Below are 72,089 nucleotides of genomic sequence, written 5' to 3' on the forward strand. Positions count from 1 at the left end.
CCTGATCCTGGATCCCTGTCATCCCCCGGACAACAAACTCTATCTGATAACCAGAATACAGCAACATGTGCCGGCAGCTGATCAGAAGTATAAACAAAGTTTTCTGGTCTTGCTGGGAGAGAACTCACCTCCGGTGAGGAGCAGCAGAGAAGCCTCTTGAAGGAGGCAGACTTTTTTTTTTCAATGTTTTATTTATTTTTGAGACAGAGACAGAGCATGAGCAGGGGAGGGGCAGAGAGAGAGGGAGACACAGAATCCAAAGCAGGCTCCAGGCTCAGAGCTGTCAACACAGAGCCTGACGTGGGGCTTGAACTCACGGACCGCGAGATCATGACCTGAGCCGAAGTCGGCCGCTTAACCAACTGAGCCACCCTGACGCCCCAAAGGAGGCAGACTTTGACCTGAACATTAAGAGGCAGGAGGTTTACTGACAGAGGTGGGGGGAAGAGGAGGAGGGACTACCCATTAGGAAGAGGGTGAGCAAAAGCTTAGAGGCTAAAGAAAAAACACCGACATACCAAACACATGAGCAGAGAATTGATCAGGAAGCACCCAACGTTGCCCAAATGATAGTTCCTTCCATTTTGGCTTGTCAGTTTTTGTTTTTAAAGAAAACAGGGAAAACATTTCTGTCATCTTTTGTCAGCGGATCCTTCCATTTCTCTTTACTACTTTCATTTCTCTCCCATGATTTTGTTTCTGTTTTGCTGTTATTAAAAAGCATTCATTCTTTGATATTATTGCCCTTGCGTTCTTCCCGGTGATTTTTTAATATCATTGTATCGGGCTTTTTTTCTAGTTGTTCATTAAGTCTCAAACCAAAGTGTTACCTCCCTTGAGAAGCTGTTCTGATCTCCGCCTCTGCCACACCCCCCAGACTCTGCTGGTGCCGTTGCTCTGACCGGCCCTCTGGAAGCCACTCCTGGGACAGAGACACAGGAAGGAAGGAAGGAAGGAAGGAAGGAAGGAAGGAAGGAAGGAAGGAGAGAAATATTTCTGTCTCTCTACTAGTTGACTGGGTCCTTGAGGATATGGTGGGGCCTCTCCCTGCTCTTCCTCCTGGCATTACTCAGTGCCTGGTGTGGCTCCTTAACCTGCATGGAGGAAGGGAAGGAGGGAGAGAGTGAGGGAAGGAGCGAAGGAAGGAAGGAAGGAAGGAAGGAAGGAAGGAAGGAAGGAAATGAGGGAGCGAGGGGAGGAAGGAAGGAAGGAAGGAAAGGAGGGAGGGAGGGAAAGAGGGAAGGAAGGAAGGAAGGGAGGAAGGGGGGAGGGAGGGAGGAAAGGAAGGAAGGAAGGAAAGAAGGAAAGGAGGGAGGGAGGGGAGGAAGGAAGGAAGGAAGGAAGAAGGAAGGAAGGAAGGAAGGAAGGAAGGAAGGAAGGAAGGAAGGAAGGAAGGAAATAAGGGAGGGAGAGAAGGAGGGAAGGAAAGAAGGAGGGAGGGAGGGAAGGAGGGAGGGAGGGGAGGAAGGAAGGAAGGAAGGAAGGAGATTCAGCTTTTATATCTGCATAAATGCATCTAAATGCATTTCAAAACCTCCACCTAGGTCAGAGTTTCTCACCCTAAGCACTATTGACATTTCGGGTTAGATAACTCTTTGTTGTGTATGGCAGGGGTGGGAGAGGCTGCTGGGGGAGGGCCCTGTTGTAGGATGTCTAGCGGTGTCTCTGACCTCTACCCACTAGATGCCAGTAGCAACCCCTCAGCTGTGACAACTGAAAATGTCTCCAGACATTGCCAAATGTCCCCTGGGGGTCAAAGTTGCCTCAGGTGAGCACCACTGACTTAGGCTGATCAGATCTCTCTCTCTAGCTGGCATCTCCCCTCTGGTGAGCTGCTTGACCTGGGGAATTCTTAGTCCTTCTAGGTTCCCCTCCTGCGGTTTCCCAGAGAAAGCTCCTCAATGCTGGCATGGTCCCCACGTGACACCTGTATTTACAAGGAATCTCACAGAAAACCACTGGCTGCAGGATCTGGCTGAATCACTGTATTGCGAGGTTAGCCACCTCCCTCCATGTGGGGGTCCTTGAGGGTTTCTCCCCTCTCTGGAGTTCCAGCAGTCTTTACACCCCTTAGCCCATTTCTGGGGTCCCAGAATGTCTACTCCCATCAGGGATAAATGTTCCTCCTCAGGCCTTGCCTTCATTCCTCCTTCATCTAGACAAATACCAGGTAAAGGCCCAGAAAAGGTACACTGCCTGAAATCGGAGTTATTCAATCTGCTGTGATGTCTGATGGGAAGCTTCAAGATGGAAATATGGGGGCACCTGGGTGGCTCAGTAGGTTGAGCGTCCGACTTCAGCTCAGGTCATGATCTCGCAGTTTGTGAGTTCGAGCCCCGCGTCGGGCTCTGTGCTGACAGCTCAGAGCCTGGAGCCTGCTTCGGATTCTGTGTCTCCCTCTCTCTCTCTCTGCCCCTCCCCCACTCAGGCTCTGTCTCTCTCTCTCAAAAATAAACAAACATAAAAAAAGAAAAGAAAAGAAAATACGAAGGATGCACTGGATCCTTCCGGCTAAGGTCCCAGTGTCATTTTGCCTCTATCACAGGTGGGTTAAGCTCTTGAACAAGCATGTTTCTGCATGCACACACACCCCTCAGAAGTAAAATAAACAAAAACATTTTAAACGCAGTATAGTCTAAATCCACGTTTGGAGGTATTTTTCCTCCCTGAAGGGAACGTGATCAACAGAGAAGAATTCCACACAGAGGAAAAACACTCTTTTATGGGGCCACGCACACCGGTTTCCCACCTTGTGTTTCCCGAACCTCTCGGTTCCAGAAAGGATTGGCCCTTTGCCTTGGCGTAACCAAAACGCTCAAAAAAAGCCGCCTGCCAGTAAAGGTGAAATTCAAGCCTCCACCTCCAGAAAACCCAAAAAGCAGCCTGCAAACTTTAAAATAGCCCTCTCTCCCCCTCACACCCACTGCTTGCCTTTATCAAGGTTTTAAAAAGCATGTAGGCTCGTCTCAGCCAGGTACCCCGTTATATCTAGAGTTGGAAATAAATCTGGAGACATATCCTCTACACATTAACATATGCCACCATGTTATCTGCCTTTATAAGACTATCCTTAACCACACTTCTTCATTTAGGTCTTCCACTGAAATTTAATACTTTTTAAAAAGCACATTCCTCTTCTCTGCTATGAACTACTGTCGTTGGTCCCCTGCCATCCAGAGACGTGCATTCTCCGTGGGGTTGCAGACGGTGGTCTTTCCCACCTCACGCTCAGGAGGAAATTGCCCTGGTTTCTGTGTTGGTCCCAGCCTCCCCACTACTGTGGCTTTTGCTTTTGAATGAAAGTGGGTGAATATAATTTCTCCAGATAAGCAATAGGCTTCTCTCCAGCTCACTATCAAAGTAATGTTAATAATCAGATGGGGATGGTGATGGGGAAGAGAAAACATGTTCCAGGAAACATCTAGGCATAATTGGCGTTTGTTTTTCCATTGTGTGGGTGTTGGAGCTAATTTGTTTGCAGGAATGTGGGGAGATAGTGCCTTAGAGTAATTGTTCCTCCTACTACTCTTGGAGTTTTAATTAGCAGATGGACTCTTTTTTTTTTTTTTTTTTTTTTTACATGGCTGCTTTCTTTTACACCACCAAAGGTAGCTGTTTGTTTTTTGTTTTTACATTTCTATGCATTCCAACCTACCTCCTTAAAAACCCCACCTTCCTTGCTAAAGCAAAAGCCTCTGGCAAAGACTGTTGGTCCAGAGCTGAAAGTTCTCCAGAGTCCATGGTGACAACAAAGAACCCCCCTGTGCAGGGACCCTGCACGGACAGGTCTCATCTCAGTGTGGATCCATGGCAGGCAGGCAGCTGAAGACTCTGCTCAATTCAGCAGTCTCCGGGCTGGTTGGTCGGTTCCCACCCGAACCTTACTCCCTCGGGCTCATCTTGCCACTTGTTGGGTAAGTGGCTTCATCAGAAGTGGGGATAGAAGCAGAGTAAGGTGAGGAAGCAGAGAGCATGCCTCAAAGAGAGTGGTAAGCAGTTCAAAGGAAGGCAAAATTGAGAAGGGGGACCATAGCAAGGTCTGAAAGTACCTCCATTTCCCCTTATAGGCTGATTTACATCCCACACCCTGCTCTGAGTGGCCAGGACCAGGTGATTCAGCCCCAGATCCTGTAACTGAACTATCAGCTCTAGAATGACCAATAATTGCAATTTGGAACTCCCCCCGGAGCAAAAGACAAGAGTGCTGTAAACACAAAATGAACCCAAGAACTTCAAGTCTCTTACTTTGGAAAGGTGAATTAAGAAATGCCTCATTGCTACAAGTATAGATTAGAAACATAGGTCAAGACAAGATGACACTTAGTAAGTTTAATGTATAGATTTATAGGATGAACACGGAGAACCATAAAGACATATGGTACCGATTGGTTGCTTGTGGGTGGATTCGAAAAAGTCATGGGTTTAACTACAGATGCCAAGAGAAATACCTCACTCGCGGTTCTGCCTCACATTCCTGGGTGGAAACCCCAATTCTACCCACAATCCTTGGGGGCAGAGGCATTATGATTTCTGGAAGCCCCAGACTTTCATTCTGGGGGGTAGTTCCGAGACGACTTCAGATTCTTGCTACAGTGGTTCTTATGTCCCTGCTGTGATGAGCAGCCTCTAAGCGAGCTCAGAAGTGGGAAGCAGGGAATAATGCTTTCAAGTGACCTGATCACACCCACACTGACGGGGCTCATCTCAAAGCAGACTCCCCCTGCCTCTCTCTCACTGTGATCTTCTCTTTGCTTGAGTTTGATTTCCTGTGTGGGTGGTTGGAGAGTCAGTACCACGCCTCTTCCATGGACCTTCTTTCTTGTTTATAATTTGTGATTCTAACACATTTCAGACCCACACTCTTTTATCTCGGTAAGTCTGAATCTTTTTTCTGGCCTCTATAGAAAATCTGGTCTCTTACACTTTAGGCAAACTTAACTTTTTACCTCTAACGACACCATTTGCACGCTGGATTATTTTGCTTCCATGAAATTTTTCTTTCAGTCTCTCAGGATTACACAGAAAGCAGAGGATTCTAAACATTCCCTTTCTTTGCTTTGCGCCCTCTTTTCCTTACACCTCTCCAGATACTTTTTTTTTTTTAGTTTATTTATTTATTTTTAGAGAGAGAGCACAAGCAGAGGAGGGGCAGAGAGAGGGAGAGAGAGAATCCATGCTGAGCGTGGAGACTGATGTGGGGCTTAAACTCACAAACGTGAGATCATGACCTGAGCCCAAATCGAGAGTCAGATGCTTAACCGACAGAGCCATCCAGGCGCCCTAACTCCAGATGCTTCTTGACCAATGACACAACCCAAGGCTAGATTTGCCAGTTGAGTGAAGGAGCAAGTGGGATCTCTGGAGCCTGAAGATGTGGATGCCATTCCCAGCTCGGCGTTGGCCAGTAGAGCACCCTTTGGTCAGGACACTTCACCGCTCTGCACAGCAGTCCTCCTGCCCCCCTGTTAAGAGAGTGACTACCTTGTCATCTTCTGCTCCAAATGACACCTGACAAGGTAGCAAGGTGGACTCTTTCTCCCTTCCTCTCTCCCTCCAATCTCCCCTTTCTTGCCTCACTTCCTCTTTAAACTATCAGAGTTGACACCCAGGTCCCCCTTGAGGACTGAAGGACTTGTTCCCCAGGCGCTGCCACAGACAGTCCTCTACCCCCAGCTCCTTCTAGAGTTGCCTCCACTGAAGGGAGTCTCTTGCCCAAAGTCACAGGCTCTTCCAGGAGCAGCCTTCAGCCATGATTAGCACAGACCATAGAGTCCTGTCCCCCTTTCCCCAACTTGAGACTCAGAAGGGGCATCACACCTTCCGAGCCTCCCGATGGGCTTAGCCGTGATTTAGTGGAGATTGAGGCTCAGCTGCTCCTCAGCCCAAACCTTCAGTCACCCCCAAGGGGATGTTTCCCCCTAAGTCACACCTAATAAACCTCCTGCACACTAATCACCTCTGCATCTGTGTCCTAAGGAACTCCACCTGCAACAGCCGTGAGGAAGTAGGACGCAGAAGACGTGATTTGATGGACAAAAGAAATACATATGAAATAGATTGGTAGCAATACAAGATGATGACTAATAAAGAGTCATGAGCTACCATTCAAACCACACATTCACAGGAAAACAACCATGGGGTGGGTGCAAAGGCTGCAGAGGAGGAGGTGTTGAAAGAGCTGTGACTTGCCCAGGGGTGGGATTTGAAAGGGGCCAGGAACGATACAGGAGGCTTCAGGTAGAGGAAATTGCCCAAGTGATTTGAGAAGAAACATCCCTAGTTTTCGAAATAGTTGTTACATGTGGGCAAAGCAGACACCCTTTTGTTGTGGGGTGGGAGGGAGTGAGCTATATGGATTGGATAAGCTCGACTGTAGTTAGAGACTAGATTTGGAAGAACTTTGGCCGCCAGGCTGAGACATCCAATAGTCACAAGTGGTGAGGAACAAGTAGACACATTGGAGAAGAGGGACACATGAAGCATCTAGGTGACTCGATGCCAGTAGTTGAAAATCACTCCTGATTTGACTTATTTGAGCAAAAATTCACTGCTTTGACAATTCACTGATTTGACTTATTTGAGCAAAAAAACCACTGTTTTTGAGTGGTTGTCAAGGAGAACAGTGACCCAAATTTCACCACATGTGTAGCTGGGCTTGAGCTCTGGACGGTTCCATTGCAGGCACACTTTCCCCCTCCTGAGCTCTTGTTATGAGAGTTTGGGAGAGGGCACTTTGCATGTGCCACCGTGCTTGCCCCCTTCTGGGTGTGTGTGTTTAGGAGGGTTGCTTTGCCAGCACTTTATCTGCTGGGTCAGCATTAGCAAGAACTTGGAGGAAGGAAGCCAGGTGGGTGATACTTCCACTGGTACAAGTGGGGAGTGAAGGGAGCTGGGACGGAGGTGGAAGGGAGTGTTGCAGCAATGGATCAAAGTCCTTGTGGGGCACCTGGGAGGCTCAGTCGGTCAAGCATCTGACTCTTGATTTCAGCTCAGGTCATGATCTTACTGTGCTGAGATCGAGCCGGCATCGGGCTTCCCACTGGGCGTTGAGCCTGCTTGAGATTCTCTCTCTCCCTCTCCTTCTGCCCCTCCCCTGCTTGTTCTCTGTCTCTCAAAAAAAAAAAAATCAATTAAAAAACAAAACAAATCTCATTTCTTTTTATGGTTGAATAATATGTAATTGAAATGTGTGAACCACATTTTAACCACTCATCTGTCAGCAGACACTGGGTAATTTCCCCTTTGGGCTACTGTGGATAACGCTGCAGTGAGCATGGGCATTCAAATAAGTGTTTGAGGGGTGCCCGGGTGGCTCAGTCGGTTAAGTTTCCGACTTCAGCCCAGGTCGTGATCTCACGGTTTGTGAGTTCAAGCCCCACGTCGGGCTCTGTGCTGACAGCTCCGAGCCTGGAGCCTGCTTCAGATTCTGTGTCTCCCTCTCTCTCTGCCCCTCCCCAGTTTGTTCTCTGTCTCTCTCTCTCAAAAAATAAATAAAAAATGATAAAGAGTCTTTAAAAAAAAAAAAAAGTAAGCGTTTGACCCCTGTCTTCAATTGCTTTGCGTATACAGCTGGGGGTGGAATTGCTAGGTCATATGTTAATTCTATGTGTAAGTCATTGAGGAGCCACCAGCCTGTGTCCCACGGCCACTGCACCCTTTCACATGACGTATGAGTTACAACGTCTCCATGTCCTCACCAACACTTGGTATTTTCCATTTTTAAAACCATATGTATCCTAGCAGATGTGAATTGGTATCTCATCGTGGCTCATCTCTAATTCTTCGTTGCAGAAATTCGCATTGCATATTTCTTTTTCCTTTCTTTGCAATAATTTTAATGAGCTAGCTCTATTTCTTTTACTCGCAGTCTTGTTTTTTTCTTTTTTTTTTTTTTTTTAACGTGTATCTCTTTGGAAATAGACAAAATTTAAATCCCGCGCAAAGGGACAAAGTCAAACAGTGATGCAAAGACTTCACTGCTTTCAAGACACGCGCGTGTTGTGTTATGAAGCACTCTGTTCCACTTGCTTTTCGCTTCCCAGATGATCTTGTCATGGAAGATTTTCTTGCTTTCCCTGTTTTTCTTCTTTGAGTGTCTTCTGTGATGTCTGTACGGTCCAGTGGAGATTTTTCTGTTTCCTGAGCAATTTGACAGTTGAGCTCTGCTAGTCAAGAAAGCTGTTAGTCCTTGCTGTTTTTTAGGGGTAACGTTTATATTCTGTTGGCTAGACACGAAATGCGCAGGATCATGGTGTTCTTTATCGAGGATGAAATGATACAGGGCTGTGAAGCCACCACAGCCAGACCCACCCTTACCCTGCTATGATTGACTCCGTGACACATTCTGGAAATTCTCAGATCGTCGTTCTTTAAAAACTTCCCCAGGCAAATACGAGGCATTATTCCCCTTAAGGACTTCAGGAAGGGCTGATGGCAGTCACAGTGGAAAATAAAACATGCTTTCTTTTCTTTCTCTTTCTTACATGTTTTGAATGTGAAATAGGGGAAAGTTGACCTTTGGGTGTTGTTTCCAAATCTTTAAAAGAAATTATACCAGTATGTAATTTAAAAAAAAAAAAAAGCATTTGACAAATCTAACACCTTTTCAAGATACAACACTCAAAAAGCTAGGATTAGAAGGCAACTTCCTCTACATAATAAAGGATAGAGATGAAAACCCCACAGCAATATGGTCAATGGTGAAAGCTTCTCCCCCTAAGATTAGGAAAGACAATTCTGTTCATCACAGTTATCGCCACAGCAGTTAGGTGAGAAAAAGAAATGAAAGGTGAGAGAAAGAAATGAAAGAAAAGAAAAGAAATGAAGAAATGAGTTGGAGAGGAAGTAAGATTAAGTCACAGATGACATGATCTGATAGGTAAAAAATTCTAAAGAATCCACAAAAAAACTAGTTAGAGCTAATAAACAAATTCATCAAAGTTGCGGGTTACAAGATCAACACGTGAAAATGAATTCTAGCTCTGTATACAAGCAATTGAGTTAATTCAAGAAGGAAATTAAGGAAAAATCCATTTACAATAGCATCGAAAATAATAAAATGTGTAGGAATAAAGTCAACCAAAAAGGTGTGAGACTTGTAAATGAGAATTATAAAACGTTGCCAAAAGAAAGTTTAAAAGACCTAAATAAAGGGAAAGACATCTTGTGTTCATATATTAGAAGACAACATTGTTAAGATAGAAATTCTCCCCAAAGTGACCTTCAGATTCAATGCAATCCCTGTGAAAATAACAATGGCTTTTGTGCAGAAATGGAAAACCTAATCCTAAAATTCATACAGAATCTCAAGGAGATCCTATATATCCATCAAATTTTGAAAAAGAGCAAAGCTGGAGGATGCATAATTCTCAAGTTCAAAGTTACTACAAAGTCACAATAATCAAAATAGTATGGTACTGGCATAAGGACAGACAATAGACCATCAGAATGGAGAGTGTGTAAATAAGCCCATATATCTATGGCCAATTGATTTTGACAGCAATGCTAAGACCATTCAGTGGGGAAAAGAGCATCTTCTTCAACAAATGGTGCCCGGACAACTGGGTCTCCCATGAAAAAGAATGATGTCACATCCTTAACACACACCGTATGCAAAAATTAACTAAAATGGATCAAAGACCAAATGATCAAAGACCAAATGTCAGAGCTAAAACTGTAAAACTCTCAGAAGACAACATAAAGGAAAATCTTCATGATCTTGGCTTTGGTAATGTTTCCTGAACTATAACACCAAAGTACAAGCAACAAAAGAAAAAAATAGATACATTGGACTTCATCAAAATTAAAAATTTGTGTGCATCAACAAACACTAGTAAGAGAGTGAAAAACCTACAAAATGGGAGAAAGAATTTACAAATCATAGATTTGTGAAAGGCCTAGATTCTAAAATAAAGAACTCTTGAGTAGTGACTGGGTGGCTCAGTTGGTTAAGTGTCTGACTCTTGATCTGGGCTCAGGTTGTGACCTCACGAATCCTGAGGTGAGCCACCCACCTTCCCCCACTGTAAGTGCAAAGCCTCCTTGGAATTCTCTCTCTCCCTCTCTCTCTCTCTGCTTCTCCCCCACTTGCACTCACATGCACACATGTCCCCTTTCAAAATAAACTTTTTTTTTTTTAAAGAACTCTTGCAATTCAACAACAAACAACAAGCACAAAAACCACCCACATTTTGAAAAGGGCAAATAATCTGAATGGACATTTTCCCAAAGAAGATATACAAATCTTAACAAGCACACGAAAAGATGCTAAAGGACATTAGTCATTATGGAAATGCAAATCAAACTCCCAAGATACCATTGCACACCCGCGAGGATGGCTATAATTTAAAAAACAAAAAATAACAATATTGTCGAGGACGCAGAGAAATTGGAACTCTTACACTTTTCTGGTGGAATGTAAAATGGTCCAGCTGCTGTGGAAAATGAAGATCATGGTTCAGTAGGTCTGGGGTGGTGTCTGAATTGTTCATTTCAAAAGCTCTCAAGTGTTGTTGGTCCATGGTCCACACGTGGAATGGTAAACTGGTAGGGTCTCTTTACCTTCAGGGGAAAAAAAAGAGACTTCGAGAGAAACAGGCCTTTCTTCCTGCCTTTCGAATTGTTATGTAAAGCTGTGATCCTGGGAGCTGCTGTAACATTTTGAACTTGTTGCCACCGTGCAGAGAAAATGAGGGAAATCACAGAGAAAATCACACGGAGCCCTGATTGACCAACCCTGAATCCCCAAGTCCTGGACTTCGTGTTAGGTGACAGAGAAAAGCCCCTTCTATTTTAACCCTTTTGGGCGCTGAGTGTCCTAACACAGGGAAAGCCCCCTCGCAGACATAGCTCCCCTCTCCACCGAGGGTGCTCCTGGGAGGAAGAGAGGGTGAGCTGGGGGCTGTCCACCTGCTCTGTCTGCAGCGTGTGAGCATCTCACTTGACTGGGAGACGAGAACTTGCCCCCATTGGAAATGGCCCCTAAAGTCCAGTCACTTCACCTGTCCTAAAAAAAAAAAAAAAAAAAAAAAAAAATCTGTTTCTGGAGAAACAGTGAGTTTTGTTTGGATTTACTGAGAAGTATTACATCACATTTCTACTTGGGCAAATACAGCCACCATGAACCTAGCACTGATGGCCATCAATAATCGTTCAAGAGACATTCATGCTGTATTTTTGGGGTGATTTAATGGATTTTCTAGGAAAAGTTAACTATATAAATTTGCCACGTTATGGTCTGACTTTGGAATCTAATTTCTTTTTTTTTTTAATTTTTAAGTGTTTATTTATTTACTTTGATAGAGACAGCGTGAGTCGGGAAGGGGCAGAGAGAGAGGGAGAATCCTAAGCAGGCTCTGTGCCATCAGCTCAGAGCCTGATGTGGGGCTCGAACTCATAAACCGTGAGATCATGACTGAGCCAGAATCAGGGGTGCAATGATCAACCAACTAAGCCACACTGGCGCCCCTGGAATCTAATTTCTATATAAAATGTAATCCCATCATTATTCTTGTTTTTTCCATATAATATCACAGAATGGCAGATCCAGAAAGGCTATCGTATCCTGTTTTGTAAGTAGATTAAGGTATTACTGCTTTTGGTATATCGTTTCACTGAAAACACAACTTTTCTGACGATACAGAAGCAGCTACAATTGGAAATAAAACTAGAGAAATCCTTCCATCAAGAAGGAGCTAGAACATGGGCTAACAAAGAAAGGGTTAATGTTAATACATAAAGAGATACAACAAATAAAAAAGCAACATTCCAAATAAAAGCAGATGGAAAGTAAAATGAAATATTAGTGATACAATGTAGGTGATAAGGTGTGGGTAGTGTTGTAAAATGTTTTTCGATTTTGCCAGTTTGCTTGAATTTTTTCAAGATATAGTGTTAGCAAAAAGCAGACACAGGTCCTGATTAGGCAATTAAAAAAGAAGAAATACAAATGGCTAAAAAGGATACGGAAACGTGTTCTAACTCACTGGTAAGTAAAGACATACAAATTGTTACACATTCAACATTTGAGACATTGAGACATGCAAGATGGACTGGGCTCTCCCCTGCACCAACCCCCCCCCCCCCCACTCAGCACCCCTCAGCCCCTCCCAGCCTCCCCTCCCCGTGGGCTCAGCCCTGCAGGTACAGCAGCAGGAAGCCACCCCTGCCCTGAGCGAGGGGGGGGGGGGGAGCTGCCTGGCCCATGCCCACCTGCAGGATGAGCTTCCAGCCCTAACCCCCGTTAAGGCTGTAGCGTGGAGGGTAGAACAGGGATGGCCATATGGAGTCACAAACATTAGGTTTCTGGAAACATTAGATTTCTGGGTTGGGCTTTTACCAAAGCAGGGGGGCAGGCCCAGAACCTGGAGGCTCCTGAGGAGGAGGGGGGCTCCTTGAATCAGGAACCCAAAGTCTTCTCCCAGATCCTCCCCGAGGCAATGGGACTGCAGTCCTGATGATGTGTGTATCTTCCTCCTCTCAGTGTGCTAACATCCATAGACGAGGGGCAGTTGCCGCGGGGCCGGGGGGAGCACTGTGGGCACAGGACAGCCTTTGCTTGGGCCCTCCCTGGGCTCATTCCAGGGGTGCTCTGACTCAACCATGCCACCTCGGCTGACTCACAGTGTGCAGAAAAACTGGTCTCTTCTCCTCCAGGCCGCGCTGGCCCGAGAGGATTGAGCACACATTCTTACCCGGATACATTTATTTTCATTAAGACAACATAAATCTAAATATATTCACCAATATTTTGATGGCTTTCCCTTCCAAGTTCATCTGAAACTTATCATTATTTATTTATTTTGAGAGAGACAGAGACAGTGCGAGCAGGGAAGGGGCAGAGAGAGGGAGAGAGAAGCCCGTGCTGTCAGCGCAGAGCCTGATGTGGAGCTCGAACCCAGGCACTGTGAGATCATGAGCTGAGCAGAAATTGAGTCAGACGCTCAACGGACTGAGCCACCCGGGCGCCCCATAAAATTGATAATTTTTAAACATATATCCAGTCCATGGAGGGCTCGAACAGGATAAGAAGAGAGGAGTGAATTGCTCTGTTTCAGCTGGGGACGTTCACCTTCTCCTGCTCTTGGTCATTGGTGCTCCTGGTCTTGGGCCTTCAGTCCTGGACTGGGACAGACACCGCTGGATCTGCCCCCAGGTTCTCAGACCTCAGGGACTGGACTGAGTTGTGCCACAGGCTTTCCTGGTTTTTCCAGTTTGCAGATAGTGTATCGTGGGACTTCTCAGCTTCCGTCGTCAGGTGAGCCAATTTCTGTAATAAATCTCTCTCTAGATAGGTAGGTAGAGTGATATATAGAGATCTGTCTGTCTCAGTCTGGCAATTCTACTCCTACATATATTCCCAGGAGAAACGAAAACATATGTCCACACAAAAGCTTGTTCAAATGTCCATAGCAGCATTATTTATAATCTTCAAAATATGGAAACCCAAATGTCCACCAATGGAGAACCGGAAAAATAAAATGTGATGTTCACACCATGGGCTATTATTTGTTCATAAAAAGGAATGAAGTCCTGGGGCGCCCGGGTGGCTCAGTCGGTTGGGCGTCCGACTTGGGCTCAGGTCATGATCACGTGGTCTGTGAGTTCGAGCCCCGCGTCGGGCTCTGTGCTGACAGCTCGGAGCCTGGAGCCTGCTTTGGATTATGTGTCTCCCCCTCTCTCTCTCCCCCTCACCTGCTCATGCTGTCTCTCTCTGTCTCTCAAAAATAAATAAAAAATTAAAAAAAAAAAAAAGGGATGAAGTCCTGATTCGTGTCACATGGGTGAACCCTGAAAACATGCAAAGTGAGAGAAGCCAGCCACAAAGGGCCTCATCTTGTATGATTTCTCTTTTATGGAAGGTCCAGAATAGGCAAATCTATCAAAACAATGCAGGTAGTGGTTGCCAGGGCGCAGGGCAGGGGGACACGGGGAGCGCCTACTAATAGGTACAGAGTTTCCTTGAGGCGGTGGAAATGTTCTCGTATCGATTGTGGTGGTGGCACAACTGTGTGTGAAGAAAACACCTGGAGTATGTGAATTGTATGACATGGGAGTTATAGAACAACACAGCTCAGAAAGGCTACCAGAGAGTTCAGAGTTGACTCCTCCAGCCCCTTAGACCACATGGCGGCACTGTGTCCCCAGTCACCAGAGAGTGGGAAAAGCCTGCTGTCCCCTTGGGTATTTTGGGGGACTCTCCCGTTCTCAGGTCCATCAAGCTGCCGCATTTTCTCCGGCACTTCGCCGGTAACAAGCAGTCGCATGGCCGTTCGGTGCCTTGTCCCACCCACTTGGATTTTGGGGACACCCGTCACCTGCTTTTGTTGTAATTACTGTCTTTGGCTTCTTAGTTTTGCCCTCTAGGTACTCAACTTTTATGTGGGGTTCAGAAAAATCCAGAAGTTATCCTGGTGTCACTGCCACCATCTTCCCAGAATTTGTGTAGGAGGCCTTTGCAAAACACGTCGTTTTTGGTATGAGTTTCAAGTATCTCCCTGCCTTCCTGTTTCCATTTGTCTTTTGTCACTTGAGCTTCTGGGATGAGCGGCTTGGAGGTGAAGCACTGGGGGGCAGTTGGGGGTCAGTTGGGGGTTGTGGAAGCTACTGGGAGTTGGAGTAGCTTCCACAAGGCCGGCTCCCTGAATAATCACCCAGGGAATTCATCCACCCCCCTCCTGCCCCGTGTTAGCAGCCTCCAGGCTTGGAGGGGATCAGACTTCCTCAGGCTATTAGTATTTCAATAGTGCAATTCGGTTCACCTACTGCTCAGAAAGTATTGCTATGGAAACCTTTTCAGGCATGTTTAGCAGGTCTTTAGAGGTGAAGAGAAAGACGACGGACAAAAAGCAGAGTCCTCCCTGCAGCCACTCAATCCACTTTAAGTCCCCCAGAGCTAAGGGGAAAAACGCGTAGAGGGATGTTGTTCTTTCCATTGCAGATGGGAAAGGGCTAACCCAAGTGGATTTGTCAGAGGACAATTCTCTAAGGCAGCAAATGGTGGTGAATTTGATTCCTTGCCACACTGGTTTGTGGAATAGTCTGTAATGAGACTGTTAAATGTCTAATTTGGGGTCAACACATAGCTTGTCTCAAACCGTCTTCAGTTCCTGTGGAGTCCTATTAATATTCACACCCCAGTTTTTATAGCTGTGAAACACGGTCCCAAGGCTGAATGCAGCTACTCTTCCAAACGGCTGCCAAGAATCCTGAGCAAGGTGCACACATACAAAATGTCCTCCACTGGCAATAAGGGGAAGATGGTCCAGTGAACAAAGTTGAGGCCACCACTTATGTGGTTTCTGACCTTTTATTTTCCTCGATCAAAGCTGCCCTGGTGGCTGTAAGGACTAGTGCCCTTGCCTCGCACGGCCAGCTGTTAGGACTCAGGTTCTCAGGTACTGACCGTCCCTACCCTGTGCTTCGAGGACACTGGTGTTCCCTCTCCTGCGGGAGGAGAAGCCCGGGTCAGCCAGCCTAGGAGCCAAGTGAGTGGTCCAGTGCCCCTGGCTTCAGGCTGAGTGGGAGAACACTCTATAGTACAACAGAGACCCTGCTGGAAGTAGAGGTGGCCAGGCCATTGACTTAAGAAGCTATTAGGGACCACAGGGGCGCCGGGGTGGCTCAGTTGGTTAGACCCACTCCGGCTCAGGTCATGATCTCGTGGTTTGTGGGTTCCAAGCCCTGTGTCGGGCCCTGTGCTGACAGCTCAGAGCCTGGAGTCTGCTTCAGATTCTGTGTCTCCCTCTGTCCCTCCCTCATCGGTGCTCTTTCAAAAATAAACATTTTTTTTTTTTTTTTTTAAATAAGCAGCTAATAGTGACTCTCTCCTGAACTTCCTTTTCCTTTGTAACATGGGGATGATACCTGTCCTTCCCAGGGCTGCCAGAAGGCAGATGTAAAGTTCAAGTATATGGAGTGCTAAGTCAGAGGCTGGCCTTCCCAGGGGTCAGACCTGTAGCTCAAGTGTCCTAAGCACATGCTTGGAGGATGACAGAACCTGCTTGTCCCCTCTTCCCTATGCTGTCCCCTTTCCTGTAGCTGGAGAGGAGCCCCCTGCAGCCCTCCTCCACCAATCAACCCCCTGCCCCAAGATCCTATGCAGAAGTGCAGGGGGAGTGTGACACCCCTGTGGCAGCCGCTGTCCCTTTCAGCCCTGGCTAAGGGCCCTCTGCTGGGGAGCTTGGGGAATCAGAAACAGGGAGACCCTCAGAGTTGATTGGCCTAAAGACACTGAGCCCCTGACATTCTGATGGTGGCAAGAGGATGTGAGAGAGCAGGTAAGTTCTAGAGGACATTTTTTTTTTAATCACTGTCCCCTTTCTTGATGTTCTCGGAAGTGGTTACCAATAGCTGTCATTTCCTTTTTTTTTTTTTAATGTTTATTTATTTTTATTTATTTTTTTTAACGTTTATTTATTTTTGAGACAGAGAAAGACAGAGCATGAACGGGGAGGGTCAGAGAGAGGGAGACACAGAATCCAAAACAGGCTCCAGGCTCTGAGCTGTCAGCACAGAGCCCGACGTGGGGCTCGAACTCACAGGCTGTGAGATCATGACCTGAGCCGAAGTCGGCCACTTAACCGACTGAGCCACCCAGGCGCCCCTAATGTTTATTTATTATTGAGAGACAGAGAGACACAGAGTGTGAGCAGGGGACGGGCAGAGAAAGAGGGAGACACAGAATCCGAAGTTGGCTCCAGGCTCCGAGCTGTCAGAACAGAGCCTGGCATGGGGCTCGAACCCACAAACCACGAGATCATGACCTGAGCTAAAGCCAGACGCTCAATCGACTGAGCCACCCAGGCGCTCCACCAATAGCTGTCATTTCTAACGGCGGACTGCTCCATTCTGTGCTAAGTACCTCTCAGGCATGACTGCGTTTACTCCTGTCGACTCCACCGCTTCCTTCTACAGCTGAGGAAACTGAGGCACAGAGAGGGAAGTCCACTTCTTCAAGGCGTCACAGTAAGTGGCGGGACGGAGATTCCCAAGTTCTGCCTCACTCCGGAAACTGCTGCCCTGGGCCCTCCAAAGCCCGTCAGCCTGCCCCTCCCTGGTGCGTATTTATTCCCCACTAGGCTGAGTGGTGCTGGAGGTACTGCTTCTTCCTGCTTCCCAAACCTCCAGTTCCAGACCCGCTCTTCCGTGATCTGTACCTCGAGGTGGTGAGCTGGCCGCTTGTTCTTCCTTTCACACATCCTTGCCTTTCATGTTTCCAGTCCTGGCCTTGCTCTAAACCCACCACTTCCCCTGTGCTGTGGGGCAGGGCAGCTCCGGGCAAGGGGGGCATGAAGGATGCAAGCAGCTTAGACAGCCTACCTACAGAGGGAGACGGAAACCAAGTCAGAGCATCGCTATATGTCAGAGGGGCCTTGGGTTCTCAAATAGGAGCAACAAAGAGCTACTCTGAAAGCGAAAAGGAATTAATTGAAACGGCAACCACAGAGGACTAGAGAACTAGGTTTGGAAAACCAGAGCCGGTCACGCCTCTGCTCCCAACACAGCAGCCTCCGGAAGCGGGATCAGGAAGATGCCACTTGTAGTGTTAGTCCCTGACTCAGAGTCTAGGGCAGGATACCTGATCTGTCAAACCTGGGTCCCAGGCCGGTCCTGGCTGCAGCGGAGGCTTTTCTGATGGGAAGTGGGTTGAAGACCCAGCAGGGGTAACACGGCACCGTCTCCAAGCACAGGAAGGTTAGACGCCGGGCAGCACCTCCAACAAAAAACATCCACTAGTCTCACCCAGTTAAAATGTTTGCATTCCCCCTTAAATTACAGATGAGGATGCCGAGTCCTGGACAAAGTGGCCAAGGCAAATCAATTTCATCTCCTGTGCCAACACCAATCAACTGCATTCCAACTGAATGGAGTGCCGTTGGGGGATCTGGAGGCTTTGGCTGGAAGGAGGAGGGGAGCCATGGTTGTTATGCTGACCTACAGTGAGAGCCTCTTCCCACATAAGCCATTCAAACTCATGGCTGCTAGCTCTGGAAAGCCCGAGTCATGTGTCTCCTCTGGGCCACCCAGTTCGTGCAAGACTAAACATGTTAACACCATTTCCTGTATTGGGAATTCTCCCTTTGCAAGATGAGAACGTTAAAAGGTTTAGTAAGAGGCTGTAGGTGTATGGATGTCCCCAAATCTACTGGTGGCATGAAACCCATCCAGAGGTTCTTCTGCCCCACCAAAGGCCCAAGTCACAATCTCCTAGAAACGAGGGATGAAAATCTCACAACATCTTGGTGTTTCTTAAGAAGCCAATCTTAAGTCAAACCAGTATTTGGGAACTCCAGTTCCCGAAGAGAGGCCTACCTTCTACAGACAGAGAAGGTTCCATCACCTTCCCACCAGCTAATGTCTACCAGAATCCAAGGACCTTTCAGCCTCAGAAACGGCTGGAATCTCTATCGGCATCCATCACACAACTTAAGACAATATTGCAATTGTCACCTCTTTACCTTCTCTATACCGTAACCAGGTTCATAAGAACTCATCCTGTCCACGAGCACCTAGCAGGCTTTCAATTCAAGACAACCTAGGATTATCCAAAGACACAATTACTGCCTCCACTAACATCCAGTACAAAACAGAGTAGCCTTGAAAATGGCTTCCATCTGTTTGACGGTTGCCTTAGGAAAGTGCTGCAGAATAGGAATGCTTTCCAAAACCTGGGTCAGATCATAATTCCAAGGCACTGGACTGCCAGAAATCCTGCCTGTATTTTGCCAAAGGGCTCAAGCTGGCTCAGGGTTTTTGGAGTCCCTGTACCCAATGCTGCCGAATGGCAAACCTTTCCTGTGGGACGCACTCAACAGACAGCTAGGAGCTTTGCAGCAAACATTCTCCTACGCACTTCCGTGAGCTCATTCAATTCTCATCACCTTATGTTGTTCTGTTACCTCCTTTTACACATGTAACAGACCTAGAAAGGAGGCACAGCTGGAATCTGAATCCAGGCACTCATTTTTAAGCACTACATATTTCTCAAGAGACAAGATCCTCTTTGGGTATTTTGAATCTGGCTTTATTTACACCAACATGGGCAGTTAAGACAAAGACTCAGATAAGGAATGGCGTATGGTCCCTGGAAGCCCAGAGGACCCAGAGATTTCTATTTGCACAAGTGATCTGCTTGGCTCCCTGCCCATGCATGCTGCCTGCCCTTCCTGGCTGAAGCCACTTCATCCCATTTGTCATGTTACCGGCCCCACACATGTGCCCAGCAGCTGCGCTCTCAGCACAGAAGCCAAAGGATCTCTTCCTCTTGTGCACAGGAGCCCTGCACACGGTGCTGCTCTGACCTCCTATCGGATTCTAACCACTGGCTCTCTCACATCTGAATCCCTGCCAGGCTGGTCAGGACTGGCTGTCTGGAGGCCCCTCCTCTGGCCCATGCTGCCAGCAGATCCTCCTGACTCAGCAAGTACCCGAAATGAGCCATTCCCATAGAAGGAACAATCTTTCCACCTTCTGTTTATGTACTGATCTCACGAGATCTCTGTAGACTGACTTCTACTCATAATGGAGGTCAACCACGGCACAACATACGGGCACAAGACCTCTGTGACCAGCAGGTACCTACAACCTTGGTGTAGGCAGACCGAACGAGAGTTAATAAAATGTAGTATAAAGGAAATACAAAAGTGACATAATTATTTAATGACACAGGAAAACAGCATGTTATGAAAAAAGCCGGTTCCAAGTTGGGGATAGAGGATGACTTCACTTCTGATAAAAAAATGTAAAAGCGTGTATACAAAACACTGGATGAGTACGTACTAAAATACTGACAGTATTTACTCCTGCTCTGGATTAAATACTCTTCCCTTTGTTTTCGTGTATTTTCTGAGACACGACTATGTCTGAAACAAAAAAGAAAAACAAGTTACCAGATGTCTTACAGGAATAGTTATCAAAAGCCAGGAGTCCAGCGGTCAAGGCCTGAACCCCAGGGCAGCTCGAGCCATGGGGCCAAGGGGCCAGGGGTCGAGTCCAGATGCAGAACATCACTCTTCTTTTTTACTCCTGGGATGCTATTTTCATCAGGCTGTTTCTTCCACATTTGACGCTCTCAATGTGCTTATTTCATTAGGAGCCTATCACTATTACCTGGCGTAACAGCAAAATGACGCTAAGCAATTTTAGTTTCAAATTGATAAAAATCTAATAACCATTTTTATAGTTACAAGATGCACTGGAAATAAGACATAGGAAACACGCTGAAATCAAGAGCTCTCGTAACAAAACCCCCGCCAGACTAAACCCGTCTCTGCTGCTCTGACCTCTGTTCATTTCCAATTTTCATCACAAATCTGTGTTTTGTGGATCCGAAAGGGGCTATTTTTCTCAACAAGATGCTCTCTCTGCCTCCCTGATACTCTGCAGAGTCGGAAGGGCTCACCAAAATCCAAACCACATGAAGCAGAGCCAAGTGAGGTCTGTCACCACTCTGCCTTTTCGAAAAGGTTTTTGCTAAGTTATCAAATGGAGAATAGAAGAGTATTACACCTATACTGGTGTAAATGAGGCTCAAAGATCTGATTCCCTCTGCTCCCAACAAATGTTGGGAGGGCTGAGGGTGCTTTATTCAAACAACGTCAAATAACCCAAACTTCTCACTCTTGAAAAAAAGAAGGGCAACAGCCACAGTTTTAAAATCTGGCCTATTTAAAAATCAATGCCACCTTTGACCTAAGGTGCTTCCTAGCCACAGCAGCATTTTCAGGGGAGGTCAAGAACTATGGTTAAGGTCCAAGAAACAACCCAAAACAAACCCAAGTAAGTGGAGACAATTTTCTGCATCACTACCACCAGCACCTGTTCAGAGTATCAGGTCACTGCCTTTTACAGCAGGTTGGTACAAAATCCGTGCCATGAAAATCCTCAGCCACCCGGAGGAAAAGGTACAAAAGGAATTATATTAAAACAGTGACAAACTTGGAGGAAAAAGAATTAAAATATTCCATCCAAGAGATCCTTTGTTTTGCCCTTGAGCAACCTAAAAAAATGAACTGTGTTTTATATCCCCAAGTAAGAGAGGTATTTCCTGGAAGCGATCAGTGCCCAGCGCTTGCAGCCCAAGTCCATGTATACTCCTGTTCGATCAGTCCCAATCCTGAAGCCACAAAAATTCCTCTGTTAGAGAAAGGGAAAAATCCGTATCAGGACGAAGCTACTGAGGAAGAGAGGAAGGCGGGTCTTCAGTGGGAGAACTGCCTGCTGTCAGACGACTTCCTGCTGATGTGTTTGAAGATTCTGGACTTCTCGACCTTTCTGGCTTTCTGGTAGCCGAATCCGCCGCCTCCTCCTCTCTTCTTAAGCTTGCCGTCATTGCTGTTCACGTCTAAAGGCGGATGTTAAGGAAATCAAGCAACGTGCAGATAACCAACTCCCACCTAACATCCACACAGAGAACGAACCAGCGTGTCCACCGCTCCTCTGCTGCCACACCCCCTCCCTGCACCATGAAAATGTCAACATAAGCCTGTGACATTTCCAGGAAATCTGGAATGGCCCCTTGATGTGGCCTAAAATTAGCAGCTATGACTTTTAGGCCTAAGGTAATGGTCCTGTTAACTGTGTTCTCCACACAATGAAACCGAAGACAATTACTTATAAGGAGTCCAGAGGTAAATTAGCAAGTTTACAAACCACCCTCGGGGTCAAAACAAATGACTTTCACCTCTGTTCTGACTGCATTCAGGAATGTTATAGCTGACTGAAGGAGTCCTTCCTTCCACACGATTCAGCAAGCATTCATCACGACGGACGTTCACGCACTGCCTACGATGAGGCCGGTGACCCCAAATCTTGTTGCCTCGGGAGTCCGTGCCAGAGCGTTAGCTGGCCTCACTCTAGCTGGTTGTTTCCTCCGCGGAAAATGCGATCAACCTCACAGAAGCAACTGGAGGGTTTCCTTTGCCTTTTACCCTGAGTAGCACTTAGATTTTATTTTCTTTTGCTAATCTTGCAACTTCCTTGTATGAAATCCTTCAATGGCTCTAAGCGGATAAAAACTCTGAGGTCTCATCTCCTATCTTCAGCTCCAGGACATGCTGGTCTCCACAGACCTCAGATCTCATGCAGGGAAGCCTCACAACCACCCAAGCCCTGCAATTTTACTCCTCTGCATTTCTCTCTGGCCTTCACTATTGGCCAGTTAAACTCCTTTGTTTTTACAGGCCAAATCACAAGCTGTCTTGTTTTTGCAATCCCCACTGTGACAACTAATCCCGGCCTACTCTGTGCTAGCCCTGACAAGCAGTGACCAGAATGCATTACCGGGCTTCCAGACCTCAGGCGGAGCACATGCCAAACCAAGTGCTAGGCCCGAATGTCCCTGTCAACCTTCTGTCCCTTAGTTCCTGGATGAATTCCTAAAAACAAAGGATACTCAGATCAACGAAAGGAGGCACCTTGAAACCAAAGGACAGAGCAACCTGAGGCAAATTTAAGTTATTAACGTTAAAGATCTGTTTGAGAGAGTGAGAATCATATGCTCGAATGTAGGACTTATATGCTTCCTGGGCTGACTTATGAAGGAAGTAGTTCTTTTCAATCAATTTTTCAAGCTGAAAAGAAAAAAGAGACATCAGTGCCAATAATAATACAAAAGCAGACTTCCTATATATTATTAGAACAAAACCACCCTATAAAAAGCACATGTTCCAAAACATCTGCTCCAAGTTTCGTAATATGTGCAAAACCAGGATGGGGGAAGAATAATGTCCAAGTTCTTGTAAGGTATGAACTGGAATGAGGCGGGGAACCCTGGAATGTGGTAACCAGCACAGAAAGAACCCTAGAAGAACACGGTTCAAACCACTGGTTTTATGGAAAGGGGAGACTCAGAGGACAACTATCAATGAAATACTATAAAGGCAGTGCCCCAGATAAGGCTACCTCTTACCCACAAAACAGAAACAAAACACAAAGCGTACCTGAGACTGAATGTCAGAAATTTTGGACCAGGAAAACTCAAATTCACTTAATGGAACCTAGAAAACAAAAGCATGAAGATTAGTCAACCAGGGTAGATCAACGTTGAGACTTTCAGATGAACGAGCAGTGCCAAGTGTCCCATGAAGAGCCGGGGAAAGATGGAGCCGATGCAGCTGAGGAAGAACTGAAGAGAAGGACGGACAACCAGGCCTGTGCAGCAACCTCACCACAGCGGCTCCTCTGGTCTCCCGAAGCCAATGGGAAAGTCTTACCTTCCCTCTGCTAACTTCACATGAACTGTGCTGGGGAACCTTTCTGAAAAAAAGTCAAGGAACTGGACAGGGACAGTGGATCCATGAAGCCCTTTTCTACGTAAGGATCTCTGGATGCCCCACGAGGCAGCCCGACGCTTCCAGTCAAAAGGACCGCTGGCTCCTCCCTCCATGTCAGGAGAGCTGTCCTGTCCGCACACTGTCCTTTGTGATGGCCGGAGGTCGTGATGACCACAAACTCCTACAGGAAGGATCTCTCACCAGCCGTCACTTACCAGTTAACTGCAAAAATGGCAGACCTCCGAGAGTGCTAGAAAAACAGCTGCCCCGGTCCCACCTCGAGCCTGCAATCTTGCAGGGAGCACAGGTAAAGGATAAAACAGCTGGATGAACACAGGTGCTGTGGAACACGAACGCCAGGAGATCAGGGACGGCTTCCCAGAAGACAGCATAGCTCGCTGAAACCAGAGGCATTCCACAGATCCAGGCAAAGAACATTCCAGAGAAAAGGTGCAAGGGCCATTTCTGGAAACTGCACGTACGTGCAGGGTAGAGGAACATCCACCTGGCAGGACTGTGCCAAGGGGGGGCCAAATGTCAGGAGGCGGCCTGACTGGTGTGCACAAGACTGAGCAAAAAAGAGGCCATTCGGGATTCTAATGAATTCAGGTTTGGTGGATGGAATGAGGCCAGAGACAGATTAGGGTGTGTTGCGGCTCAGGGTGACTGGACACTGTATAGCGAAAATAAAAACCGCTTTTCAAAGCAGAAGGAAGAAAGGTAACCAGCAGCAGCCACGACAGAGGGAGGGGAAGGACAGTGGGTTTAGGGTCGAAGCTGTTGTTTTAGTGGGAGACCGGAGATGGTCACAGGAGAGACTGGAGGTAAAACAGAGTCGACGAATAGAAGACAGGAGGAGGAGGAGGAAGAGGCAAGAGTGAATGGAGTCTGGGTGAAAACGAGGCTACGGCAGGGTGGCAGGTAGAGGCGACAGGTGTGACGCAGCTCGGAAGGGGCAGAGGTGGTTTCAAACAGGGCCCTAGGCAAAGGGATGGCGCCAGGAGACACGACAAGCACGGTGGATCAACAGAGGCCCAGGGCAGTGCCTGTTTCAGGCCAGCCCTGCATCACGGTCACCTGTCCAACCGCTCTAGCTGTTCCCACAGCAGCAGTGACTCCCGACACCTGAGACCCATCCAGCAGTGGTGCTTAAGGCCATGGGCACTGGCACACAGCTCCTACCAAGAGGGATCTGTTCCCAGCTTAAGATTTTCCAAACTGGTATCTTTACCTTGGATTGCCTCAAGTAACGAAGGAAACCCAATTCTTCAGGGCGCAAAATGAGCAAGGCCTGCCCTCTTCCGTTCAGGCCTCTGGCTGTTCTTCCCACACGATGAATATATTCCTGTGGTGGAGAGAGAAGAACCTGAATTAATACACCAACTTCCACGGGAACCTGTTTTTCCAGGACCCGCACGTGGTGGACAGAAGCATGTCAGCACATCTGGATGAAAAGGTGCTCCTCCCCCGGGACCGTGCCGCACGCCCCTTCCCCATGTCCCCAGCTTCCGCGTGCACCATCACCAGAGAGCTAACAGGGCAATGACCGAGGCTGACACTCACTGGTCACTGGACATGATATTCACATTAACTCTACGATCTAAGAAAAAATGACTATTTTAATTTTTTCAAAATATTTATTTTGGAGAGAGACAGAGCGTGAGCAGGGGAGGGGCAGAGAGAGAGGGAGACACAGAATCCGAAACAGGCTCCAGACTGTCAGTACAGAGCCTGACGCGGGGCTCAAGTCAGACCCTTGACCAACTGAGCCACCCAGGTGCCTCCAAAAATGACTATTAATACTAAGTGTGCTTCATCTTCAAAATAACTTTTTGAACATGTTTTGATGCTACGTGACGATTTACGTAATCTATCTCTTGTTGAAAGTATTTAACAAAACTTATTTTAATACATAAGCTACAAAATCTTCTCTATTTCTGGAAGCAAATTTTATTTCCTTCTAAAACCAGTTACTGCTCTTAACAGACCATTTCAAGGACATGAATTCCTGACTTCAGTCTCACTGAGGCCTCTCAAATCTTGCATATCCACTTTGGGTCAGCAAAAGCCCTAACCACCATCAGCACCAGAGAAATACTATAGTCAGTATACGATAAAAATAAAACACGCCTTGAGGGGCGCCTCGGTGGCTCAGTCAGTTAGGTGGCCCACTCTTGGTTTCAGCTCAGGTCATCATCTCACGGTTTGTGAGTCTGAGCCGAGTTGGGCTCCACACCCACAGTGCACATCCTGCTTGCAACTTTTCTCGTGTGCGTGCTCTCGAACTGAATAAATTTTTAAAAACACATGACCGGAGTAACTAAGGGGTAAACCTTTGAATATGAAATACAGTTACTTCTCAGGGAAACTGGGATGTTTATTCTTTAATGTATAGCCATTATGGAGAAGCTCTGAGGATGCCAGTTACCTTGGGGTCATCTGGAGGGTCATACTGCACAATCCAGTCGACTTCAGGGATATCCAGCCCTCTAGCCGCCACATCTGTACACAACAATATCCCTGAATCTGCATTGCAGAACTGGAAGAACGTGGTTGTACGCTTATTCTGCTTCTGCCTTCCCTAGAATCGAATCAAAACATCCATTAGAGCTGGAAACTTGAGGTCATTTCTGGGAGGTCTGGAGGTACAACCCCCCCAAGCTGTGGAACTATTAACCTACATTTCAATTTCACTCTCTGGCCTGTATCCTATTTCCCTAAGTGGATGGTATCTCTTACCCCTCTGTGGTCCTCACCCCTCTACACCCAGCAAAGCTCCCTCCACGTGGGATCGTTCCAGATTTACAAAGAGCAATACTGCAAACCCCACAATCCATATAACTTGGTAAGTGCAACTGTGCTAAATAAACTCATGATATGGGGCGCCTGGGTGGCGCAGTCGGTTAAGCGTCCGACTTCAGCCAGGTCACGATCTCGCGGTCCGTGAGTTCGAGCCCCGCGTCGGGCTCTGGGCTGATGGCTCAGAGCCTGGAGCCTGTTTCCGATTCTGTGTCTCCCTCTCTCTCTGCCCCTCCCCCGTTCACGCTCTGTCTCTCTCTGTCCCAAAAATAAATAAACATTAAAAAAATAATTTAAAAAAAAAAAAACTCATGATAATCACTTACGTGAATGGCCAAGACAGGCAAATCGATGTAGTTCAGCAACTCGTAGTGGTATTTCACGGACATACAGGATGAAAAGAAGACCATCAATTTCTTCTTCCGGTTCTTCTTAAGGAATGTAAACAGGAGGAGGAATCTCTTTTCAGAGGGACAAACAACATATCCCTAGAAGTGGTCCAAGTGAACAGGTAAAAATATTCAGACGCTTGCGGCTTTATGAACCAATACGATTTGAGGGAGAGCACATATACACATCACATACTGCACCGTCATGCCTTACCCACAGCAATTACTATCTTCATTACAACAGAGCATTCCTAAAATGAGACTAACTTTAGTTCTTTTGGCTTCTTTTACTGGGTGCAATCACTAGATACTAAATACTTCTCATATTTCTGAGATTGCAGACTTCTGCTTACCAACAGTTTGTGCAATCATGATACGGTAACATCTCTGCTCATTGGGAACCCTCAGAGCATATCAATGCTTCATTTTTAAAAAGGTCCTTAAAAGCAAGATCTCAAATAACCATAGCCTAAGTGCACTGTCCTAAACAACATAACAAGGCTGACTGAACGTATTTCTTTTTTTTTTTTTAAATTTTTTTTCAACGTTTATTTATTTTTGGGACAGAGAAAGACAGAGCATGAACGGGGGAGGGGCAGAGAGAGAGGGAGACACAGAATCGGAAACAGGCTCCAGGCTCCGAGCCATCAACCCAGAGCCTGACGCGGGGCTCGAACTCCCAGACCGCGAGATCGTGACCTGGCTGAAGTCGGACGCTTAACTGACTGCGCCACCCAGGCGCCCCTGAACGTATTTCTTAAAATACACAGCCAACGAAAAGATCTTAAGCTAGATTATTTGAAATATTTTATTCATCAAATGACTCAATCTTAAGGTTCTATTTTTTTTATTAAAAAAAATTTTTTTTTACTATTTATTTTTGAGACAGAGACAAAGCATGAGTGGGGGAGGGGCAGAGAGAAAGGGAGACTCAGAATCGGAAGCAGGCTCCAGGCTCTGAGCTGTTAGCACACAGCCCGATGTGGGGCTCGAACTCACGGACCGTGAGATCATGACCTGAGCCGAAGTCAGACGCTTAACCAACTGAGCCATCCGAGTGCCCCTTTATTAAAAATTTTTAATGTTTATTTATTTTTGAGAGACAGATACAGAGCGCAAGAGGAGGATGGCAGAGAGAGAGGGAGACACAGAATCCGGAGCAGGCTCCAGGCTCCATGCTGTCAGCACACAGCCAATGCGGGGCTCAAACTCATGAACTGCAAGACCATGACCCGAGCCGAAGTTGGTGGCTTTATAGAGTGAGCTGCCCAGGTGCCCCTAAGGTTCTATTTTTAATCCACCTCGTTTGGATCTGTCACCTCACTTCCAATTTTTCACAGCAGGGCTCCTGAAACCAGCCTCTCCATCTGCGAAGTCACCTTGCATCTTAGAGCAAAGTATTAAATGACAATCACTTTTTTTTTTTAACTGCATGTGCAGTTGGTGGTGATTAATGTCTCCCATGTGGCAGGCAATGTTTAAGAGGCAGAATAAAGAGAGCTGACCATATTATTCAGAGTTTAAGATACTTGATAGATACCAGGAGAGCCAGCAATCCAATACCCAAGTTCACTATATTTGAAGTAAAAGCTCATTAATCCATCTGCTTTTGGGATGATCCTCCAAACAATTACAAGGGCACAGAGATGAGCCTTAAATGTAAGATATAGACAAAAAGTACCTGCTCAAGACCATCCACTGTTGCATTAGCTTTATCATCATCAACACCGACGTACAATGGCTCCTTTTTCAGAGAAATCCTTGCCAAGTCTTCAACTTTTCGAGTCTGTGTGGCGGAAAAGAGCATGGTCTGCCTGCGAGCTGAAACAGATACACGAAAAAATAACCCAAATGTTTCAGGGAATTTTTAGAACTGCCTCACAACTAGAAATGCTGGGGAGAACTATCAGGAATGGGACATGTGGCATCACTACAGACGTTAAGGGAATATCACGAACAACTGTATGTCCATGAATTTGACAACTTAGATAAAATGGAGAAATGGCTAAAGCTCACTTGACAAGAAACAGAAAACCTATATAGATAGTTTTGTAGTACCTATTACAGACATTACAGCCAAAATCATCACATAAAGGAAACTCTAGCCCCAAATATCAGGTGAATCCTATCAAACATTTAAGGAAAAAATATTACCAATTCCTCCCAATCTCTCCAGGACTTGAAGAGTTTTTACTTCCCAATTCATTCTTTGAAGCCAGCCATTACCCTGATACCAAACCCAATAATGATTCTTGAGCACAGATGCAAAATTTCTGAATAAAATTTTAGCAAAGATGAATGCAGCATATAAAAAGGATAATGCATCATGACCAAGTGGTGATTACTCCAGGAATGTAGGGTCAGCTTCATGTTTAAAAAATACCAATACAATTTACTTTATTAACAAATTTAAAGAAGAAACATCTCATCATTTTATTATTTTTTTTAATGTTTATTTTTGAGAGAGAGAGAGAGAGAGAGAGAGAGACAGAAAGAGAGAGAGACACACAATGCGAGTGGGGGAGAAGCAGAGGGGGCAGGAGACACAATGCAAAGCAGGCTCCAGGCTCTGAGTCTGACACAGGGCTCGAACTCACAAACCATGAGATCATGACCTGAGCTGACGTCGGTGCTCAACCGACTGAGCCACCCAGGCGCCCCAACATTTGGTCATTTTGATAGCTACGGTAAAAGCATTTGATAAAATTTAACATCTATTTAACTTTATAAAAAATTTATTTTGAGGGAAAGAGAAAGCGTAACTGGGGAGGGGCAAAGAGGAGAGACAGAATCCCAAGCAGGTTCCACGCCATCAGCGTAGAACCTGATGCAGGTCTCAAACTCAGACTGTGAGATCATGACCTGAGCTGAGATCAAGAGTCAGATGCTTAACCATTTGCCACCCAGGCGTACCATTAACATCATTTCTTATGGTTATGTTACTGTTCTGTTTTATGCTGTTACTGCAATTTCATTTTCAATGGTTTGGAAGCCATTTTTGTGATGAAGAAATGCTCATACTATACATTATCTGCAGCATGCCATTCTGGATTAATAAAAGTAATTTAGTATGTGCAGATAAACAGAAAAAAAAAATCTCAGCAAACCAGGAACAGAAGCAATCATCTTCATCCTCCATCTGGTAAAGGGTATCTACAACAAAATCTACAGCTAACATCATACTTAACAGTCAAAGACTGAATGCTTTCTTCTCTATGATCAAGGGTAAAACAAAAGATGTCTATTCTTGCCACTTCTACTCAGTACTGTATTGGAGGTTCTAGCCAGTGCAATCAGGCGAGAAAAAAAATTAAGAATTTTATTTACTTTTCAATTTATAGAGGGCACAATTGCTTATGTAGAAAATTTAGTGGGTAACTTCATCTGGAGGGTCATAATGAACAATCCAATTGAATATAGTTAATTACTTTGCGAGATATAGGACCAATACACAAAAATCAACTGCATTTGTGTATACAAGCCATGAACAAGTTCAAGTTGAAATTTTAATGAAATACTCAGGGGTCAGGGGTAAATCTAATAAAAGATGTGAAAAAAATCTATGCACTGGAAACTCAAACACTGTTGAGAGAAAATAAGGAGCAAATAAATATAAATGCAGGCAAACCTTATTAATGGGTTGAATGATTTAACAGTCTTCTACCAATGATCTGTATTTGGTACAATATCAACCATGATCCCAGAGGTTTATGGGGTAGAAGTGGACAGACTGATTCTAAAATTTATACAGAAATGCCAAGGGGAGAATAGCCAAAAACAATTTTGAAAAAGAACAGAGTTGGGGTTAACACTACCTAGTTTCAAGACTTATTAGAGAACACGGAACCCACCTACTGCTGATGCGAATGTAAAATGGTACAAGCTAAACACGCACCAGCCACCCCGCTCCCAGGGGTGTGGTGTACTCATTCGATGGAATGCATCTCGAGAATACAAGAAAGTACTGCCACATGCAACAGCTTGGATGAATCGCAAAAGAAACCTGACAAAAGAGTTTTACCGTATGATTCCATTCATAACTCTCTAGAAAATGCAAGCTGATCTATAGAGACAAAAAGCAGATCAATGGTCACCTGGCAGAGAAGTGTGTGAGCAGCTGTTGGAAGCGGTGAGGGCGTTCCTTCTGAAGGGGGGAGGGAGGGATTATTACTAAGGCACACAGAGGACTTTTGTCCGTTATGGAGATGTTCACTGTAGCGATTGTGGTGATGGTTTCATAGGTGTAAACATGTCAAAACTCACCAAACTGAATCCTTAAAATATGTACAGACTGTATCAATTATACTTCAATAAAGCATTAAAAAACAAACCATGATAAATGGAATCACGGCCTTATTACAGATATAAGGAGTTTTAAATGTTACAAATACTATAACCGAGGTATGTGACACGTTTGTGGCTACCTGGGAGATGTTCGGTTGGGTGAGAAAAAGAGATGGGGTGGTGGGGGCAGACGGGAGTGAGAAATACCTCAGAACTGTCTAACTTACGTTATGATCTCTAAAATGGCAAAACCACCGTATTAAGTTACTGCTAAGTCTGACGCTTGTCCCGTAAACTATCTCTCCTCAGCACTATGACTGCACTTGGCTGTATTAAAATTCTGGCATTAGGAGGAACCCTCTCTTGCTCCCAACAACTACTTTGCAAACCACACGCAGATATTACTGACTTACTTGGCAGAAGTTTAATAATTTGTTTTAATTCCTCTTCAAACCCAACATCCAAGATACGATCAGCCTCATCAATAACCAGACACTGGAGATTTTTATACATAAACCCTGGGGTGTTCTACCAAGACAAAGGCAAAGAAAAACGCATTAGCCGTGAGGTTTATGTTTCACACAAGACAATGAGACAGGCGCCTCATCATAGTGTTGTCTCACCTGCATATGGTCCAGGAGACGGCCTGGTGTGGCCACAATGATGTTGATCCCATTACCAAGTTTCTGTGCTTCAGCGGATCTGTTGCTGCCACCCATTATCAATCCATATGTGTGAACGTGGTGCGTCATCAGCTCCTTGAGAACGCCAAAAGTCTGCATGGCTAGTTCCCTAGTAGGTGAGAGAATAAGAACGCCTGTTCCTAAAAAGCAAAAAACCATATACGGTAAAAGTCGTACTGGAGGTACTGCCAGTAGTCAGTAACAGTTATGATAAACTTCCAGTTAGATATTGGCAAAAACGATCAGATCAGAGACTCACCATTCCTAGGCATGAACTTTAACTTAACAATGAGTTCAACTGCAGGAATGAGAAATGCCAGAGTTTTACCACTGCCTGTTTTTGCAGCTGCTAGAAGATCCCTAAATATTAAAAACGGAAAGGAAGAGAGAGATATTTAGTCTCCCTATTGAATACCTACCACATACCATCACATTTTAGGCATTAAAGCTAGAACGTGAATAAGAAAAATAAAGTCCCTAGTTTCTTTATCACCAAAATCAATCACAAGTTAAATACCTGGGAAATAAGATTTGTGCTATAAAACAGAAATGAACTCTTTTTTTTTCAAACACCAGTAACTTAGACTTTAATGAAGCGTGGATGTATCAACCCAACACAGTGCAAAATCCACAGAACATACTGGCATTTTCTTTCCAAACTACTAGCACTAAAATAGACCGCAATGCCCAAACATCAATCGATGTTAATCATACCTGCCTTCCAGAAGTGGTCGGATACTTTTATGCTGAATTTCAGTCATGTTTGTAAAACCCATTTCTTTTATTGCCCTCAGAGTGTTCTCACTGACAAGATCAGTAAGAGAAGCAAATGAAGTGTCCTCAAAAGCTCCTAAGCAAAAGACATTTTATCATTAGTAAATTTATCTTTTTAAGTAGTTAATAGTGCTACAGTTACATAATCAGTTTTGCTGTTTGAAGACATTTCTGGGTGGGAATCAAGCTTGGAAGAGCTTCTTCTAGTGAAAAAGACTAAACCCCAACCACTGCTGTGTAATACTAAGACAGAGACCCTTACTTTTGAAGTTTCTCCACTGCTGATGGCTGTGTGAAGTCCAGAAGCCACATCCTAACAACAGTAAAGGACGGAGGGGGGATGTAACTGAGGGACTTGTATGAAACGAAAATGCCAAGGATGGCGGTGGTTCAGAGGAAAATGAAATGTTTGCACAATCTGAAATAAAACGTGAAGGCATCCAGCCTAACAAAAATGGAGTGGAAAGTCAGTCAAAAGAGCTGTTAATCTCATTCCAAAAGGACAACTGAGAAGGTCAGCTATAGCCACACGCCATTTAGACTGAACCCACATGCCGAACGTGCAGTGGTGCTTCAGTAGGGGAAGGCATGGCATCAAAATCACCTGGAGTGCTCCCACCCCATACGTGCCCCTGCTTATTAGCCAGGTGCTGTTCAACCTTGCCACTGCTGACATTCTGGGCTGAGTACCACTTTGTCCCGAGAGGCTGTCCTCTGCATTATTGGATGTTCTGCAGCCTCCCTGACCTCTAGCCACTAAATGCCAGCAGCCTGTCTCCAGTTGTGAAAACCAAATGTGTTGATAGTCAACCTTGACGGTGTGCCTGGGACGGAGGTTTATGGGATACAGGACCTCGAATGCTACAACTGGTCAAGTTCTGGGTAAACCGGCACGGCCTGGTCACTGCCCTGGTTGAGAACCACTGCCATCATCTTTGCAATTTTGATTAAGCCAGCCTGGGGTTAGGCTTCAACATTTTAACAACTAAAAAACCCAAACCAAACAACTCAAGTAACCCCTAGACACTTCTGGTTTGGAGCAAGCGATTCTAGTCTCAACTCTCGACCTTCTAAAGAAAACAAGAGGCCAGAGGACATTATGCTGGCAAAAGGCCGACAATAACACGACTCTCATCCTTCCTTATTTGTAACTGGGCAGGTAGCAAACCTCTGATCGCCAGACTTCTGGACCAATGGCTTTCCTACTGCAAAATGGAATGAGCTTTAGAAAACAACAAACCAGGGGTGCCTGGGTGGTTCAGTCAGTTAAGCATCTGACTTCGGCTCAGGTCATGATCTCACGGTCCAGGAGTTCGAGTCCCGCCCCGGGCTCTGTGCTAACAGCTCAGAGCCTCGAGCCTGCTTCGTATTCTGTGTCTCCCTCTCTCTCTCTGCCCCTCCTCTGGTTGCACTCTGTCTCTCTCTCAAAAATAAATAAAACATTAAAAAAAACAACAAAAAAACAAAAACCAAAGGAACAAAAAACCCCAGAAGCTGTTTCTGTGCACATCAAAATATTTAGTGTCAGGAATGCAAGTAAACGAAGAACTAAGGCGCACAGTGTGCAAGATAAAGCAGTAGCTGGCTGACAAGTATTGCTTGTCAATACTCACTTTTTCTAGGTAAATTAAAAGTCACAACTGAAATTTCAAATGCTCTAATTCAGAAAGGCATGGCATTTTTCAGGTCTCTCTGGACATCTGTGAAGTTACCTGTCAGTCCCAGGGGTAGGCTGGGCACCTCAGCGTCTTCTTCCTGATCATCCGGCTTCTCCACATGGTTTTCTGTCTCTTCAGGCGCTTGTACATCTTCCTCAGACTCCCCCTTGTCTTCGGTTTTTGCTTTTTTGGTATCTTTGGTTATAAAGGATAACCCCCCCCCCCGAATTTTTGTTAAAATAAAAATAGCAAATAGGATCACAAAATAAAAAGACATGTAATGCAAAGAGACATGTTCTCGAAAGCTTAATACATTTCCAGTTTTAATTCGCTAAGAATGTCTCTCCTTCAAGATTTTCTTTGATTTAAAAACACAGGGGGACAATGCAGATTTTCCAACAAAACTATTTTTTAGGCAGGGGCGTCTGGGTGGCTCAGTCGGTTGAGTGTCCAACTTCGGCTCAGGCCATGATGTCGCGGTTCATGGGTTTGAGCCCCACGTCAGTCTCTGTGCTGACAGCTCAGAGCCTGGAACCTGCTTCAGATTCTGTGTCTCCTCTATCTACACTTCCCCACTTGTGTTCTGTCTCTCCCTGTCTCTCAAAAATAAATAAATGTAAAAAAATAAAAAAAATTAAAAAACAAAAAACCCCCCACTATTTTTTAGGCCTATTACAGCACCTTAAATGACCAAGACATTTTTGACAAGTTGAACAACTCAAGTATATTAATCATATAAGTTCCATATATTTCACTGAAGGAAATAAGGGCTGTGATTAATGTTTCGTTATTTCAAACGCTTTTAAAAGCCCTTATTTCTCCTTATGCCATTAAACAGAAATCTTCTATAAAAGCTAACTTTGGCTTAAAGACGAGCAGAAACCCCAAAGGCTCTTCAGGTTACTACAGAGAGTGCAGAGCGAGAACAATCCACTTGATTGGGGGACAGAAACTGGCAGCTCCTTGAAATGAAGTGGCCAAGGGAAGAAGGGTTAAAGCCTACTGGCATTTCACTTCTACATACACCTTTCATATAGGGTCCCCAACTACCCCTCCAGCCTTACCTCCCATCACACTCTTCAATGGTCCACTCTGGGTCAAATGGGTTAACTACCATGCTGGGCTTTTACAGATGTACGGTAGCTAGTTATGCTAGTTAGAACAGAATTGACCTGGACCAGAACTCAGGACGTTTTGTGGTCCAGGACTGGCCTCTTCCTTGCACCTGACCACCACCCTTCTGGGAAATGGTCAACCCATGGGCAGTGTGAGGACAGGTATGCCATGTCTGGAAAACCACACAACTCCTTTCTAAAGCTATCTTCTTTTTAACATTTATTCATTTTTGAGAGAATGTGAGCACGGGAGGGGCAGAGAGAGAGAGAGAGAGAGAGAGAGAGAGAGAGAGAGAGAGAGACAGACACACAGATTCTGAAGCAGGCTCCAGGCTCTGAGCTGTCAGCCCAGAGCCTGTGTGGGGCTTGAACCCACAAACCGTGAGATCGTGACCTGAGGTGAAGTTGGATGCTTCACCAATCGAGCCACCCAGGCATCCCTGCTCTTGTCACCTTTAAATAAGACACCTGCCCGATGCTGTATGTAATTCCAAATTTTATTTTTGGGTAGCTGTTTTAAGAATTTTTATTCACAAACTCATTTTTTCAAAAAAATGTTAACGTTTACTTATTTTTTGGGAGGGAGGGAGAGAGAGAGAGAGAGAGAGAGAGAGAGAGAGAGAGAGAGTGAGCAGTGGAGGGCAGAGAGAGGGAGACACAGAATCTGAAGCAGGCTCCAAGCTCTGAGCTGTCAGCACAGAGCCCGATGCAGGGCTCGAACCTACAAACTGTGAGATCATGACCTGAGCTCAAGTTGGACGCTTAACCGACTGAGCCACCCAAGTGCCCCTATAAAGCTCCTTTCTAAAGCTCCTTTACTTCAGGGACGTCTGGGTGGCTCAGTCGGTTAAATGTCTGACTCTTGATTTTGGCTCTGGTCATGATCTCATGGTTTGTGAGATCAAGCCCTGCGTTGACAGCAATGAGGGTGCTTGGGATTCTCTCTCTGCACTCCTTCACTCATCACACTCTCTCTTTCTCTCTCTCTCAAAATAAATAAATAAACTTAGAAAAATAAATGAAACCTTTATTTCAGTTAAGATAGATGAACAGAAGGTTCTAACCCAGTGCTGACAAAACTTTTTCTATAAAGACCCAGAGAGTAAAGATTTTAGGTTTTGCACGCCCTATGGTTTCGGTCACCATAGAAACGAAGTAAACAAATGGGAATGGCGATGTTCCAATAAAGCTTTATTTCCAAAAGTAGGCAGAAGGCTGAATAGCTTGCTGACACCTGTTATAGTCTCCCTTGAAATCTCTGCTTGCTTATATCTCAATTAAAATGCCTATTCTTCAAGGTGCCTGGGTAGCTCAGTCGGTTAAGCATCTGACTTCGGCTCAGGTCATGATCCCATGGGTTATGAGTTTCAGCCTCGAGCTGGGCTCCTGCTTCAGATTCTGTGTCTCTGACTCTCTTTCCCTCTCCTGTTCATGCTGTCTCTCTCTCAAAAATAAACGTTAAAAAAAAAAAAAAAGCCTATTCTTCATGTAAGCTTATTCAAATATAATCACCTTCCAAGAGAAATTGGCCTCCCCTTTATCCTGGCCATTCCACTCACTTTGAAATTAACGTGCCATTTATATAGAAGTTACCTGCTGGTTTGATACATTCTGCATATCCAAAATGTCAGTAAGTCTCCTTTCAAGAGGAGGAATTTATAATAGAAAAAAAACTGACAAAAAAATTCTTCTTATTTTAAAAGAATCATTAGTGCAAAGTCCATTGATAATAAAGGCCTAAGATAGTGTGTACTAGCCCAGATTTCTTAGTGTAATTCCACAATCCTGTTTGCAGATAGGTAATAAACCTAAAATACCATGCCCTAATATGGTCTGTTTAAAAGCCCAGCAAACTGTCAAAATGAGCAAGTTTCTAGAATTCAAGGAAGGCTTGTATTTAAGCGTGAGGTTTTCTTCAGTGGTAAGGGAATGTAAAAGCACACCACTTTCCAGTAATAAAAATAAAAATGTCATCCCCCGCACACTATTTCCTTTTGCTACCAGGTTAGCTTCTGGTATGCTAGTGAGTATGGGGATTCTATAGTAATAATAACAGAACAAAGGTACAATGGTGACCGTGCAAACTATATGGATGCCTGAAATTCAAAGAAACTGAAGTACTCACCAGGCCCAGCATCACCCACTATCTTCCTCTTTTTCTTCTTCTTTTTCTTTTTTGATTCTGAATTGGGAGGCTGTGTGGCTGCTTCTCCATTGATTATTACGGTAGATTTCTTTTTTTTTTTTTTTTTAACTTGCACATTTTCCACTGTCTCTTTAGCCATCTCTCCATTCCGGGCTTCTGACAAGTCCACATTCACAGACCGTTTTAGAGACTTTTTAACCTTCCCACTTCCCACTGTTTCCTCAGACAGTTTCTGATAGGCTCCATTCTGCGTTTCTGAGAGGCTCACATCTGAGGCCCCTGTTTAAAAAGGGGAGGTTTCCTTAAAAATGTTGGAATTGTAAGTAAGAAACTCCACGGTGTCCATGACTGAAATGGTTTAGCTTTTGTTTCCCTTTCGCGTACACTATTAAAACCACTTATGATTTATGGCGTTCTACAATAGGACAATTTCCTTTAATGAAGAATGCTGGAAAAGGGAAAGCTACATTGATTTCTTAACTTCAAAAAAAACCCACATCTCTGTCCTTAAGGAGTTAAGAATCTAGGACAGCAAAACTTCAGTGAGGTTAAAGATTTAAACGGATGGGGTCAGCAACTGTAGTTACAAACACACGTTTTAATGTCAGATAAATATATGGCTAATGGATATACCAGAAAACACTAACAGCTATTCACACAACTACTGCTTCTCATATAACTTTAAAACATTCAACTTTAACTCTCCTAGGTAGCATTGAATTGAAAATTCTGTAAATAGGACCACCTACTTATATATAAATGCCTGGGGATGTCTTTTAAAAAGTTTCCCTGTTTACATACAATAAAAAAATAACACGGCCTTTTATACTTTGTTACCTTTAAATACCAAGAAACAGTAGAGCTGTATTATTCTGTATGAATCAGAAACACAAGGGAAGTTCAAACCATGATTTCTAAAACCCACAAACCTGTCCTCTTCTACTCTCTGCTGAAATCCAAGCAGAGTAAGGAACCGCCGCCTGGGATTGATAGGTTATACAGGACCCAACATTGCCCTGGGGGTGGGGGAGTTAAGTTATATATGATCCAAAAAAGGTTACTCTAACTTCAAGATTTGTGGTTCATTGTTAGGAACTTAGGCCTGCAAATGAAGAGGGGAAGAAAAGTGACTGAGATTCAGGTAACAGCCTTTTCAGGCAAGTCTTTACTAAGGATGCAAATACCTGGCAGCGCTTCAGGAATTCACAACCTAAAGTTAGGACAACCACTGGACACGGGCAGACGCACTTCTAGAGCTGCAAACAGGATATGCTCCAGGAATCGAGAGTGGAGGTGGGTGGGAGAAGGCAATGTTATCAGGAAAGCTGTGATAAGACACTGACCTTGTTTTGAAGCGTTGCAGGCAGTAAACAGATGTGGGAGGAAGGTGCGTGGAGATGAGAAAGTTTCAGGAGTCTGATTCGAAATGGGGGCGGGGGGGGAGGTTGGGGATGAGGTGGGACGCGAAGGTGGGGAGAGAGTCGGAATGAGGGAGGTGTAAAACAAGCTGGTTTAGCAGGACGCCCGGCTGGAGGCCTGGGAAGGAACTCAGGCGGCCTGCTCCTGCTCTGACTCTGTAAGGAAACCCTGAAGCTCAGAAAGATCCGGGGCAGATCTAGGGCACGGGATGAGCGGCACCCGCGCGGGACCAACTGGAGACCTCGCCAGGCTGCCTATCCCTCTCGACAAGCACACGTGCTCAGGGGAGCCGGCCGCTCCACCTCCGGGCCGCAGGGGTTCTCAGGTGTGGGCCCCCGCAGCAACCGCGCCCCCTGCCCCCAGTCCCCGCGCATCTCACCCTGGAGCTTTAAGTTTCGCTGGCGCAATTTGAGGTTCCGTTTATCGATCTTCTTGCGCAGGAGTTTCATGGGTAGATGCGACATGTTGTCGGCGAAGCGACTCCACTGCGGCGCCACAGCTCGGCTACCCGGGTTGACGTTACTTCCTCCCCGGTAGCACGTGCGCACCCCGACGGACCGGAAATACGCCACCGGGAACCCTTGAACGCGGTAGAGCGGAAAAAAAAAAAATGCATCTGGAGAGGAAGTGCTTCCGGCGCGTATGCAACCGGGAGCCAGGGGCAGCTTTCTGCAGCGCCCTCTGGAGGAGCGGAGGCCCATCCCAGGTTCATGTTGTGTCTGAGCTGGCAGAGCATTTTAGGGTCATTGCGGGTCCTGGGAGCGTGAGCTTCCACAAAGGATACTGAAGAAACAAGGATGTGCAGAGGGCCTTCTTGAGTCTCCAATTTTAGGTGCTTGTCCTCTTTGTATCCTGGACTATTTGGAAAATTGAATAAAATCTAAATACATAAATTTCGTCCATACGTTGTGAAAGCAGTTTCCAAAGCTAAGCATTGTTAAGAGAGTCATTAAAAATAGGGTTTTGGAGGATACTGAGAAGCTGCCTTATGCATGTCTCCTGTTTCAATTCTTGGAACACCATGAACTCTTGGCTTTTGTCAACTGCAACTGGGACATAGTCTTCTATGTTGGACTGAAATAGAGATAATGTAACACTTGTTAGGTAAATTGACAATACTTAGATAGATAGTTTAACTCTGTGGTAGTAATCATAATTCTTTGAAACAAGTTATATAACCTTGTGACTTTTGCCTTGATAAATCTGCACTCTCTCTTTGCAGTTCAAAGTCCAGACTTACAACAGTGAATTTCTAAGACCAGGTCTAGCAAATAAATCAGTATCATTAGCTCAAATTTCAGAAAACACCTGTGAGAGTTTGGGGAGGTGGCAATTAATCACACGTGCCTCTGAAATTTATTTTGTCCCTCACTGCTAGAGCCTATCTTAGTATCTATTCAGTATATGTTTACTTAACTCTTTAAAAACTGTCTTGCCTGAGCTCCCCATGGTAAATGTCTCCTCCCCCAGAAGGTATTCATTAATCAATTATTTGCTCATTTAGCAATTATTTTTTGAGCATATTTATGTTAGGAGTATGAGATAGGTGTGTGCTCAGTTCTGGGAATAGAATTCTGGGTAAGATGCACACAGCTCACCTTCTTGGAACTTATGGAGTTGACATATGGAGAGGGTAGAAGATTAAACAGCCGTGGTAAACTATGCCGTGGGGGGGAAGGCACATGGCAGCGCAGCACCCTCATCTGGGCATGGGGTTGGATTCCATACTCTCTGATTCCATACTCTCTGCACATATGTACTGCACTAGCAGCAGGGAACGGGGATGCTGCTTTTATTTAAGTATTATTTAAATATTTGTATTATGGATCACACTTCCCCCAACCTGTTCCTTCAATTGTATTTTGTCACCTGTGAGACCCCTTGACCCCCAGAACTTGGAATTGATCCCTTGAACTCAAGACTGACCCCGGGACCTCAGGACTGACCTGCTGAACTCAAGGCACGCCTAGAAGCTTGGGCTTAGCTTCTAGAAACTAACTAATGAACTGCTGAAACTAGAAACTAACTAATGAACTGCTGAAACTAGAAACTAACTAATGAACTGCTGAAACGGAAAAAGAAACATTTGAGGATGACACCTGCACATATGAATTACAAAGTGACCAACAGTTAACCTCAGCCTCAGTATAGTGTTGAAATTCCCCTCCAAATAGCATCCCAAGCCCTAATAAAAGGAGCCTACTTTCGATTGTTCAGGGAGTCACGCTTTGGAAATTATCGGACAAATAAAGTAACAAACATTGTGAGGCAATCAATCACCTGGTGCAGTTTCTGTCTATAGCTCACCAAAGAGCAGACCCACTTTGGTCCAGTAACAATCTGAGATCCTTAAATCTTAGTCAAGTGTTTATATAATAACAAGCAGATTTGTGTGTAATTTCTTTCCATTCAAATAATTTTAAAAAGTCTCACTTCACTGGGGGAAAGAAAACCGTCTATTTCACAAACTCCTTAGAATTTGAAAAAGAAATAAGTGAGCCTCTCTCTCCAGCCACCGTATTAAGACTCTTGAAGTAATTTTCCAGGAACTTTCAAATGCTACTTGCTATGGGTTAACCACTCTATAGTGTGTAGGAAGTTAAAAAGTGCTATGTTATTGTAAATAAGTGGGGATGTTGCCTTCAGACGTCTTGACTCTGGTTCTCTGGATTGTACTAAGCAGGTGGCAGGTGCTTAAGAAATGTCTTCTTTCATGAACTGATGGATCTGAAAAGGAGAGATGATTTCAGGGAGCACTGCTACAATTCTTCAATTATTGGTGCAGTGCTTCTAGAAGGTAGGGAGAAACCTTTCTTGCAAGAACTATATTCATTTAGGACTTAAAAAAAATATCTACTCTGTGCAAAGTGCTATTTTGGGCTCCAGGGGTCAGGCAGTGAACAAGACAGTCAAGGTTCCTGTTTCCAGGGAGCTTGCTGCTTACAGAGAGATATTAATCAGGTAAACAAGTGACTGAACAAGGTAACTTACATGGAGCTAAAATCTGGGAAGACATTAAAAAAAGATGATTAGTATAATGGAGACAGATGGATGAGAGCAGGGCAGCATGCTCCTCAGTGTAGGAGGTATTTTTATAGAAACAGAGTTAGACAAGCAAAGATCTGGGGTCAGAGAAAAGGCTGGCAAAGACAGCCTTCACATGTCATTAAATAACAATACAGGACCATAGGAGCAGCTGTGCAAGGGGCAGTCCAGAGCTGGGCTGGGTCTGGGGGGTGAGGCTTGAATGGGGGATGGAGAGAACTTCAAAAAAGACAACTTCTTCAGCCACTGTCCCCCTAAGTCCTCCAGTCAGATGGCTAATGATTGAATCACAGACTGATCCTTGCTTCTCCCTATGTTATGGAGGTAAGACTTCAGAACTGGGATTTATTTTTAATAAACTTTTATTTGGCATGATTTTAGATTTACAAAAATATTGCAGAAATACTGTCCTCCATCCAGTTTGCCTTAACTTCCACAACTCAGCCATGAAACAGATGTCCAAATCAAGACATCAACTTTGGTAAATTACTATGAACTATAGTTACCATTAGCAAAACTTTTTCCGGATGACACCAGTTTCTCCGCCACTGTCCTTTTTGTGTACCAGGATCCTCATCAAGATACAATATTGCATGCAGAGAGTTTTCTGAAATATGATGTCGACTGCTTCCTAAACAATCTGTGTGGAGACATAAAGAGGGGAGTGGCTATCAGCCAGAAGCTGGTATGTCCACACTGTAGTCCTCAACGCGGCGTTTTTACTGGTTTGTTATTTCGCACGTGCAAGGCTCAGCATCTCTCCCTTCTTCCCAGGCTGTCTCACCCCACACTTTCCCAGGGTAGTAGTGTTGGGATTCGAACAACAGCCCTAGTAATGTTAACAACCATCAGGTCAACTTATTCCCACAAACATCTTTGACAATGGATGCATTTTAGGAAATGTAGAAAATGAGGAAAACAACCACTCCATCCCCACTTTCTACTTTACCTACTTTGCCACAGTGAAAATTGTAGGTCTGACTCTTCACGCACTGATTTTATGCAATTTGTCAAATTATTTGCCCGTATTACATTTTTTTTTGTCTGCGTCTTAAATGCTCGCTTTCTTGAAAACAGTGATGTGGTTTGAAGTGCTGGGGTTCAGAGCTGACGGCCAAGAAAGAATTCTTGAGACGTCTTCGGTGCAAAAAGGTGGTTTTATTAAAGCATGGGGACAGCACCCGTGGGCAGAAAGAGCTGCGCTGGGATTGTGAAGAGTGACTGATTATACACCTTCAGGTTGGGAGGGGGTTAGGGATAGCATAAATCTCGAAGGTAATTTGGAAACAAGGTTCCCCGGACCTCGAGGGGCTAGCTATTGTTAGGAAAAGGTCATTTATTACTGTCTCGTAAAAACTCAGTCATGAGACCCTTCAGATGTGTATCAGTGGGCCGTATACTTGGAGTATGATTGCCAACATACATCTTGGGAGGGGTCGAGATAAAGAAAGTTTCCAAAGGAATTTTTATATGTTAGAGTAGACTTAGAGGATTCGGGGTGGGAGGGGTCAGGATAATGTTAAGCTAAGGATGCCTTTTGTCCTTAGCAAAGTGTCATCGTATAGCAAACTGAGCTCCCAGAGGAAGCCTGTTTCAAGGACTTGTCAATGGGCTATAAATTGCAAGAAATTTAATTTTTCTTCTTCTGCCTTTGTTTCCTACATCAACAGGGCTGTTATTTCATTCATCTTTAGAGACCACCCCCCCCCCCCGACCTAGAACTTTCCATTCATTCACCCATTCTTTCAAACTAGTGTCTGTTAATCAATGAGGAGGTGCCAGGTAATTGGCTAGGGGCTGGCGATATAAAGTTAAATTAGCCAAAGCTCCCACCCTAAAAATACTCATACTGTTGGTAGAAGTCAAAGACTTCCAAGTTAGACTTCCAATGCCCAGCACAGCGCCTGGAGTTAAGTAGGTCCTTGATGCGTTTGACACCTATTTTGAAAAGACCTCTGACAGGAATGGGGGGAATAGCAGTTAGACAATAAATCGGGTGTCTGTTCAATGGTTCAGTAGGGACATTATGAAGGTCATGGGGCTACAAAAGAGTAAGTTTAGATATGTTTTCTGAGAAAGAATTGACATAACTGAGTGGTCAGATTGGATGTTTGTGTTAAGAGAGAGGAAGAAGTGGGGGATGTTTCTGAAATTTCCAGCTTGGGATGTGTTGTATAGAATACATAGAAAACAACGAGAAGAAAACAAGGTTGGAGGACAGGTGGTGAGGAGAAGCAGGGAGAAAGAGAAAATGAGGTTCGTAGGGAACATTTTGTTTGAGAAGAATTACATAGAATAGATGACCCACCGGTACCCCTTGAATGAGTGAAGCAGGTGGAGTGGATCACTACTTGAGTACCTGTGGGCAGATGGAAAGATGGACTAAATGGGAAGAAGGTGTACAGTTCTGAGTCTGCTGCGATGCCCGTTGCCCAGAAGTTTAGGCAGAGGGAGCAGGTAAGGGAGGGCCAAGGATAGGTGGCATAGGAACTGAGTCCTAAGCACGCATAGAATTTGGTTGGAGGTAGCATAACAGGTGTAAGGTGAGGTTGAACCTACTTCCAGCAAGGATGTAGCCTCATCCCAAGTTTTGGGGGGGCTTGGGTAAGTAGTACTGAAGATATGTGCGAGCAGATCACACATAAGGCCATTAGGTAAGAGGCAGCAGTCAAGGGATAATTTGATAATTTATGACGATATAGGTTCTTGAGAAAGGTGCAGGGATGGGCGGGTGATCAATCTACGCTTCTGGAGAACTCATTTGTTAGCCGTGTTCAGGTGGACTTGGATGAGGGAGAGAATCGAGACCAGCTAGTGGCTGTTTGTTCTCAGTACTCTGGGAACAAAGTGACTGGACTTCACCATGCTTGCTTCCTGCCCCTACATGGCCTCTGTTGCTTGGCACCCCCTCCAATCCTTCCCTGCCTTCATTCAATCTTCCCAAGCTGTCAGCTCCCTTCCCATTGTCCCCCAAGACTCAAGCTTCAGTGCAGCCCTCCCCCCACCCCGGGGGGCTCCTCCAAAATTCCCAGGCCAGGGCCCGTCACTCCCCCACCTTGGGACCACTCCTACTGATACTCCTTTTGCACTGGATGGTGATGTGTCCTCTTAAATATCTTTCTTGTTTTGTACACTGTGAGTTACTCAAGGACAGAGATATCCCTGGTTTCCAGAACTCTGCCCAGAACATAGTAGGTACTCACTGCATTGATTTCGATTATGTTGAAGAAATTAATAACAGAAAAACTGGAAAAATGGATCGAGGGTATATTTGGAGGATAGAACTGGTAAGATTTACTGATTAATTACAGGAAGAAGACCTGTACACTGGAGAATTGATGTATTCATTGAGGGTAGAGTGGTAAGGTGTTTACTAAGGAGTAATTACTAAGTATTACTAAGTATTACTAAGGAGTAATAAATTTGGTCTGAAGCAGTAGCATATATATATGAACATATAACAATATGTAATATGTAAATATACTTAAAATAATATATACTATATATTACATAGTATATATGATTGCAATGTATAATAATAATACATCATATGTAAATTATATACATATGCCCCCCCCCATTTACTTTGGAAAGCATAGAATGCTAAATGTTTGATTCCATGAGAAAAACTAAATTTACTGGTTAAGGATTCAGGTTTGGCATAAGACAAACATAAGCTTGAATCTTAGCTCTTTCATTTACTGGCTACGTGACTTTGGGAAAATATTTACCCTTTTATAGCCTCAATTTCTTTATCTGTAGAAGACGTGTAATAATAGCAATTATCCCATGGAGTTGTGCGAGGAGTCAGTGAGGTTTTATATGTCAAGCACATTTAGCTTGATGCTTAGCTTTTATTAAATGACAACTGTCATTATTATTCATGCACATGGAGCAGAATTAAAACAGAGTTAGCTAGGAATAGGGATAACCAATTAAAACCCCAGACTGTGGCAAAGCCCTTGAGCTGAGGACTAGAATTTCTATCAGGATGAGAAAACGAGGGCCATGAGAACTGCAACTCTCATATTTATGCAATCACTTTTGAGTAAGCTCAATTAAACTTGCACCTATCTCATGGAAGCATCTCATGGAAGAGTTTCTGTATTTTATACAGGAAATTTGGATTGAAATACTAACTGCATTCATGTAACTAACTGGAAGGAATATATATCAGGATCAACTTTCTGCGTCAAAAGAAAGAGGATGGGTTAGCCCTGGGTCTAGGGTTATGATTTCTGAGATGAGATTTTCTTGAAGCTCCAAGCTTTAAATCCATTTTGAGAAGACAGAAAGAAAATGGTTCTCAAAGCCAAAAGGAGTATCATCATCTACCTTAATTGGATATTATTCTGGAAATATGAAATTTATGAGTAGCTGATTTGATTTTCCAGCCTGTGACGGGGAGCAGCCTGTGTAAACTTCCAAAGGTTTCCTTGCTTGGGTTGATGTACAGATGTGAAGAAAATAGCTCATCCTTTTGGTGGAATGTGTCACTTGTATTCTCAAAAAAGGGACCTGGGGGCATGATCTAGAATAGGAAAGGCAGAGGTACTGTGTCCAAAAGGATCCATGAAATGGCAGGGCTAGGAGGAATCTTGGGGTATCGACCTCTCAGAGATGAGGGTCAGGGGCGAGCCACAAAGGCCTGTCTCCTGGGGATGCGGCATGGAGAAGGTTCAGCTGGGTACCCCCCCCCCCGACACAAATATCAGGGATGCCAGTTGCACACGGTTTTGATTATATGTTTCTACGTATTCTACACACAGTGAAACAGGTGTCACAGACCTGGTTTTTCGATAAGGAGAATCATTCCGCTAAAACAAAGAATCCCAGTTCCTTCAGTATTTTGGAGGATTAGGTCCACTATTGGTGGGATCTCCATGTGTTGTTCCTTGAGCCCTGAGCCTGACCTTAGCCTGTAACTTCAGGTTAAACTATTCTTTAAATTTTTAAAATATTTTATTTATTTTTGATAGAGAGAGACAGAGTACAAGTGGGGGAGGGGCAGAAAGAGAAGGAGACACAGAATCGGAAGCAGGCTCCAGGCTCTGAGCTGTCAGCCCAGAGCCCAACGCGGGGCTCGAACCCACCAACAGCGAGATTATGACCTCAGCTGAAGTTGGACGCTCAACCGACTGAACTACCCAGGCTCCCCTCAGGTTAAAATATTCTTAAGGCAAAAAGAAACAAGAAGATACATTTTATTTAGATAATTTATTGTTATTTTTTACGTTTATTTGTTTGTTTTGAAGGAGAGCGAGAGAGAGAGAGAGAGAGCGGGATTGGGGTGGAGAGAGAGGAGAGAGAGAACCCCAAGCAGGCTCTGTGCTTCAGCATAGGGGGCCCGAAGTGGGGCTTAATCCCATGAACCATGAAATCATCACCTGAGCTGAAAGCAAGAGTGGGACACTTAGCTGCCTGAGCCGCCCAGGCGCCCCTCTTTAGATCATTTAACACAGTAATCTATTTGTCCTTTAAAAGTTATTTTTTAATCACCTGCCGTGAAATGTACCAAAATTTGGAATGTACCAAAAGAAATGCTGATGACGGCTCATGGCAAGTCTGGCCCAGGATCCAGTCACAAATCCATAGCAATAATTTTTTCCATTGAAATTGTGATTTTTATGGCTGACTTCATCCGTCACATAGGCATTCATTGTTCCTCTCCATCCAGTACATGCTGGGTATATTTGATACTAGGCATTTATTAATGGTTTAATAAATTATATGTTTTATATCAAGTATCCATTAATGATATTAGAATATTCATAATTAGCCATTAAGTTAGCTTCAAACTTGAATTATTCAGCCTAGGATTTCACATTTTAGAGTGGGGTAGTTTATGATACATCTTGAGATTATTTCTATGTTAATTGAGTTTCTTTCCCCTCATACATCAAATCAGCACGTAACAGCCATGACTGAAGGATTGCAGGCCCTTTGGGGTACAAACATTGTAGAGTTTGACTTTTTTGTTTTATGATTATTTTTTATTTAAAAGGTGTTTAATGTTCTATTTTATTTTTGGGAGAGACAGCATGAGTAGAGGAGGGACAGAGAGAGAGGGGGGCCGGAGATCTGAGGCAGGCTCCACACTGAGGGCAGCAAGCCTGATGCGGGGTTCAAACTCACGAACTGCAAGATTGTGACTGGAGATGAAGTCGGAGGCTCCACAGACTGAGTCACCCAGGCGCTCTATAGAGTGTGACTTTTTAACTGTTAACATGTCCTGTCAGATTTCTGTACCTGATGTGTGGTGAAGTCCCTAAACAATACTTCAGTTTGATTTTGTGGCTTTTCTGTTGTCTTTAGTTATTAAAATGTCTAGCCTATTGAACATGTCAATCTCACTTTCAATTAAAATCTCCCCCCGTCCCCCTGCTCTACAGCAAGGTAGGCATCCCTCTCCAAAGATTTCAAGGGGAGGCTTGCGATATTTGTCTGCTCGCTTTCCTCTTCCTTCCTCTTCCTTGTGCTTATTCCTTGGGCACTGCCGTGAGGAAAAGGGAGAGGGAAAAATGTACAGTCATTCGTTTTCTTGACTTTCTATGGTGAGTGGGTTTTCCTTTTCTTTGTTGGCTGGGACTGATGTCTTCCGAGGCAGAGAACCGCCTATTAATGGTGGAGGTTACTCTCCTTGTTTTTCTAGCCACCATCCCTCAGCTGGCTCCTTATCTGAAGATCTGGACAGGCGGAGGCCCCAGCAGTTTCCACAGAAAAAGAACTCAATCCCAGGAAGTTCCCGTAGGCGTTGGTGGTCCTTCTCTGATTCGTCTGTACCTTCTAATTGACCCCCAGGTGGCAGCTTCAGTGGATCTTCCTGTCAGGCCCTTGCCTTATTACTGTCCCGTGCTTCAGACATCTCCAGTGGCTGTTCAGCATCTAGGTCACCTACATTTTGTGGGCCCTTTGGCACCTGCAAGGGTTCATCTTCCTCCAAATCTCTCAGATAAGGCATTGCAATGGTGCTACGGATACTAGAAAAGTCAGTGGTTAGCTATTTTCCTTTGTCTCTTTGGATCTTCTCTGCTCAACCTAATATTATCAAGTGTTACACTTAATACTTCATTATCATGGGCTTAGATTTGCAAACAGCTATCAATGAATTCAGAAGCATAACACTTCCTGCAACAAGAGTACAGGAGTAGACGAGGGAAGGCCTAAACTATGAACAAGGTGGGCTAGCTCAGGGTATGTCTAGGTAGCTGTATTGGTGTTATCTCTCCCCTTTATCTTGGGAAATTCACTTCTATGGCTATGAAACAAGAGTGTCTCTTTATTTTTGTCTGCCTTTTCATTTGGTTTGCCTTATGTCTGTTTCAGAGGGTTAATCAACCGGCATCTCCAATACCTACAAAGCCTTGGACTCAGGCTCTATAAACTTGGGGCCAGTCACATACATTTTTAATACTTTGTTTCCTCACCTATAAAGTGAGGATGATGTTAGTAACTACCACATTGTGTCGTTGAGAGAAAGAAATGAATAAATATATGTCAAGTGCTTCGAACAGTCTCCTCACATGGGAAAAAAAAACTCAATGAATACTGGCTAATGTCAATAAGGTGTTCCTCTGGTTTGCTATTTTGTATCTGTAAAGAAAGTCTTGTGCAGAGTGAAAGTGGCCAGAGAGCTCATCAAAAATGTGCTCATTGGGCTCCGAGTTCTCAGTGTCAAAAGAACATATCTGATTATTTTTGTCTCCCAGCATGCAGTGCGGTGCCTGGCACATGGTCAGTACTCAGTAGGAAAGGACTGGACAAATGAACATGTGCTCTGTCCTTCTTTAATTCTTCTCCCGCCCTCTTTGGTACATACTTGTGAGTCACTCAGTGACTCAGTGTAGCTCAGATCCTTTAGCTTGAAATTGTCCAGAGGGTGGGCAAAGAAGGAGCCCTCTTAAAGGTGCAGAACTTCAGCCATAAAATACCAAGGACCTGTTTTACTAGGTCACCTGTCCCCAGACCTCCCCGTTTACTTAGAAAGTTTCAAAGAGTCTTGTCGGTGAGAAGCTCCTTCCATGTTTTTCTACTTGAAGTAATATTAGCACCGCACATCTTTCCCTTTGCTATCAAGGCTAGCAAGCAGGGTCAACTGAATAATGAGTAGATTAATCAAAACTTCAGATGCTGCCTCTAGCTCATAACTTACAGACTGACAGGTTCATACTCCTTAAAATCATAATTTTCCCTAGGGTACCTGGCTTTTCTATAATAAGCCATTCCTTTGTTGTTTTTAAAACACACAAAGTTTCTCAATGAAAGGAATGCAATCTCTTTTTCTTCAAACACACTTTAATTCCACCTATCCAGCTAAAAAAAATATTTAAAGAAGTCCTGATGAGAGATAGATTCCCACACGTATACCCACACAAAGAGAAGTATGGGCTAACCCTGTAGACTTACCTCACTGTTTTCAGTTCAGAAAGTAACTTTGGCCAAGAAATCGCGCAGAAGTGTACAGTTTGCTAATAAGTCATCATGGCTGCGGGTTCAAAGTTTGTAGTTCACAGTCTGGACCTAAACCAGTCTCTGAGCAGATATAGCATAACTGCTCAGGTTCAGCACTGTATTGGAGGTCCTGAGAATTTGGATTTTTGAAATTGAAACAATTTTGAAGCATATTGAAACTTATTGAACAAAACAAAATCGAAACATATTGAAACAGTATGGTAAGCCATACTATTTTTTAACAAGACTCAGAATGGGTTAAATATATCCTTTAAAAGTTTATGTGCCCCACTGATTAGGAACCTTTTCAGAAGCTAAGTGCTAACAAGTTATAAAGATAATAATGATACAGATATTTCTTGACTTTTGACGGAGTTACACCCCAATAAACTTGTCTTAAGTTGAAAATATCTTTAGTTGCCAATGCATTTACCATACCTCACCTACTGCACACGACAGCTCAACCTCACCCACCTTAACCATGCTCAGAACACTGACATTAGCCTACAGTTGGGCAAAGTCATCTAACGCAAACCCACTTTATTACACAGTGTCGGCCCTGTCGTGTAACTTCCTGACTAATGTATTGAAAGTGAGGAACAGGATGGCTGTCTGGGGACAGAGTGGTTGTCAGGGGAGTGGTTATTGGCTCTCTTGGTCGCCTGGCCGACTGGGAACTGCCCTGCCCAAGATCAGGAGAGAGTATAGACTTGCCTGCTGCTAGCCAGGAAAAGATCCAAATTTAAAATTCAAAGCATGGTTTCTGCTGGACGCCTATCACTTTCTCGCCATTGTAAAGTCAAGGAACCATTAAGTCAAGCCATCGTAAGTCAGGGACCGTGTGTATATAATAAAAATAAAAAATTATTGTGACATTTATAATGAAAAATGTCTCCCACTCCAATTTTAATCCTGGTGGTGACTTCTAACTTTCTAAGCTCTTTCTTCCCACAGATATCATATTTCTAAGTAATTTATGGATTGCTATCTCATAATTTTAGTATTTTAGGCTTTTTTGACTTTCCTATAATGATAAGAGCCTTTTTCTGTTGAGAGGGTCTCCCCTTAATCCTTCCTGATACAGTTATTTTACAGTTCTTAATTATCAATTCAGGCTTACCTCATTCTATACATGCAAATACTGTCTTGATAGAAGTGTGTGGCTTTTTATCTTTCTCAGTAATTTAATTGTCTTGTTTTTCCACTTAATTTATTATCCACGTGTCTTTAATTGTAAAAAGATGTTGTAATATCATGGACATTTCCTAACCATAGAATTGTCTTTTTCCCCAGAGCCATCTTTTCTGGAAGCCTCTATTTCCCTGCTTTAATCTTATCTGCTTGCTTTTTGGACCTGTTACCTGATGCCAACATTTTCAATAAGTTGGGACGGATTTACACAGCTTGATAAATAACACCTTCTAAATCATAAGAAATATATTGGGAGGAGAGACTTAAACATATATCACTTACAATGAGAACGCTCTTAGGATCTGATACCAAAAGGTATCTATCTTCTCTCCTCGGGTGTGAACGGAGCCAGAAAAAGCCCACCTTTGCCCCTCTTGGTTTTGGCTACTTCTCAATGGGTTTTATAACTTGGAACCACCTAGTCACTCTTTCTAATGCTGATAATCACGTGTGAAATAAAGCACAGACTCCTGTTCTGCCTTTTGTGTCACCAGCGCAGAGCCACGCGTGGGGCTGTCTGTTTTTCTAGCACACAGCACCAGAGGAATCGTGTTCAGTCATTTGTTCAGCAGGACTGATTGAGTTCCCACCGCGTGCTGGCACCAGGCAAAGCCCCAGGAAGACAATTGCGGACAAAATGCAGATTCAGTTGCTGTTCTCCTGGTGCTCCTGGTCTAGGAAGATGTCAGATGTTAATTGAACATTTACACGTGGATGTATTGTTATAAAAAAGCAGGGTCCTGTTTGGGCACGTGGTATGCATAAGCGCTAAACGTAAACGCTGCTATTACCTGCCTCCCCTGGGGTTGTGGTACCACCACCCCAGAGGAGCTTTGGAAATTTGTGGGAGCATTTTTTTTTGCCCCCACAAATGACTGGAGGCATTTACTGGGAGAGGAACAGAGTATTAGACACACCATGGCTCACAGGACCGTCTTCTACACCAAGTGTTGTCTCAACTTCACGCATGGCTTTCAAATATCTCTTTGGATGCTTATGTGTTTAATTATCCGAGTTTCGAACCGAACTGCATTTTCCATAGAAATACAAAGCGTTTTGGCATGATTTCAATGTGCATAGAATTTTCCAAGAATGTAACCTCAGTGTGCACTGAGGGGAGATTGTATTTTATTTTCTCTGCAACTTCCATAAGCGTTGCTCACCAGTTTGGAAAATCACGTAGCTGGTGGCAGAGCTGCAGATGGCTTTTGAGTCACCAACACCACAAATGAGTGTTGGCCTGCGTTTGGAACTCTTTCATTCCACGTGTGGAACCATATGCAAACACGTGAGTACTTTACGGGATCCTTTTATATGGCCGCGACTAATCATTTCCATACTGAAATAAAGAGGACTTTTTATCATAAATTACTTCCCTTTAATTTCTGCTTTATATTATAGTTTGCCTACTGCATTGACTGTTTTAAAAATTATATGTATGGGGCGCCTGGGTGGCGCAGTCGGTTAAGCGTCCGACTTCAGCTCAGGTCACGATCTCGCAGTCCGTGAGTTCGAGCCCCGCGTCGGGCTCTGGGCTGATGGCTCAGAGCCTGGAGCCTGCTTCTGATTCTGTGTCTCCCTCTCTCTCTGCCCCTCCCCCATTCATGCTCTGTCTCTCTCTGTCCCAAAAATAAATAAACGTTGAAAAAAAATAAAAAAAAAATTATATGTATGGGGAGGTTATATGATTTGTAAATTTAATTTTAAGACCCTAAAGGAGACATGACAAAATATTTGTCATAAAGTATCGGGTCTTACGGAGTTGAGGAGGACAAGTTTGCGACAAAAGACTTTTCAGGACAAGTGACGTCGCGCCTGAAGGCTGAATAATGAGCCAGGGCTAACTAGGCAAAGGGTGAGGAGAGGGAAGGAGTGGTGTGTATCAGGCAGCTGGTAAGGTGTCCTTGCAGAATGGAGCCAGGACCGTTCAAGGAACCGAAAAAACCCTCAGGTGGCTGGTGCTCAGAGCAAGGAAGACGGGTAGCATGAAGTAAGGATGGTAAGGTGGGTGGAAGCTGGTGCCTTCCAGGACTTGTAAACCAAGTTAAATTAGGTTTTGGATTTTAATCTTAAATTCGATGGAAAGCTGCGGAAGGGAAGAGAATGTTATAATCATAATTTTACTAAAACCCAAACCAAAGAACCAAAATAACTCCCTGTGGTGTGGAGAAACAAATTAGAGGGGGTGGGATACAGGATGAATGTAGGGGAATGATGGTCCAGGTGAGGGATGACTATATTCTGGGTTGGAGTGAAGGTAGCGGTTATGAAAAATATTTAGGAGGTCAAACAGGTAAACTTTGGAATGAACTGCTTAAGAAAGGCACCGAGTTAGAGGATGGTGTCCATGGTGAATCATAGGAGTTTGGCTTGTGCAATTGGGAGGTGACGCCATTCACTGGGTTATAGAACCTTGGAAGAGGAAGAGGAGCTCATTTGAGTAGGGTCGAGATCACAAATCTGGCCTTGAAATGTTGCAATGGTGATGCCGTTGAGACCACGAGGTGGAGATGTTGAATAGGCAACTGAAGCTTAGAGGAAGCTTACCAGAGGTCTGGCCAGAGCTGGAAACTTGGGGTCATTTGTGTAGTGTAAGGGACAGTCTTGGATGTGATTGTACAAAAAAAGTATAAAATAGAGAGTCCAAGTTGGAGCCCTGGAGGAACTTCAATAGGTAGAATAAGAGGGTGGTTCCTAACATATGGTCCCAGACCAGTAGCTGCAGCATTGCTTGGGAACTTGTTATTTAAAAATGAGTGATGAATGAATGAATGAATGAACAAATGATCTCACCAATTTTACAACTCCAAAGTTTCTCTGTGCATCATAGCTTTTATAATTTCTGTGAACATGAGATTTTAAAATTTATAATTGGCTGTAACCCAACATATTAAGTAGTGGGTAAGAGTTTATTGGCTGTGTTACAATCTCGCATGTAATTACAAGAAGGAGAAATAACAGAGGTGGGGGAATGTGGGTGTAGAAAGTGACCCTTGATCGTCCGGCCTCAGCCACAAGCAGACAGGAGAGTAGTCTGATAGCCCTGCTCAGAGCCCTAGGGAATAGCGTGGTGGTTCAAAGACTTGGCTATTCTTAAAATGTCACCGGGAGCTTTTACAGAATATCCATGTCTGGGTCTTACTCCAAGTCAAGTAAATCATTATCTCCGGAAGTAGGGTGGCCTCCTCATTTTAAAAACACTCCCCAGTTGATTATAATGTTCAGCCAAGATTGAGCACCTTTGAGCAAGTTCTTTGGTGAATTCAGGTTCTACTAATCGGGCCGTCCACCTTTCAGGTAGATTTAGAAAAGTGGCTTATTAGATCAATCTCACATGGCTAGGTAGAGAATTCCAGATTTAATAGGCCATGGAGAAGCTCCTTTTTTGGGTTGTAGGTCCTGGTAAAGATCGCTTATATATTCCTTTCCATTTTGTTAAATCCACCACTTTTAGTAACATACTGATACTTAAAAGATTTAAGCCAACAGTAATTCATTTGCCAGTGCGGAGAATAAGTAAATAAATAGATTTCATACAGATTCGTGAGTTTGTATTGTATGACACTAACCACAGTGTTGTACAATATGCTTCTGGATGAAATTATCTGATGAGGGAGACAGAAATGGTTATTTGTGTCAAGGCATTAAATGTTCTTTTTTTTTTTTTTTTTTTTTTTTTTTAAGTCGCAGGGGATTGAGAGGTAAGAAAAAGCTTTTTTTTTTTTTTTTTCTTTTTTTTTCTTTTTTGCAGGAGAGTAATCCTAGAGAGATTGAATCAACTGTGGTTGAGATGGACAAACTGTGCACACGGGAAATGCTAAGAATCATGTCGAGGAGATATTGGTTTGTAGAACCTGGTCTTGGGGCTGGCTGCTTTAGCTTATTTGATTCATGGTCATTTTTATCTTGATGGCCAAGGTCTATAAATTACCACCAGGGGGCCCTGAAAGCATTTCTATCTGATTTCAAGGACGGAAGTGTCTTTTAGTGAATACAGCTGATGAAACAGCCCTAGTGCAAATTGGAGGGGTGCCTTGGTCCCTATTTAAAGTTTGGCTTTCTCCCATGGACATTTTCACCCAGAACCGAGGAGCAGCTGCTGAAATGGCTTTGATATAGTGTGGGTTTTATCCATTTTTTATTGTAATGTTGAATAATCTATTATGCCTTGCCTTCTTTTTGATGAGCTAAGGTTTTGTATAAATTTGATATTCATTGTGGTGGGGGAAAAAAACGTTCATTTCTACTTAAATTAAAGGCAAAAAAAAAGTTAACTTTGTTTCTCTACCTTTTTACTGAGCTAGAATAGCTGGGGATTTGCAAGGTCTGTGCTGAGTGTGTGGTGGGCTTTCTTAACATCCCATTCTTTGTACAAGATCTGTCTTGAATTTTCCTTTAGATCTTCTACTTCAAGAACCCTGAATTATTTTCAAGTGAATAATTAATTGTGACACCTACAAGGCAGCTTGTAATTGCTCAAAAGGGACAAGATTTGTAACCATAGAATACTTTTATTAACCTGAGTAAATGCGTTTAAATTTTTGAAGAAATATTTCTCATACCAACAGATACTAACAGATTAGGCATCAATTTCAATTTTTTATTAATTTTATTTAAATTGTCTATTTTAGGAGGGAGGGATTTACACTACTTAAATGAGATACAGGTAGTAAGGCTCTATTATTTTGAAGAAGTGGAAGATCATCGGTTTATTCTGCTTATGCTTAACATTGATTTCTGTAGGTTTAACATTATTTATCCGAAATATGATTATTCTCAAGTGTCAGGAAGAATTTTATAGTTTTGTTGAAACCTACATTGAAATTGAAGTTGCACTAAATGCAAGTACTTAATAACACATGAATATATCCTGGTAAGATTGAATAAATATAGAACTGATCCAGAAAGTTCTCTGATCTTGTATTCAATGATAAGCAGATAAGCACTTGGTGGGAACTGGCAGGAGAGATTCAAGCATCACAAGTCTGGTGAAGAGACTTGCCCTTTAAGATACCACCCACATTTCCGATTTTATATATATGTGAAATCACATACTACATTCAGTTCTATTAAAACTGTGTTTTCCCCAGACTCCATGGTTTCTTTACAGACAGAATGTTTTTGCTATATGAAATAACTTGAGGTTTAATTTGAAGGTTGTTTAAGGCCCCTGGAGGAATGAAGTCAGAAGTAACTTATTCAACTGACTTTGTCATTGGGTGCAACTGAGTCCGTGTGCCTCTATGTTTTATTTGTGCCATGTCTATGTGTATGTCTTAGGTTTTCTCTTATAAATGCATTTGATGCATTCTTTTACCCAATGACTTCATACTGTCAGCAAATGATGTCAATTTGCTAAAATGACTGCCATCAGCAGGGCTCTGAAATGAGAGGGGTGACCATATTATCTTAGAACAGATTTAACAGTTTATTCTGGAGATAACTTCTTTCACTTGGTGAACTCCATCCAAGACCATTGGATTAAGTGACAGACATAGGTTTTGTATTTATGTATGTGTACAGGGTGGGGGATATTTTCTTCACCGGCACTTATGGATATGTATTTTATATTACTTTAAGTTTAAACACAAGGAAGTCAATACAAATATTTGCATTTGAAAGTTACTAGTAGATGCGGTTTTTGATTTTTAATTTTTTAATTTGAGACAGAGAGAGAGAAAGAGAGAGCATGAGCAGGGGAGAGGGGCAAAGGGAGAGAGAGAGATTCCCAAGCAGGCTCTGAGTTGTCAGCATAGAGCCAGGTCGATCCCACAAACCCTGAGATCATGACCTGAGCTGAAATCGAGAGTCTGACGCTTAACCGACTGAACCACCCCGGCGCCTCTTGATGTGGTTTTTAGATTGAGAGATTCTAGAAATATTTCCTCAGTTGGGAAAATGGAATCACCATCAACCGTGCTAATTCATTCTTATTTTGATGGTAGAGAATTTCTTTACCTATCTAGAGTTCACGTAGCTTCTAATATACATTTGGCAATCTGGAAATTAGACAGAAAAAGGTGTTTGTTAAAATAGATCACTCAACGTGTAGAATGTAAAGCACATGTCCTTTATTCAAGAAAGAGCCACTCATGTCGCTGGTAGTCTCTGGACTCTTGATTCACCCACACTTCTGTGAAGCCTGGTAACTTGGATCTCTCAGTCTACAGAAACCATAGATGTTGGGGTTGAGTGGGTAGAAGAGAGAGCAGATACTGGGGGCTACACTGATCAGCCACAAGAAATGATGGCTGATGTTGAGAAGGACACATAAAACACATTCAAATTTTAAAAAATGATGGCAATTTTGGATCATAATTTAGGATTATCGAGCATAAAGCAATCTTCTCTCTCTCAGCAGCCCTTGAGAATGTTTCTATATGGCACCAGTATTTTCTTCTTTTTTTTTAAGTTTATTTATTTTTGAGAAAAGAGAGAGAGACAGAGAGACAGAGAGAGGCTGAGTGGGGGAGGGGAAGAGAGAGAGAGGAGACTGAGAATATCAAGTAGGCTTTGCAATGTCAGCATAGAGTCCCATGTGGGGCTCAATCCCAAGAACTGTGAGATCGTGACCTGAGCCAAAATCAAGAGTTGGGTGCTTAACTGACTGAGCCCTGACACCAGTATTTTTTTTTTAATTTTTAATTTTTTTTTTTGTTTTTGAGAGAGAGAGAGAGAGAGAGAGCGAGCGAGCACATAAGTAGAGGAGGGTCAGAGAGAGAGGGAGACAGAATCTGAAGCAGGTTCCAGGCTCTGAGCTGTCAGTACAGAGCCCGATGAGGGGCTCAAACCCATGAACCCTGATGTCATGACCTGAGCTGAAGTCAGACGCTCAACTGACTGAGCCACCCAGGTGCCCCATGACACTAGTATTATCTAATGATGATCCCATTGTTAGGGTTTTGTATTGTCCCAAGGATACCAAGTGAGTGGGACTCCGCTGAGCCCCGATCTCTCATTTCAACTCTTCTTTTTATTTATGTTGTATGTTAAGATTCTATAAAGGGCTTTTCAGCTAAAATGTATATTTGAAAACCAACATTTTCAAAGATGGTTTGGTTCCATAATGAGCTTGAATAATAAAGAAAAATTTAAATTATTTTCAACATTCTTTGTGTAAAAGGCAGGGAAAGATACAAAGTATTTCAGAAATATTTGCATTAAAATGGTGAAAATAAAAGTTTTGGCACCGTAGGCTCTAAGTAAATATTTGCTGAATGGATGAATTACAAAATGCAAAGAGAGAAACTCAGTGTATCAGAAAACTCGCCTTCCCCCACATCACTGAATAAATAAGACATTACTGAATGTGGCTCCTTTGTTGAATTTTGTTGTGTTTATAGATACCTTGGTTCAATCTTGTAAGAACAACTCAAATAGAGAAGTGACAACATTTGGCAAGGCACTTGTCGAAAGTGCCTTCAAGTATCATCTTGCAGTCTTTAAAACATCTTTAAGAAATATATCATCAATGTATTTGGAGCAAAAGTTGATGATCTATTCTCTTACAAATGTGGAAATTGAGACTAAAATCAGTTCTGGAGGCAAGTACAATTTATTTTGCCTATAAAATTAACATATTTAATTAAAGGAAAAGTACTTACATTTTTTTAAAGTTTATTTATTTATTTATTTTTTAAAGTTTTATGCGGAAGAGATAAGAGAGGATAATTTTTTTTTCAACGTTTATTTATTTTTGGGACAGAGAGAGACAGAGCATGAACGGGGGAGGGGCAGAGAGAGAGAGGGAAACACAGAATCGGAAACAGGCTCCAGGCTCTGAGCCATCAGCCCAGAGCCCGACGCGGGGCTCGAACTCCCGGACCGCGAGATCGTGACCTGGCTGAAGTCGGACGCTTAACCGACTGCGCCACCCAGGCGCCCCTAAAGTTTATTTTTGAGAGAGAGAGAGAGAGCATGAGTGGGGGGGGGGGAAGAGGGACAGAGAGGGAGAGGGAGAGAGAGAGGAGAGAGAGAACCCCAAGCAGGTGCCACAATCCACACAAAGCCCAATGGGGAACTCAAACTCAAGAACCCTGAGATCATGACCTGAGTTGAAATCAAGAGTTGGACGCTTAACTGACTGAGCCACCCAGGCGCCCCAAGAATGCTTACTTTTTTTTAAAGGCATTTGATTTAACTGCTGTGTTGTGCATTGAAGATCTTTGCCAAAAACGAGGCAGAGCTAAACATAGAATTTCATACATATGTGTATATATATATATATATATATATATATATATAGTTAAAATTGTAAAATACAACAGGTATGTATATAAATACAACACACACACACATACTACATATAAACAAAATAGAAATGTACAACTCAGTGAGTTATTACAGGGTTGGCAAACTTCTGTGTAAGAGGCCAGATGGTAAATATATTAGGCTTTGTGGGCCATATGGTCTCTGTCATTAGTTCTCAGCTCTGCTGTTGTTATTGTAAAGGCAGACACAGACAACATGTAAACTACTGTGTGACTGTGTTTCAATAAAACTTTATTTACCAAAACAGGTGGTGGAGTTGGGATCTGAATGTCCCTTGGGCAGAGAGTAACTGACCAAGATGGCCGCCCCCCATCTTCCTGCCCACCAGCTCCTCCGCTGGTGTCTCCAGCCAACCACAACTGGGGGCAAAGCCTGCCTACCTCCTAGGATGGCCCACTCCGATCAAATGTGGTGGCGCGTGGGGCATGATGTAGAAGGAAACGAGAATTTTCTCTTGTTAGAGAAGTTCCTGCATAGATAATATCCCCCGTTTTGCCTTTTGACCAAAAAGCCTAAAAAATTTGCTATCTAGCCATTTACAGGAAAAGTTTACCAACTCCTGTTCTACAGTCTCACCCACACTTGGGTGTTGCTAGTCTTTTTTAATCTATTCTGATTGGTCTGTAATTATATGGTATTGTACTTTTAATTTGTACTTCTCTAATTTCTAAAGACATTGGGTACTGCATCGTGTTGATTGGCCATTTGAATGTAATCTAAGGAGTAGCTGTTCAGGTCTCTTGCCCATTTTTCTTTTGGGCTTTTTCCTATTGATATGTAGGAGTTCCTTACATATTCTGGATATGAACTTTGTCAGTTATGTGTCACCAGTTTCTTCTTCTGCTGAGTGATTTGTCCTTGTATTTCATGGTACCATTTGATGAACAGAAGTTCTATATTTTTATTTTCCACCTTTTTCTTTATACTTATGCTTTGTTTAGGAAGCCTTCCCTTCCTTTGATCATGCAAATATTCCCCTAGGTTGGCCTCTAAAACTGTGACTCTCAGACTTCAGTGTGTGTGAGAGAATCATTTGGAGGGCTTGTCAGGGCACAGCTTGTGGGGTGGGGGAACAATGCCAAACTTTCCCACCCAGCAGGTGTCTGTGGGGCGGGGAGGCTAGAGAATTTGCATTTTGCATTTCTAACAAGTTCCTAGGTGGTGCTGATGCTGCTGGTCTGGGGACTGCACTTGAAGAGTCAGTGATTCAGAAGGTTCTGTTGCTTTGCCTTTCCCACTTATATTTATAATCCACCAGTAATTATGAGACATGAGGGTCAGTGTTTATTCCTTGGAATAAACTCCTATGGAAATCCAAGTGCCACTTGTTGAAAAGACTCTTCTCTCCACTGCTCTGCAACCCAAGTGTCCAAATGTGCATGAATCTTTTTCTGGGCTTCTCCAGTCGATTCCACCGGTCTGTTTGCTCACTTAGGGCCAGTACCACACTATCTTCATTACAGTAGCACTATCGTAAGTCTTACTATTTGGTGGAGCAAGCTCCCTCCTTTCCTTTACCGTCAATATACATTTATGATCAGCGTGTCGGTTCTCTCTCTCTCTCTCACACACACACACACACACGCATGCACACACATACTCGCACAGAGACATGCACCCTATCAGAATTTTGTTAAGAAGGGCATTGAATCTATGAATCAGTATGGAAGAACTGACTTATTAACAATATTGAATCTTCTAACCCAGGGCTTCTCAACCTTCTCCCACTGAAATTCCCCCTAAATTGTCTTTTTAAGACTTTTCCCCCTAAACACTCCCGACTCCCATGAAATTTTAATGCCACAGATATACTGTGTATCTGTGCCTTATACATAAAAACAGATTTTTTTCATCCCCTGAAGAACCAATTTTTACTTCTTTTGAGGGAGATTTCACCCCCACTGCAAATATGAGTCCCAACCACAGTATGGCCTTCCATTTGTTTAGACATTCTTTGGTTTCCCTTAATAATGTTATTATTTTCTGCACAGTATTTATACACATACACATCTATTTTTGGGTTGGTTCCTAGGTCATTAGTATTTTGGAACGTAGGGGTCATTCCTTCTGGATCGGCTGTGCAGCTCCCTATTGGGCTCAGGTGAACAGGTGTGGTCACTGCTGTGAGGGCACGTTGACCTCTTGACTCAACACCTAAGGGCCTGCCCCTTGGCTGCCCCACCTCATCAAGTCCTAATCTGTAGGATCCATTTTTCAAGGCACAATACTTGACAGTCTTAGTGTAATTCCCAACTCCTTTGTCATTTGTGGCTATAAAAGAAAATCATTTTTTGGTTTTAAGAGCAGAACAGACACTGGAAAGAAGGGCCACGTCTTGGAACACGTTCGCAATTCAAGGCATAAGCAACAGCAATTCTTTTTCTCCTGGTTCACAGGAGAACGGTGTGAAGATGTACCAGTAGATGGCACTGTTTCTCAATAGACAGGGACAGCTCTAAACTGGTGGAGTAGGTTTGAGGAGAGTATTTTTCTGCTACGTTGGAATTAAGAATAATATAGACAACACTAGCAAAAGCTCTACGGAGTCCCTTGCCATCTACTTCTCTGGTGAGTTTAATTAAAGTCAATGAAGAAGCTTCAGTTCTCCCACCGGCATCCCTTTGCTTTTGGTGGGCCGGGGCTCCGACTGTGTCTTTCCTGAGACCAGGCTGAAGGCGGCGACAGCAGAAGCGTGCAGTTGGTGTGGCCAGAGTACAGTCGCCCGACCTGCAGCCCTAGGTGCCTTCCCGCGCACGGCCCTGCGCTCTGCCCAGAGGGCAGCGCTCGTTTTCATCTTCGGGACCGTCTGGGTGGGAGACGGCGCGGCGCGTTGTAAAGGAGAAAACAGAAAGCCTCCCCTCAGCGTGTTTCCTGTACAGCGGAGAGGAAGATCCAGCCACAAAGGCTGCCTCTCCCACGTACTTGATCTTGGCAAACTGTTCGATCTCTCTGACCTCGGTTTTGTTACCTGAAAACCGGAGATGTTGCCTACGTGATGCAGGGTGTTGTGAGATTAAGTGGGGCCATGCCTGCATAGCATTTAGCCTGGCGCCAAGCAGTGACAACATGGCATTGTGATTAGGCTGTGCCCTTTGGAGCTTTGAAACTGGCCTAGAAAGTAGAGTTCATGGGTTGTGAGTGGTAACTCGTGTACCGAGGTGACAAACGTCACCGAACCTGGCTAGTTGCATTGCTCTTGGGTTTGAACCCTGCAGCCAGGCATATGGCCTTACACAGCAAAACCCAGATCTCTTTGCTTCCTGGTTCCCCTGAGGAGCTGGCAAAAAATAGCAACGCCTAGCCGTAGAGATTTTTTATTTAATTGGTCTGGGGTGGGTCAGGTCCAAGGTGACTCTAGTGTTGAGCTGTCCTGCCTACAGGATGCCATCTTTACACAGTGTCAATAGATGTGAGAATAGATCTCAGGCTTGGGGTGTGGTTGCAGGTTAGCATCTGAGTGTCTGTGGGGTATTGGAGCTGATTCTTTCCTCCTAGGCACTGTGCAGGTCCCTGACAGGTATCTTTGACAGCTGATTCTGACTGGGCAGAGGTGTAGTTCCTCAGAGTATTTCCTGAAACAGAGAAATAAAGTTCCATGAACAAATTATACAGAGCATCAGGAGATACTGTATTTTTTTCTCACCTTCCTAAGTTTGTGTTTCTGCCTGTTTGTATGTCTGTGTGTCTGCCTGTCTGTTCTCTTTCTGTCTTGTCTGCTTCTGTTTGTTCTGCTTCTTTCTATGTGCCTGTGTGTGTGAGTGTGTGTGTCTGCTCTGTACCCATCTGTCTGCATATTTTTCTGTCTCTGTCTCTCTATGTGTCTGTCTCTCTCTTGACTCCTTTGTTTTGGTGGAGTCTGATTTATACACCCCAGGGACATCAAATGTATAGGTCAGGGTTATCCAGAGAAAAAGAAAACAATAGATCATATCTATCTATCTATCTATCTATCTATCTATCTATCTATTATCTATCTATCTATCTATCTATCTATCTATCTATCTAATCATCCATATGAAGAAAATTATTACCAGGAGTTGGCTCACATGATTATGGAGGCTGACAAGTCCTAAGATCTACAGTCAGCAAGCTGGAGACCCAGGAGAGCTTATGGTTTAAGTTCTAGTTTGGTCCAAGTCCAAAGGCAGGAGAAAACTGATGTCCTGGCTCAAATCAGTAAGGCAGAGAGCAAATTCTTCCACACTCCACCTTTTTTTCTATTCAGACCTTCAATGGATAGGATGAGGCCCACCCCCAAATGTTTGTCTCCTCCGGGAACACTCACAGACACACCCAGAATAATGTTTGAGCAGGTATCTGGGCATTCTGTGGTCCAGTCAAGTTGACACATAAAATTAACCACCACACCATAGAAATCCCTATGTTCACCATCCTACAACTTCTGGGTCATAGAACTCTTTAACTGGATAATGGAGGACCCAGTTTGGCTTTCAGGGATGTCCTTGTGTTCTGCCTCCCTCATGCTTATATTACATGCAGTGATATTACATGTCGTAAGTAGGCAAATATTTCCTGCCTGACCACTTTTTCTAGGTCATGACCGCGTATGAGGTCACAAAATCTGTGACCCTTTTTCTGTCTATTGTAATACATCAAAGCACATCTAGGTTAAACAGGATTTCTTTATGTCACTATTTCTTTATGTCATTTTGATTCTGAGAAAATCAACCCCTACTTCCAGCTTCTAGTGGCGATATTACTGAGGCGTTTGTACCCTGTTTGCCAAGGTGAAGTCCAGGGCATTTTTGCTGTTTATTGTTGTCCATCAGGAAGAGGGTTCCCCCCAACTCACTGTCTCCCCGATCCCGATTCTTCTTTTTTAAGGTCACCTCATGCTCCTTCCTTATGGGAATTTTACCTGACATCCCCTGGCAGTTAAATCCTTTTTCAACCCGGACACACACCACTGGGCTGCTCTGGGTGTAAACGGTCTTCTGGAGAAATAGCTTGGAGTTTGAAAATAGAAGTTTGTCAGGACATAAATTTTATGATTTTAAAACAGAACTTAAAAGGTTTTAAAACAAACTGCTCAATCCAACAGGAAAACAAGAAAAAGCAGACTTATAACTATATAATAGGACTATAACACCTTGAGCCAAAGACTATGTAATTATCCAGTGTTTTGCATTCTTTTCTGAAAGTCTTTGTGACAAATTATTACAATTCCCCTGTTTTTATATGGTACATTGAAATGTTTCCAATAGTGTAATGTTTTGGAAACTGCAGGGCAAGAAGCAGTCTCAAATATTTAAAATTAAAAAAAAATATGTAGTAGTTTCTATGCTGTTGCTGCCTGGCCGGTGGGAACTGGAGGAGAGGGATCTGGGGAGACAGAGGAGTGTGCGGGGCTGGCTGGGGAGAAAGCCAGAGAAGACGAAGCATGGCCAGATTCGTCCCAGTGTTTCTTCCCTCAGGCTCTCAGCAGCCTCCTCTTGGCAACACTGGTCAATACCTAAACCATCCCAGAAAACCCTCTACTCTCTGGGAGCAAGTTCAGAATCAATCCGGGCCAATCAATATGGCAGTATATCCAGGTCTGTAGTGAGAACTGGGTATAAACTGTGACCATCAACTGTGTTTTTTTTTTTTTTTTTAATTCATCATTATGTTTTTCAGATTTACCTATGTTGATGCATGTATATTTCAGTCATTTTAACCTGTTTATAGAATTCCATTTTGTAAATATACCCCAGTTTATTTTTCCATTCTCTGGTTGCAGTGAACATTTTAGTGTATGTCTTTTTGTTTACAAAGGTGCAAAACTTTCTGTAGTGTTGTGGATGGAATGTTTGTGTCTCTTCAAAATTCAGATGTTAAAGTCCCAGTCCCTACTGGGATGTTATTTGGAGGTGGGGCCTTTGGGATGTGATTAGGTTTAGATGAAGTTGTAAGGGTAGAGTCCCCAATACGGGATTAGTTCTCTTCATAAGAAGTGAAGAGACCATCCCTTTCTGTCTCTCTCCCATGTGAAAATATAACAAGAAGAAGGAAGAGGGCCTTCACCAGACATTGAATCTGTTGACACCTTGATCTTGGACTTCCCGATTTCCAGAATTGTGAGAAATTAATGTTGGTTAGTCTCCAGTCTGTGATATTTTGTTATAGCAACCAGAGAAGCCTCTGGTCATCAGCGTATGAGGAACTGAGGCCTTCAACCCAACATTTCCTTGGACTTTCTTGGTGTTCTCAATTGTGCTGGATTTTTTGAAGCCTTCCAGTCTAATTTAGAGGCAGATGGTTTTTCGTAATTCAAAGAAATCCAGCTTTGAAAGTAAAAATTGAAGCAGGAAGCATGGATGGTCCCCTACCATTCGGTGTTTTGGGGTTGGCTGAGCACAAGTCAGGGAATTTGGTTAGTGGCACCAAGGAAATGGATGAGAGGGAAAACAAAGGCTGTGTCGTGAAGAAATGTTTGCTTGATTGGCTCTGAGGAAACCTGTGTAGGAGGCCCCTAGGGATAAATTGCTTGGCTAGTGGTGGGCCAGAAGGTATTTGCTGTTTCAGAGCTATTGTGTACCAAAAATAAGCAGAGTCCAATCTATGGTCGGATCATTTCCAGGGGCCCCCAGCACTCTCTGAAGCATTGTGCCACCACCATGGCATTCCTGGCTCATCTTCAGCAATGATACCCACAGCTCCTCCTGGACGTTCCTCTGCCCCGTTCAAAACCAGAGAACGTAGGCACAGAGACTTGTGTGGGAAAGCCAACTTAGCACTGCAGTTGTTGACTGCCATCTCTCTCTTTGTTGAACTGCAAGCTCCTCATAAGCACGGTGACAAAGACGTTCTCCTTGACCAAATCAGTCAGCCTTCTCTGAGCAGTCTTCTTGGCTGGGTCTTGACCTTGAGCTCTGCCCTTGGTCCACTTAGTTCAGTTTAAGAAGAATTCTGCTTGGACCAGTTGAGTGGAAACCTCCTACCCTCGATATCGAATCAGATTTCTCATCCCCCAGCCTCAATGTCTTGTTACCTTGTCCTGCTTTCAGTGAGAATCCTGTTGAATTGATCTAGCAAGAATTCCCTCCAAAAAATTTCCTCCCAAAAAACAAGTGATGTTTTTTGTTTTTTGTTTTTCTCTTAGAGCAAAAGTTTAAAAATTTTGTTTTTTAATGTTTGTTTTTGTTTTTATTCAGGTATAATTAACATACAGTGTTATATTAATTTCAGGTGTACAGTATAGTTATTCAACAATTCCATACATGACCCAGTGCTCATCAAGATAACTGTACTTTTAGTCTCTTTCACATATTTCACTCATCCCCCCCCCCCCCCCATATCCCCTCTGGAAACCATCAGTTTGTTCTCTGTATTGAAGAGTTTTGTCTTTGTGTTTTCCTCTATTTGTTTTGTTTCTTAAATTCCACATATGAGTGAAATTATATGGTATTTATCTTTCTTTGATTTATTTCACTTAGCATTATACCCTTTGAGTCTGTCCATGTTGTTGCAAATGGCAAGATATCATTCTTTTTAATGGCCATATACTATTCCATTATATACATACATATATATATATATATATATATATATATATATATATATATATATATCACATCTTCCTGATGTCTTTTTCTTAGTAATTTTCTGTTCACCAACCCTCACCCTGTTCTTTGGCTGCAAGTCCCCACTTGTCATTGTTGTATTCAAACCCTTCATTGCAGGGGTCCCTTGAATAAAGTCTTCCTTATTCTCTTAACAAGTGACTGGACCATTTTTTCTTTGACAAGGGTCAGGTTGACTTTGCATCCTCAAGGTCTAACACAGGGCCCGAACCATAGTGGGTGTTCAATCAATACTTTTTGAAATGACAAAGGAATGAAAGGTAGAAAAAAAAGGAGCTTGATTTTGAATTACAAAAATCAATTGTGTGTCCACAGACTGTGTTCAAATTCCTGTTCTCATATTTATAAGCCATGAGATCATGGATAAGCTACTGAACTTTCTTAAGTTGCAAACAATAAGGATAATATAACTTAGCTTTTAGAGTTGTTCTGAGGAGCAAATGTGATAATGTGAAATGTTAGGCACTTCATATTTGACCAATAAGTGGTTATCGTTGTTGTTATTAGTAACAACAATGACAAAATGACCACCTAGTCTGGTGGTAAGAAAGGCATAATTCCATGTAGAATTCCACTTGTTCTAAGACTTTCCCATTCTGTTATGGACTGAATTGTGTCCCCCAACCATTCGTATGTCAAAGCCTTCATCCCCAATGTGACTATTTTTGGAGATAAAGCCTTTGGGGGGAGTAATTAAGGTTAAATGAGCTCATCAGGGTGGGGCCTAATCTGGCAGGAATTGTGTTCTTATAAGAAGAGGAAGAGACATGGGAGATCTCTCCCCACACTCCTATAGAAGAAAGGCCATATGAGTGAGACATGGCTGTCAATAAGACAAGAAGAGAGGCCTCACCAGAAACCAACCTTGGCACCTTGATCTTGGTTCCAGAACTGTGAGAAAATAAATGTTTACACCACCCGGTTGGTGGTATTTGTTAGGGCAGCAGAACTGACTGAGACACATTTTGAGCCCCCCAGCTGACACTGAGCTCTCCACTGTGTAAAACATCCATTTCCCTCACACCGTAATTTCTCCACTCGTCCTTGTATCCTTACTCATTCAATCTGATTTTTATCAATTCAAGCCGTTACTTCCAAAATTTGGCTCTTTAAAGACTATGATTATCTTCTCATCAGACTATCTTCCAAATGAAAATTGGTATTCAATATTTTGAGTTTATAATCTTACGTGACAAAGGCACTAATTCATTTTGTAAACAAGGCTTGGAAAAGTTAGAAAAATTACAGAGAATTGACACAGACTTGGAAGGCTTCATGGAGGAGCAATATCATGTGTTAAGAAGGGAGGAGAGTTCCATTATTTTGTCCAAAGAGAAGGTGGAAAGCTGCGTTTTTTGAGGCACTAAACCTATTAATGCTTATAATTCAACTCTTAAAATAGTAAATCCCTTTCCATGACACCATTTGGGTAAGCAGATGTTCCAGTTATGTATTGCCTAACAAACCACCACATAATTTAATGCTTAAAATAACAATGATGATTTATTTTGCCCATGAATCTGAAGTCTGGCCAAGGCTTGGCAGGAACAGCATGTCTCGGTTTTATGTGATAAGAGCTGGGGCAGATCTACTGGGGGCTGGAGGGATCACTTCCAATGTGGCTCATTCACGTGGTTGACGAGTCTGATTGCTCAACCAGACTCTGGGTCAGGACCTCAATCTCTTTCCATATGGGCCTCCCACAGGCTGCTTGGGCTTCCTCTCAGCATGGTAGCTGGGTTCTAAGAATGAGGTCTTGGGAGACGGAAGAAAGTGGAAGCTTCCAGTTGTTAAGGACTTGACCTAAAAACTGGCACGGTGTTGCTTTCCCCTTATAACCTATCAGTCAAGTTGTCATGAAGCCCAGATTGTCGGGAAGGGTCTCTGGACCCCACCTCTTAATGGGAGGCATATCAAAGAATTTTGAGTCCATATTTTAAATCTGGCATAGCAGATGGTATAAATCAGAGGTTCTAATACCCTGGTTATATTTTAGAAACATTTTGAAGTTAAAAATAACTTGACCACCTCAAGAGACTTTGGCTTGACTAGATGGTGAAAAGCCTGGAGGTAAGTATTTGAAAAAATTTCTAGGTGATTCGGACACGCAAACTGGTCTCTGGGCCAACGTTCCTATGTCTAAGGATTAGTAAAAATGGGCCATGGGTCTAGGGGTGAGAATGAGAGTCCTCCTGCCATCCAGTGCCCCACTGAAGGAAACACAGCTCAAGAAGTTGACTCAGGAGTTGTCCTAACACCACTGCCTACCAGATAAATTGCTTCAAATGAGTCTAAGGAACAAACTTTCAAGTAAATGGACCTTCCGTCACCACACATGCTTTTTCTCGTATTACATTTTACCTGTCGTTTGTAAATATTATGAACAAAAATCAATAATGCTGCCATATTGCCATAATCTAATTTGTCTTTTCTGATTGCGTAAAGCATGAGTAGGCGTTTGGCACCACATTTCCAGACCTCAGAGAGCGATGTTAAACATTTATAGTGCATTTAATCATCTGTCAGAAATGTATAAAGGCATAATGTCTCATTAATAATTATTAAATCATTGAGTCGCACAGAAGGAGATGTTTCCCTCCTTACTTGCATAATGACCAGTAACCACTAAAACGTAGGTCATTTGTGATGCGCGACCAGCACCCCTGATAGTGGAAATCTGCTTGAGGAAATTAATAAAAAATCTTATTAAGAGACAGATAGGCTTTTAGAAAGGAAGAAAACATGCATACGGATTGCTGCAATATATTCAGCCCGGACAAGCTGATGTTCCCTCCCCGTGCAGAGTCAGGTTGAAATTCAGCCAGGTAATTGCTAGGAATGAAGAGATGTGAAAGGAAATGATCTTATTTGCTTTCGGAGGTTAGATAACTCATTTCAAAATGCCCGGCTTTGGGCCTTTATTCATAAGTATATGTATCATTTTATGAATAAAAGAGATACATAGTTTGATTTTGAATGAGCCCGGGATGGAAGGTACAATCTGAATTTTTTAGGGCTTGCATTTTATTTCCGATGCTGTTTGTGAGGATTTTTTTTTATTTTATGAGAACTTTTAATATCTAGCAATGTCATTTTAGCTACATATAAAACAAGAATTGAATTACATCTGTTGCAGATTCAACCCCCATCACCCAAGATTCAGCCTAGAGAATTTGAAGTGTTAGCCTTTAAAAAAAATTGCAACCTGTGTTTGCCTTTATATAGCAGCTGATGTGACAACAACTCCCCTTATTTTTCACGTTTAACTTTAAACTTTCTTCATTCAGGGTGAAAGTGAAGCTTCTCAATCGAAGCAGGTGACAACTGCATGATCCAATCCACCAAGGCGGTGGTTCAAGATGGTGTGGAATTGTTATGCGTGTCCCACGCACTTGGTTTTGCTGTGGCGTGATATTCTGTGCCACGAGTAGTCCTTAAGTCAAGCCTTTGGAGTCTTTGACCCTTTGTTCCTGACTGTGCTCGGTCTGGTCTCTGGAAAAAGTATTAAACGCTCAGTATTTGTGTTTGTCGCTCATGCTTTCAGTTCTGGGTCAACAGTCAGTAACCGCATCCTTCCTTGCCAGTTGTCTCCCTGCACAGTTCTTGAACACAGCATTGCCCATTGACCTTAGAGCCGTTGTGGGTTGAAATACTTCTAGTTAAGACTTACGGGGAAAATCACCAGAATATGTTGTTTGTGTTACTGCGTCTCACAAAGATTTTGGGGAAAGCGGACCACGTTTCAAATGCCTCTTAATATTTGGTGAGATCGGATTTCATGTTAATGTGTCTGAATGAATTAATACATTTATGCCCTTCCCTTGTCCCTAGATCATTTAAAGCACTTATAAGAACGTATTCAATTTTTCAAAACTCCGTAAAGAGAAGTTGGTGAGAAATAAGAGGAAGAATTACTGGTGGAGATATAAAAAGGAGCCAGGAAAGAAGCAAAACAAAAATGCAGACCATACTCTCTGTTACTCTTGGAGCAGACCGGCCTCAAATTGCTCTGTAAGTATTCTAGAAACTAAATGGAAAGGGATATTTGATTGGTTATACTACAGAGTTCATGAGATTAAAGACAAACCCATCTGTAAGGAATGCATCATTCATTTTGATACCATGGCAAGACTTACATTCCTTCTGGAATTTTCCCTAATGAGAACACTGTGTGATGCAACAGTATCCTCAACCCCTCAGTGTAGATACATGGAGCTCCTCTGGGGTGTCTCATTGTGTTTCTCAATGTAGACTGACGGTGTCACACCATATCCCAAGTCAGTGGAGGACTTTCAGTGGGAGGATGATAGAGAAGGGAAAAGGGTCAAAGACTTTCTTCGTCCACAAATTTCTGCTTGTCCAGCTTAAATCAGGAGTGGACTTTAGAATATCTGGATGGAAGGATAAAACATTTCACATATCCTCCGAAAAATTTTTTTTTCTCTAAACTGAGCTTCTGATAAATACCAAAAGGCAGCAACATATTTAAAGCTATGCTTCCATGCAAATGCTTAGGATGTGTGCACTTTGTTTAGACAGTTAAGTGTGGAACCAGATGCCCTAAATGATCAGCTGGAGGGAGGCTGACATACCGTGTGAACCCAAGCTGCTGGGAGGGCATTTGCCTGAATCAACCTCCACTCCGCTCTTGCTAGGAGGTGTGCCTAAAGAACAGCTGTGTGCAAGGGCAGAGGGCTGAGTTGTGCTTTACTGTCTCTGAGCATTTTTGCAATTACTGTCTCAGGAACACGAGAATCAAAGATGAGCTGACAAATAACAGTAGTCAAGGTGAATCATGGCCAATGGCAGAAGGAGTGAAGAAGTAAGGTGGGTGATTTGTGCAGATTCCAGGGTACATCTAAATGGAAGTTTGTGGCAGAGCAAAGGGTTCCCTTGTCCTTTTCACTGTGTGATGCTTATCCTTTGGGCACTGAGAACCACTGTGCTGGATGCTGGGCAATCTGATAGAAAAAGCACATGGTTTAATTATCTCTCGCCATTTTTTTTT

General features: G+C 43.6%; 1 protein-coding gene across 1 annotated transcript; it reads right to left on the minus strand.

Annotated features, from left to right (window-relative positions):
• Nucleotides 1–19,636: 19,636 nt before the first annotated feature.
• DDX18 (DEAD-box helicase 18) lies at nt 19,637–39,098 on the minus strand. Its single transcript, XM_011285241.4, has 14 exons — nt 38,920–39,098; nt 37,101–37,400; nt 33,915–34,055; nt 32,143–32,278; nt 31,688–31,788; nt 31,369–31,568; nt 31,159–31,273; nt 28,143–28,282; nt 26,399–26,560; nt 25,702–25,854; nt 24,505–24,618; nt 22,941–22,997; nt 22,394–22,571; nt 19,637–21,343 (listed from the first exon to the last, which is right to left on the minus strand). Exons 1-14 carry the CDS (start codon nt 39,002–39,004, stop codon nt 21,201–21,203), a joined length of 2,025 nt encoding a protein of 674 aa, XP_011283543.1. The 5' UTR covers nt 39,005–39,098; the 3' UTR covers nt 19,637–21,200.
• Between the last annotated feature and the right edge of the window lie 32,991 nt (nt 39,099–72,089).

The sequence above is a fragment of the Felis catus genome, chromosome C1 (assembly GCF_018350175.1).
Source record: "Felis catus isolate Fca126 chromosome C1, F.catus_Fca126_mat1.0, whole genome shotgun sequence".
NCBI classification, from domain to species: domain Eukaryota; kingdom Metazoa; phylum Chordata; class Mammalia; order Carnivora; family Felidae; genus Felis; species Felis catus.

Excerpts from the sequence above, each read along its gene's own strand:
- DDX18 (XM_011285241.4), bottom strand. The coding sequence starts at position 39,004 with ATGTCGCATCTACCCATGAAACTCCTGCGCAAGAAGATCGATAAACGG. Across the intron at positions 34,056-37,100 it reads AGTGGGTGATGCTGGGCCTG|ATACCAAAAAAGCAAAAACC; the intron begins GTGAGTACTTCA and ends TTATAACCAAAG. Across the intron at positions 31,274-31,368 it reads GTCTCCTGGACCATATGCAG|AACACCCCAGGGTTTATGTA; the intron begins GTGAGACAACAC and ends TTGTCTTGGTAG.